At 40.0% G+C, this 72,089-nt stretch overlaps 3 protein-coding genes across 4 annotated transcripts; 1 reads left to right on the top strand and 2 right to left on the bottom strand.

Moving 5' to 3' along the window:
- Positions 1-30,488: 30,488 nt before the first annotated feature.
- Positions 30,489-36,600, bottom strand: LOC149302766 (pseudouridylate synthase PUS7L-like). The gene is made up of 8 exons (XM_089481973.1): positions 35,697-36,600; positions 35,113-35,272; positions 34,620-34,818; positions 34,214-34,303; positions 33,689-33,770; positions 33,052-33,332; positions 32,906-32,959; positions 30,489-30,809 (listed from the first exon to the last, which is right to left on the bottom strand). The coding sequence occupies exons 1-8, from the start codon at positions 36,598-36,600 to the stop codon at positions 30,489-30,491; spliced, it is 2,091 nt and encodes a 696-aa protein (XP_089338099.1).
- A 1,176-nt stretch (positions 36,601-37,776) lies between these two features.
- On the top strand, positions 37,777-44,031 carry LOC149302765 (interleukin-1 receptor-associated kinase 4-like). The gene is made up of 12 exons (XM_089481972.1): positions 37,777-37,791; positions 38,539-38,708; positions 38,913-39,058; positions 39,607-39,753; positions 40,139-40,299; positions 40,815-40,879; positions 41,371-41,485; positions 41,833-41,942; positions 42,434-42,617; positions 42,910-42,972; positions 43,700-43,858; positions 43,984-44,031. The coding sequence occupies exons 1-12, from the start codon at positions 37,777-37,779 to the stop codon at positions 44,029-44,031; spliced, it is 1,383 nt and encodes a 460-aa protein (XP_089338098.1).
- An 8,600-nt stretch (positions 44,032-52,631) lies between these two features.
- Positions 52,632-64,071, bottom strand: LOC149302764 (twinfilin-1). 2 transcript variants are annotated; one of them, XM_089482146.1, is made up of 9 exons: positions 64,047-64,071; positions 58,990-59,067; positions 58,386-58,564; positions 57,561-57,656; positions 57,332-57,451; positions 56,871-56,996; positions 54,565-54,715; positions 54,066-54,187; positions 52,632-52,796 (listed from the first exon to the last, which is right to left on the bottom strand). In XM_089482146.1, the coding sequence occupies exons 1-9, from the start codon at positions 64,069-64,071 to the stop codon at positions 52,632-52,634; spliced, it is 1,062 nt and encodes a 353-aa protein (XP_089338272.1). The 2 variants fall into 2 exon arrangements, with proteins under 2 accessions (XP_089338272.1, XP_089338273.1); XM_089482147.1 differs by having other exon boundaries at positions 57,347-57,451.
- Positions 64,072-72,089: the final 8,018 nt, after the last annotated feature.

Below are 72,089 nucleotides of genomic sequence, written 5' to 3'. Positions count from 1 at the left end.
GTATATACATGCATCCTTTTGATTGATTGAGATATGCCTGAAAACAAATTCAAATGGTGTCCTTATGTGTATAGGTAAAATCTGCCTATGTCCAAATAAAATGCAGGACTTGTGTTTACTTTAACGGGACTACCCAACATGTTAACACAATTTAAAAAAAAAAAAAAATATGCGAGTTTAGCTTTAAACAACAGGGTATGTGCAACAGTTTAATACTGTTAAGAAACTTCCCTTGCGCTTTTATGTAAAAAAAAAAAAATGGTTGTGACTAGCATTCTTGGAATAAATCCAGCACGTAAGATAGAATAGCCTTCACCCAGGATTGTTTATCCTTGCATTTGCGATAAGTTAAACATATAATAAAAACAGTTGTAAATTTTATTTAAGAAAAAAGCCGGGAATGCTGAAAGTATTTTTTTTCTTCAGTTCTGGTAGCAGAATTACATAAATTGTGACCTTTTAGATTTCATTTACACTCTTACTTGCAATGTGTAAATAAAACACTGCAAGAATGAGGTACAAAAGTGTCATGACGTTAAAGCTTTTTTGTAATTTATACTATTTCCCTGCTACTGTTTATATCATAGCAGATGAGCGTATTCAAATGTAATATACTTTTAACAACATGATTTTAGAAAATGGCAAGGGAAGTAGTATGCCTGGTAAGCAATAAGTCTCACAAGATCAGAAGTTGGCAATAAGCTTTCACATTCATTGTGCCAAGCCAGAAACAGCAACCGAGGCTATGGGCTTCACCCTTTTTTGGTGTTCAATGAGCACAGTGCAGCTGTTGTATGAGCTGGGGGAATGGCAGCTACAAGTGCAAAGGGACTGAAATGTAGGTCACAGATAGATCCAGAGAGGAGGGAATTTAGAAATCTCATCACTGCTCTGAGTGACATTCACAGTATATGTTTTTCTGAAGCCTTACACTCTTTGCGCTCTTTTTGTTGAGTGGCTATGAAAAAGAAATGCAGTGAGGTAAACAGGTAAATAGTGTACATTCTAAAAAAAATTCAAAGTAAGAATATTAACAGATCATGGACATAAAGCAATTCTCCTTAAGGCAGAGTAAGAATGTGAACCATCGCCTTCAAAGTGCTGTAAGTGGCACCTACTGGCACTTATCACTATATACTAAGCCAGACATTGATGTGGTAGGCCTCTGCCCCTGAAGCAGCCTGTCTGTGCAATCTCTGTCCGTTTAGCACCCTGACTGTGCCACCTCTGCCCCTCAAACAGCTTGTCTGTACCACTTCTGCCCCTGAAGCAGCCTCCCTGTGCCACCGCTGCCCCTTAAGCAGCCTGCCTGTGCCATATCTGCCACCTCAACAGCCTGCCTGTGCTACCTCTGCCCCCCTACACAGCCTGCCTGTGCCACCTGTGCCACTGAAACAGCCTAACTGTCTCATTTCTGCCCCTAAACACTTATACATCCAGTCAGTCACTCAACTTACTCATTTGTTCACCCATTCACCCTCCCGCACCCTCCACCTTACCTCACCTACAGATTTCACTGGTCTGGGGGCTGGCCGAGCGGCACTGGGGCCGCATAGTTTGCTGCTGTGGCGCCTGTGTACTGTGTGAGAAAACCCTCTTTTCCTGCCCAGGGGTAGCAGGAACCTATGCAGGAAAAGAGAGTTTCCTCACACAGTGTGCGAGCTCCACAGCGGTAAGCTGGGGGCTTGTGTTAGGCAGCCATCAGGCCACATAGACATTTGCGATGCTCCAAAGCTGCTCAGCTGGCCCGCAGCCCTGGGTGTACACCAGAGGCTAGCCTGCTGGCACCCCCTTAATGGGCATCACCTGAGGCGGACTGCATCCCGACTCCCCCCTCCCCAGGAACAATATTCCAACTATAACAACGTCTATTTGTTCATTGCATGGGACAGGATACTAAAAAAATGTATGAAAGAAACTGAGGTAAAGTTAATATGGTATGATTTTTCAAAAAAATAAAATTCTGATGAATGTTATAATTCATAGAACATATAAACAGCTGAAAGTCAATAAGTGTCTCTTTACCTGCTCTGTTGATCTACAACTCAGAAAATAGTAAACCTGTATTTGGTTGTATATTGTTTTTTTTATTCTTTATGCCAGCTCTAATTTACTATAAACTGTGTTTAAGTAGAGAAAAATATTTTTTTCATATTTCTAAAACAAAACATACCCAGACTCTGTCAATGTAACCAGATTTGTATAAGGCTTTGTCACGCAAATATGTGATACAAAAATGTAACCAACATTTACAGGTACAATTAAGAATAGGTAACAGAACCTTTCATTCACTCTTTACTTAAATCATATGGTACCTGTATGAACTTGAACAAATTACAAGCCTCCCTGATCACAGAAAAAGGAAATTTTTTTTGAAGTTGTAAATTAGACATAATTATCATCACAATAACCTGTCACTCCTCTTACAGTTAACTGAAAGAAAATATTCGCAAGGGGTCATGAAATCTCCTGGTGTCTAGCCAGAACATAACATTATACCCTCTCGCGTACATTGCACAAAAAATATTAGAAATGTTAGCAAGTGGCCAGCGTTTAAAGCACATTTACATTCATCAAAGCATGCTTAGGACAAGACAGTATAATAGTACGTTAAAAAAATGCATATTTTGACAAGCATGTCATTAAAACATATCTTGTTAATAAGATGAGTGAATCTGGTAGATCAACACACACTATTCACTATCTGGAATCATGTAAATTATATAGTGAAATCAAAGTCATGCTTTTATACAGAGTCAATTATGACAAGTTATGATATACCATAGCCTTAGGAATTGTGTACATTAAATCCATCATAAATCACCATCAGCACTGAGTTGCCTCTAACACCATACACTTATATACATACACACACACATAGCCACTATAACACCATAAACATACATACACTTACTGACTCTCCCAACCTCCCTTTTACATTTTTAGCTCTAATTTTAATTAGGATAGCTACACATTTATTTGCACTGTTTATTATCTACTATGAGAACAATTTCTGTGTTTTAAAAAAACTTTGTTTACAATAATTTATTTAAATAAACTTACATTTCTTATTTATTTTTTCACATTATTCGTAATATGCCAGTGCTTTCCCAATTAGCCAATGACTAATGTGTTGTTCAAATATACTTTGAAAATGCATGGTTTGTCCCTATTTTGAACAAAAAAAAAAAATATTGGGCTTGGACCCCACATGTTTGGCACCATCTTGACTGCATCTACAATAATATTTGATAAGCAATATGCAAGTTAGTCCATAAAGATATAAATATAATGATGGTGACTATTAGGTTCTCACCTGTTGCTCAAACGTTAAATGTGGAACATCTCACATCCACCAACGAAACAGAAAAACATAAAAACCTTTGCACTCCTATCAATAGATGAGGCAAAATCAAAATATATTAATTAAAAGCCGATCTATTTATTTAGGTAGTTCTATAGATAAAATAACATGAAATATTATCAAAGTGTTATGTCTCCTATTGGTTGACAAGTCTATACTCATGGCTGGCCTTTGTGGTGTGCGAGCTGTGCGGTCGCAAAGGGCCCCATGGCAGCAGGGGTGCCTTGCGGCTGTCCCATCACCAAGGCCAGGGCCGAGGGAAGAGGGACCACATTTGTCCTCTGCTCCCTACCGCTGCCCTGACTGCGGTGGTGGGATCGCAAGGCCTTAGTCGCAGTGCGGCGCTCCCACCACAGGACTTCACCAGGGTGAGTGAACTGCAAAGGGGGGTAAATAGTGAGAAGAGGGGAAGAGGAAGTAGATAGTGAAAAGGGAAGGAGAGGGAGTAGATTGTGAGAAGGGTAGTAGAGGGAGTAGACAGTGAGTAGGGGAGGAGAAGGGGTTGATAGTGAGAAGGGGGCATAGACTGTGAGAAAGGGAGGAGAGGGGGTAGATAGAGGGAGTAGATAGTAAGAAGGGGAAGAGAGGGTAGAAATTTAGAAGGGGAAGAGATCGTGAGAAAGGGGGGTAGTAACAATCTTGAAATAAATAAAGAGTGAGAATGAGTAAGATAATGAATGAACGAATGAGTGGATGAATTGCATGAATGAGTGAGAGTATAACTTGTGTAAATGAATTAGAGAATGAATTAATTAATGTGTGGATGATTTGTGAGAATCCATTAAAATATGTGTAAATGATTTGTGTGAATGAGAGAAAGAATAATTGTGTGAAGGAATTGTGTAAATGAGTGAATGAGTGAGTGAGTGACTGTTTAAGTGTTCTGTGTGTATCATAGATGTGAAAGTGATTTCGAGAAAGGCAAAGATGGCACAAGCAGGGTGTTTGAGCTTTGGGGACCAAGATGGCATGGGCAGGGTGTTTATGGGACAAAGCTGGCACAGGCAGGGTGTTTTGGGGGCTGTTGTCCTTGGAGACTAATAATTGAATTATATTTGGCTCACGCTGGGCTGTTTCAGGACAAAGATGGCTCAGGCTGGGCTGTAATTTGTGTGTGTGGTCTGGGTGCTGATCAAGTTCTATATGGAGGCCAGGGCTGGCTTTTGGGGTGTGCAACCTATGCCTGTAATTTAAATTTTTTTAATCTATACCTTTAATGCTGAGTTTATATGAGATTTCCAGTTGATCTATACATGCAAAGCCAGATCTGTGTGTTATTCTATTGACCTATACCTGCTATGCTATGTTTCCAAACATTATTTATGTATACCTCCAAATACAGGGTTTGTATATCTTATTGATCAATACCTGCAGTGATGTTTCCATGTGTTGTTTATTTGATCTATACCTTCAGTTCTGAGTTTACATGTGATCCCCATTTGATCTATACCTGCAAAGTGCCGTATTCTCACCTTCATCATCCGGCCCTCAACATTACAAGCCGGCACCGAGACCGAGGTAGAGGGCTCGCAGAGGAGAGAGAGAGAGAGAGAGGGGCGCCGAGCGGGTACTGACAACTTGGTAAGATAAAACCACTCGGCGCCCCTCTCTCTCTCTTAAAAAAAAAAAAAAAAAAGGGCTTCAAAAGTGCCGCCTGGAGCGGTTGCCCCACTCGGCTCCATTGTCGGGCCGGCCCTGAAACCAATGATGCAACCGCAACATGGTAGGAAACAGGAATGTATTGAAGGTCATAGTCAGTGTAAAACATGGTTCTATCACCATGGTTCCTGCTGACTAGACCACTGCATTGGTTGATGTGGTGAGAAGGTAGTAAAAAAGAAAATGGACATCATGTAGCAACACTAAATTCACAAGTTAAACAGCCTATAGTTTGTGCTTTGTTTGCCCAGCAGCGGTATCACTTTGAGGTATTTACCGTATTTGCTCGATTATAAGACGACCCTGATTATAAGACGACCCCCCCAAAATCTAAATATTAATTTAGGAAAAAATCAAAAAGCCTGAATAGAAGACTACCCTATTGGAAAAATAAGTTTTACCAGTAAATGTTAATTCATGTAAACTATTTTTTCATATTTAATAAAAGTTATGATTGAGAAAAATATGTATTTTTTTAATTTACTTTTATTTGAAAACCTGCCAGTTATGCACATCTGCCCCAAGGGTTGCCACTCTGCCCCCAGAAATGCCTTATACCCCATATTTGCCACTTGTCCCCATGATGTGACACTCTTCTAGCTTCCTGTTCTCCTGCTGCTAGCAGAAGAGAGGCTGCTCGCAACCAAAGCCCGGTAAGCAGCCTGGCCCCAGCGGACATTTTTTTGAGGTCTGATTAGAAGACGACCTCGATTATAAGACGAGGGGTATTTTTCAGAGCATTTGCTCTGAAAAAAACCTCGTCTTATAATCGAGCAAATACAGTAATTTAAAGTTTATAGACCCGTGTCAGCGGCGGAGCCAACATTATCGAATCAATTTCTACTTCTGAAGTTCACTCCCCTCTACTGCCAAAAAGTCTACCAGGACTATTGAACAACAATCAGCAACTTAATAGGGTAGAGATAATAATGGGTAGGAATAATCAAGCAGACCTCTTTCCATGGTATACTGTATATAATTATATAATTCTATTATGTAAGCTATATACAAAAGAATAAAAACAAACCTTGGAATCACAAGTAGAAGCTATTTATTACGAAAAGAAGACTGACAGTAAGAAGGCGCATGCTTTTGGACCGTCTCTTCTGGGGGTCTGATGCAGGCTGCTATTATTTGGATTCCAATTTATATATTTGTAGATCAGGAATCCGAGCAGGCAGCAGCAAAGGCAAAATGACACAAGGTTCACTGATGCTAAAACAGCAATCCATTTCACATCCAGTTCATTTTGGCCGCTCTTTGGAGGTGTGCTTGGTACCGTCTTCAACTTGCCGTAATCATCATGCCGATTAGCAGGCAGCGGAGCACAGAGGAAGCAGGACTGGAGCAGAGTCATGTGCCGCATGTCGGACGCCCCGGCACTATTGCCAAGTTTCCCTAAATGTTGATGTTACACATGTACAGTAAGTTTGTTTTGGGATGTTTTGATATCTTTCCCATTATTGTGTCCAAAAAAATCCCAATCAAAACAATTGCAGTGCAAGTTCTCAAACTTGGTTGACCCTCATTTTAACATATATGACTGTTTGTAAACATATAAAATGAAATGAATTATTATAGGTTTTGGATAAAAGTTAAAAGACTACCACCCCATCTCAGACATTTGAAAGTTGCATTTGTGGGTTAGTTTGGTAAGGGATTTATTGGGTATGTTAGTGTCTGTTTGGGTGTGTATGTTAGTGGCTGCATGTTAGTGTCTAACTGGTTGTGTTAGTTTGAGTATCGGGGTATGCTTGTGTGGATGTCTGGGTGTGTATGTTACTGCCAAGTGTCTGTGTGTGTTAAGAGCTGAGCGGTCTGTAGTTGTGTTGACCCGAGTGTATGGCTGTGTGCCCCTCTAGAGGTCAGGCTCTGGATTCCCCATTGATTCAAAATCTTATAATTTTTGGCCAAAACAAACACCAAATATATTATTAAAAGGTGTATATTCTGTGCACTGCAGCTCTGGTGCAAAGATTCCAGTTGTAACAGTGGTTATTGTGACATCATAGCTCTGGATGTATGTGTGCAGGACACAGGCTCAGGCCACCACTTTACTGGATTGATAGAAGAAGGAAGATGAAGCTGGTAGTTTTGTTCTTTTTTCTGCTGGTTGCAGGAGTCTGTCCTGCTCCGCTGCCTGCTAATCGGCATGATGATTACGGCAAGTTGAAGACGGTACCAAGCACGCCTCCAAAGAACGGCCAAAATGAACTGGATGTGAAATGGATTGCTGTTTTAGCATCAGTGAACCTTGTGTCATTTTGCCTTTGCTGCTGCCTGCTCGGTTTCCTGATCTACAAATATAAAAATTGGAATCCAAATAATAATGGCAGCCTGCATCAGACCCCCAGAAGAGACGGTCCAAAAGCATGCGCCTTCTTACAGTCAGTCTTCTTTTCATAATAAGGAGATTTCACCTGCAGTTTCAAAGGTTGTTTTATTCTGGTGCGTATACTTTACATAATATAATGATATAATCATTATATAAGGAATATCATGGGAGAGAGAGAGAGAATGGATACAATGCATGTCAGCGCTTTGTAGAAGCCCGATTGGCAGGCGAAACGTGTTGGTGATTACATTGATTATGTATCGAGGAAGAGGAGTAACAGCACAGCCTACAGAGGGTTACCAGCAGCTTTTGAGAAATCTGAAGAGACTTCTATACTACTACTTTTTCTGGCTGTGTTTGTGAGGCTCTGAAAAGTCTGCTCACCGCTCCACTTTGTGAGCATTGCATTTTATGTATTTGTTTGTTTTACAAGAATAAATATGTATCCTTAAGTTCTTCACCTGTGAGTTTTTTTTACTATATGTTTAACCCTTGATGCTATATGCGCATGTCATGCTCCCTCCTCTGTAATATTCCTTGGGGGATTTTTTGTGTTTATTTATACAGGTCGGACAATGTTTTTTTGTGTTTTTCTTTTGATGATTGAAAAATATAACCGACTATTTCGAACTATATGGAAGAATTTTGAAGATTTTTAACAATATAAGTACTCCACTATTTTAGAAAATCAAAAAATTCATAAATCATTTGTAGACATTTGCATTTTTCAGTTAGTCCTATGCCCATTCGTTTTCAGGCAGTGAATTTCGTTTCCTGCCCTTCCTTCCGTTTGGCTGAAAATTACGGGGCATTTTTAATTCGGGAACTAAATTTCTTGCCCGGTGCGCACGTTCACTTTCAATCACTTTCTCACACTGTCACTCACTCTTTCACGCTCTTATTCACTCTCTCACACTTCTGCTGACCACTTGCGCATCTTCTTTTCCCTTCTCTTCCATTTTATCTATTCTATGTTTAATCTTCATTCCTTAATCTTTTTTCTTTGTCCGCAAATTCCGTAGTGCTGTACAACGGGTGGAAAGGACATAACAAGTAGTATGTAACATGACAATTTGACTGACAGAGACAACAGCTGAGGAGGGTCCTGCTCAAACGAGCTTACAGTCTAGAGCAGGGGTGTCCAAGTTTTTTCTGCAGTGGGCCACTTCATCAGAATTGTATACGTGCGAGGGCCGCACTCATTTTTCACTGAGAGAAAATATGGCCTTTAAGAAAATATGCAGATTAAAATAAAGTAAATGACACAAAACCTTTACTTTTCCTCTCACTGATTTCTGGGATTTCTGGGCCTACAAATGCAGGATTCTGGATAAGTAAAAATAAAATAGTTCTATTTATGTTAGAGATGCACTAAAATGAAAATTCTGGACCAAAACCGAAAATTCAGGGTTCACTTAACCGAAACTGAAAGTGACCCCCCACACACTTTTAATAAAAGTAAGTTACACACCAAAATTGTACAAAAAAATTATATATTATGATTGTTAACAGCAATCTCAGGCATACCCAGATTCCACCATGTACTGGTTGGCTGGGCATTGTATTTTTTGTCCAATTTTAGTGTGTAACCACGCTTTTATTAAAAGTAACACAACAATATGACTTGGCATGATAGGAGTATGATTGCTAACCACAAACACACTCTTTTTATACCCAGGCAACCAGTGAATGCTGGAACCTAGGCATGATGGGACTGTGATTGCTGTTAGCAATCACACTCCTATCATCCCAAATCAGCCAATACATGCTGGTACAGGGTGGCTGTAAGTGCAGACCCCATACTGCTGGCAGCATCAATACACAAGGGGGGCAGCTAGCCAGGTTTCAGCATGTACTGGTTGACTTGGCATGATAGGAGTGTGATTGCTAACAGCAAACACACTCTTTTTATACCCAGGCAACCAGTAAATGCTGGAACCAAGCCATGATGGGACTGTGATTGCTGTTAGCAGATTGCTGTTAGCTGTTAGCAATCACACTCCTATCATCCCAAGTCAGCCAATACGTGCTGGTACAGGGTGGCTGTAAGTGCAGACCCCATACTGCTGGCAGCATCAATACACAAGGGGGGCAGCTAGCCAGGTTTCAGCATGTACTGGCTGACTTGGCATGATAGGAGTGTGATTGCTAACAGCAATCATAGTCCCATCATGCCTAGGTTGCAGCACTTACACATCCATGCTATTACACACACACAAATTCATTCATCACAGATTCATTCCCTCAATCAGACATACTCATTCACACAACCTACCCCACCCCCTTACCTGCTCTACAGCTCTCGATGCCGCTCACAGACTTCAGCAGGGGGCGTGGCCTCCCTCGTTCTTCCCACAGAGGAGGCAGGACTGGAGCAGAGAATAGACCCTCCGACAAGTAAGCAGCAGGGCTCTTGTGATCCTGGCTGCCGATCTTACGCGGGCCGCACCTCGAGGTTCCGCGGGCCGCATGTTGGACACCCCTGCAATAGTGTGTGCTTAAGATAAGCTATGGTTGGGTGCCTTACAACATAACAGGGTGATCACATGGCCATGTACTGTCAGCCCAAATGAATGGGGCCCATCTACAGAATTTGCCCATGGCCCCCTAATACCATTACCCCGGGTTATACTTGTATGGAAACAACTTGATTACATAATCCCCAAATATATGTCAACAAGGAGACTTCAAATCAGTAAAACATTTCAAGTCATCTAGTATTACCACAAATGCACATAAAACAAATCTATGATAGATTGCATGTAACAGAGTGGGACTGTTTGTTTTCCCCAAGGTAATAAGGCATTTGATGAGCATTTGATCCACAGTGAAGAGAAAATGTAAGGAAAACTTAAAATCCCTAAGTTCTTTTAGTTGCAGCAGGTACAACATCTGAATCATATTTATATTTTGTTACACAAGCACACATGGGGAATATACTGTGATTTTCTTCCCCGAACTGACAAACGCAGCTATCATAAGAGCACATATGTAAAGAGAAAGCTGCACACAGCTCTAAAGGGAACTATTACCAATGAGGCTGGTATATTTATAACATGTTGACACTATATACCGTATTTTTCGCTCTATAAGACGCACCTGCTGATAAGACGCACCTAGATTTTAGAGGAGAAAAAAAAGGAAAAAATATTTTGAGCTAAAAAATGGGCTAAAATATTTATTACAATAACTGAATAAGCTATGAACACAGTAAGACACACGCAGTAAGACACACACAGACACAGTAAGACACACACAGACACAGTAAGACACACACAGACACAGTAAGACACACACAGACACAGTGAGACACACACACACACACACACAGTAAGACACACACACACACAGTAAGACACACACACAAACACAGTAAGACACACACAGTAAGACCTCCCTCCCTAACCCCCCTTCTCAGTATCTCCCCTCTAACTCCCTAACCCCCCCTTCTCAGGATCTCCCCTCTAACTCCCTAACCCCCCCTTCTCAGGATCTCCCCCCCCGCCCCGGTCACTTACCTTAAACTCCTGTGTTGGAAGCGTGAGGCGTTTGTCTCGGGTGCCGGCGCTTCACTGCTGAGCGCCGGCGTCTGACGTCATATGCCGGCGCCCAGCGTAAAGCGCCGGCACCCGAGACAAACGCTTCCAACACAGGAGTTGAAGCGCTGAGGCAGGCGGCAGTGGCGGCGGCCGCCGCCAGCAAAGGATTCCTGTATATCTGTCAGGCAGGGGGGCCCGAGAGTTGCCGAGCGGTTGTCTTCAGCAACCGCTCGGCACCCCTTGGGCCCCCCTGACTGGCAGAAATCCAGGACTCCTCTGCTGGCGGCCGCCGCCTGCCTCAGTTGCGACCCCGGATTTATCGGCGTATAACACGCAGGTAGGGTTTAAGCTCCGGATTTTAGTTAAAAAAGTGCGTGTTATACGCCGATAAATACGGTATATCGTTGCCCCCCCCCCCCCCTCCCTGCCTGCATCTTCGCTCCATAAGACGCGGCTGATTTTTCATCCTACTTTGGGAGGAAAAAAACTGCGTCTTATGGAGCGAAAAATACGGTATCATGTGTTACTCAATACAGTATGGGAGCATATGTAATCATTTAATATGGCCTCTCATGCAGTTATGTTAATTATAATACCAATTGCAGGCTTAGCAACTGAGGAGGTCTGGGAAGGCCTTCTGGCCTAGCAAATAAACTGAAAACAATTTAAAAAAGTGAAATGTCACTCACGCTAACAATGTATTATCAATTTGACTGAATAGATTTTATGTCATACGATAATTTCCATCGATGAAAAAGTATGGGAAGTTTTATGTCATATGGTAAATTCCATAGATGAAAAATAGCTAAATTTAATATTTTCACAGATTTCACTTTGTAGATTTACAGGCTGTTCTGAAAAGAAATGTTCCATAATTTCATTTTGGAAAATTTTTATAACACACAAGTCCATATCATGGGCAATGTTCATTTTTTTTTAACATGATGACAAATGGTTTTATTTTTCTTAATTGCTAGGCCGGACATCTCAAACAGTGGAGAAACACTGCTTACCCCCTCATGGAGTACTTTAAATGATGGTTATTTTATGTGCACTTAACTTCTTATGATAGTACCTGTTATTTATTAGGAAATAAATCTATTTTTAAATACGTTTAAGTTCCCTTTAGCTAAAGCAGAGCACTGATATAAAGTTTTTCTAACATGGCCAACTTCTTTCAAGGGAAAGCCATTGAAAAGGCCTTTTTTAAGACATAGACAAATATGTTGAAATACACTAATCTGCAACACAATGTTTCAATATGTCACAAATATATAACTACCCATTGTATGGCGCTGAGGAACCTCTTTTCACTATAGGAATATATGATTAACTATTATAGTAGGCAAAATAATAATTTATTCTAGCAGCTAAAACAAACATCTGGTTGCTTCTCACTGAAAAATGTTAATTGAGGGATTGTAAAGTGTGGGATATTTCCTGATGGTTTTATTGTAGCAAAAGGCAAGTGTGGAGCAATGTCTGTTAAATGCTGAATTCATTTCCTAGTTTTCTACTTTTTGACCACACACAACCATTCCAGCACAAACAACGAGAATGTGCCTTAAAAGAGCAACGGACACAAGTTCTTTGTTTCGTGGCATTCATGACTTGTTAGTTGGCAGGAATTATACGTTAGTAAATCTTTCCGCAGTTAGAAGTAGAAGTTGTGAATTCATCTCTTGTTGTTCGAAAGTGATGGTATCACAATTTCTGACAACAGAGCACATGTGCACAAATATAGATGTGTTATTATATTGTGCAGAATAAACTAATGTCCCCAGTATCTCTGTGCACATCATCATTGTGCAGAAGTATATAACGTGAGTCACACTTTTTGCAGATGTTTTCTATTGTATGGTCACGGTAAATAATTGCTAAGTTGGTAAGTTGATATATTCAGACAGACGGGAACATTTTCATGGACCAATCTTTTTTGCACCTACTCAAAAGACATTTCCCTTTAATTTTTACTATTTCATTTCCAAGCATTATATACATTATCCGATGCCCCCCCCCGTAATATACTTTACCCTACTTTTCTACAATGTCTCTGCAACTCTTTCCGAGCATTAAGTCAAAAATCATCTTAAAAAACTCTTGTTACTCTTTCTTTCCAGAGTCATCGCTGGAACACAAAACATTTGTTTTATTTAAATGCATGTCATAGAGAAATGAGGTGCAGAAAGCATTACATGACAGAGTAGCAGTCACAGCACCTGTTAAGACTCTACTTTTGCTTTGATTTACGGGATTTACGTAAACTCCCAATTTATAGATATGTTTCACATTTACCGAAGATCATTTATAATTAAAAATAATTAGAGCTCCATATTTAAGCATATAAACACTTCCACGCTTTCATAAATCTTAAGGAAATTAAATTGTATGTTCTGTTTTCAAGCACACTGAAGTAATCAGTTGTCCATCGCTCTGTTCAGACGTTTCTTGTGTAAACAAACAATATGGATAAGTGCTTCCCAAATGAATTCAAATACATTAAAGGGGAAGTTACATGTAAATACATTCAAAACAGCAATCGGGGTGCATGTGTATATGGGAAAAAAGAAAAATGTATAATAGTGTAATATCGTTGATACAAATTCAGATATGTGTAAAATATTTAGATGCACTCACAAAAAGTGTCAGTACAAGAGGCTCTTTGAAGGTAAAATCTGTTCTTTATTCTTTAAAATTCTATAAATATAAAACATATATAATCTGCATTTTTTGCTGATCGGAGATCACCTATTCCGGACCTTGGACTTTAAGTTTGAATATACTTATTTGAACTCAACCATCTTGTAAGTGCATTTCTACTTGCTTATACACAGCATAGGAAGTTACTGCACCATGTGGTTGTTTTCTGTTTTATATTTATAGAATTTTAAAGAATAAAGAACAGATTTTACCTTCGAAGAGCCTCTTGTACTGACACTGTTTGTGAGTGCATCTAAATATTTTACACATATCTGAATTTGTATCAACAATATTACACATTTTTCTTTTTTCCCATATACACATGCGCCCCGATTGCTGTTTTGTATGTTTTTGAACACTGAGAGGGGTGTTTTATTGAGCAGCGGCAGTGTTATTATAGGGAAGTATTTACTTTTATTTATTTTCACTTTGACACGTGATTGGGTGTTAAAGGTTTTATTTTCGATGTAAATACATTCAAGGTTGGATTTTTATCTTAGGTACTACCGTAATTAAAATTTTTAAAGGGCCAACTCTGCCTTTTGCGCATTGGAAACTTACTTGCTGCCCACTTACTTACTGCTCACTGCATCTCTTTGAAATGAATTTACAAAAACACATAAAAAGCATTTTTGTGGGTTATATGTCTGAGTGCACTGATTAAAATCGGTGGTAACTAGACCTGTGGCAACTCGCAGAAGCTGGTAGTTGTTTTGTGAATGGTTAATTTGTCGAGCACCATCCCCCTCGTGGGTTTCTTTAGGATTATAGAGAGAAACTAGGATTTTAACAGCGGCAGTGACATGAAGACTGAAAGGAACACACACAAAGGCAAAGACATAAAGATTAAGTCACGTATCATAGAGATGTACACACACAGAATACATACACAGACTAGAGGCAGTTTGATAAATTAATTTAATTATGCCAAAGTAAGTAATACAAACAAATTATCATCAACATTAAAATATATAAGAAGGCTTTTTAACTTCTGTCCTAAATTACAATATACTGTACTTAGACAAGAATGTGTCAAAGATTTCATGGGTATGGTTCATTTCTATTCTTAACCAGTAAATGAAGCTTAAATGATATGGAAGAAAATACAATTTTAAACATTCAGCATTAAAACATCACTTATACTAAATGCTGCATTGAATTTTCAATTAAAGCATCATCTGCTAACCCTCATAGTTCTTCCTCATTGACAGTCATTTCTGTTATTCATTTAGTTATGTGCAATATGAACGGTCCTTTTTTGTGGTTTCTAATACATTATATAACACGTGGCTCAGTTTTTTGCTTTCATAATACAAATATATATTTTTTTAGATGTGTATTGTAGTTTGAGAATACCTAACACTGGTGGCTCTGCAGACTTTGCTGCCTGAAACACACTCTGCATAGAATTATGGCGTTGCCAGATCTGATTTATAAAACAAAGATTTTGTGTGAATGAAAAATGGAAATTTTTCATGTTTGTGGAGGACTGGAATGTAACAGTCTGAAGACTGTGTTAAGAGATTCAAATCTGTTTGGATTAGATGCTTTACAAATACCCTCTGTATCAATCCAGATGTCTTGGATAATAAATAATTCACTTCTAATTAGTATTTATTATTAATTGTTCATTGTGCTGTTTTCTTATGTAATTATTCACATGACATTCTCAACAAGTCAGTTGGCTGCATCACACACTGGAGTCACATGTACTGTACATAATTAAGATTCCTTCACGTTATGGAAAAAAATCTAACATCTTAACAACAATCATCAATATTATTATTATTAGTACTATTATTAGATCCTGTCACCCAATAAAACTATATTTTTACTCAGCAGAGCTGAAAACATTTATATGTTGTGTTTTTGATGTCCAGATGTCACCCATATGCCACTTTGTTTAAGGATTAAGGGATTGTACATGATTCATAAACGGGCATGTAAATCACTAAAGATTATTTTGTTTGTGAAGATTTCTATGGTTGCATTTAGTATAGGATCATTTTTGTGTCTCTTTAACATTTTTTACCTAATTGACAATATAGTGTATTTAGACCAAAACACAAAATGTACTACAGAGCTCCTGGATGTGGTTCAATTCCGCTCTGAACGATTGATCAAAAAATAAATAACGTGGTAACAATAAAATGTCAAACATTCTGCAATATAACATCACTTCTATCAAATGCTTAAATGACTTTTCAATTACAATGCCAGTGTCTAACCATCATAGTACTGCCTCATTGACACAATCACTTCTTGGCTACATTATTACATCCTTCTTCTACTCTTTACCTCTTCAGGAGCTTGAACCACCTTGCAGTACTTTGGTGAAAATCCTGCATGACATAAGCGCCATAGAATAATCATTTAACAAACAGGAGGATCAACTTGAGTAAGTGTGATAAAGATAATAAGCTAATAAATAAAATAATTCACAATGAACCAAAAAATATATATATTTAGGCCCATATTTGGCTCATGACTATTAAGGTAATGAAATACAGTAATTATTTTGCAGCAAAGTTCTGTTTTTATGCATTCTGTGGACAACAAAAATAGTTTTTGTAATACTTTAAATACATTTTCGTTGCCAAATGCTTGTTACAATTTGAGAAAATTATTTGAAATATCCAGAAAACGTTTTACCGGTATTATTTAAACTATTAAAAGTTGAACAATATTATGTGTCTAAAATATATGGCTAGAAAACATTTTTCTGCAGTCTGTTATTTGTAAATACATTTATAGATTGTGTCCAAGATTCCAACTTTATTAATCATATTTGTGTTTGAGCCATCAGTGAGAAATATGCTGCCCATTTTGGAATGTAATTGATAATTCATAAAAATCACATGTTCATTCTTTGGAACAAATTGCATAGTAGTGTCATCATGACTTTACTGCACAAGTCCAGGAAGTGAATACTAACGTAGATTTCTGATAAGACGTAGAATCATTAAAAGAACAGGATGTTTTCAATTAAGGCACAGATTATGATACAAATATAACATTATTATAGTTATTCCACAAATTTGGTTACCACATTTCACTTAATTTAAAGCCGTATTATGTGTATCTATGTGTTTTAGTTTACATATTATTACACTTTTCTCTTGGTAACAAATATATACGCATGAAGAAGAAATTCCCGAAAATCATCCTCCAGAAAGATCTCTCTAACATTCCATTTGCAAGGGGCTTCTTCCATCCTTTGTAAAGTGTGTATTTGCTGTTTTTTTCCTGTCCCTTTTTCTGTACTGGTCATCAGTGTCCACAATTAATTCTGTGATATGGGGCATACCACTTGAAACGTTACCAGAAAAAAAGGTAATGTTAGGTTAAAACATTAATTGCATAAAGAAATCAATTATGTTTACGGTGTAAATCAATGTAAATTATACAATGTATACTAAAATATTACTAAAAATATTACTACTATCACTAATACTTTAGTATACTAATGTATAAGATGTATAATAATGTAAGAGATATAAAAAATGGGGAGAGATAGATAGAACATAGAATAGATAGAAAATGGAGAGGTAAAGGGAAATATATAGAGACTTAATGAGGAGGAGAGAGAAAGGGGAGAGAGAGAGAGAGAAAGGTAATGAGGAAGAGGAGAGATGAGAAGAAAGGGGAGAGATAGTGAGAAGTGGAGATAATGAGAAGGATGAGAGATGGGGACAAAGGTGAGGGATAACGAGAAAGAAGAGAGATATCAAAAAAAGGAGAGATAGAGAAAGCAGAGATAAAGAGAAAAAGGACATATGGGATAAAGAGAAAGATAATGAGAAATGATGAGAAAAGAGAGAGATGGAGAGATAATAAGAAAATGGGGAGAGACCGAGAAAGATAAGAAATAAAGAAAAATTAGGGAGAAAGAGACAGATAAAGAAAAAGAAGAGATATAATAAAAAAAACAGGAGAGATAAATAGAAAGAGGAAGAGAGATAAAGAGTAAAGGGAGAGATGAGATAAAGAGAAATGAGAGAGATAATGAGAAAAGGGAGGATCAAATAGAAGGGAGGGATAAACAAAAAAGGAAGTAATGAGAAAGACAGACGTACAAAAATAGGGGAGACATTATGACAATAGGGAAAAGAGAGAGTGTGTATGTGTTTGGAAAGTGTTTGTATGTTATTGAAAGTATGTCTAAGGGCAAGCAAGTGTGTGGATGCTATCTGAGTGCTGGCCAAGTCCTGTGCATGGAATCTGGGTGCTGGGGCAAGTCCTATGTGTGCAATTTGGGTGCACCCTATTGGGGTGTGCAACCTGTGATCTATGCCTGCAATTTAGGGTTTCGTGCATTAGTTATTTGATCTACAACTTCAAAGCTCAGATTGCATGTGATTTTTTGGTTGATCTATACCTGCAAGGCTGGGTTTGTGTGTTATTCAGTTGCTTTATACCTGCAATGCTATGTTTCCAAGTGTTATTTATTTGCTTGATACCTGCAAATACAGGGTTTGTATGTCTCATTCAGTTCATCTATACTTGCAATTCTGTGTTTCCTTGTGTTGTGTATTTGATCTATATCTGGAGAAGGAGAAGACACAGGTACTCTGGGGGTGATGATGAGGGAGGGGGCACCATGGGGGTCGATGGCACAGGGCATCTGAACACCTAAGGCTAGCCCTGCACATGGTTACAAACAACACTAGAGAGTTTAATATACATTTTTTGTAAAACAGACGTTATTGAGCAATAATTGCCATAATGTTAATCATTAGGGAACATTTAGAAACTGTTTGTAATGGAATAAAAACAAACTAAATCTGTTTTTTGGCAATTTATATGGCAATTCATAATTATAATTGGGCATCCAAGCCTTAAAAGCCATTTGATTTCAGACCCCAGTCACATAAAGAGCAACATTCTACATCAAATACATATTAAATGTCATATTATAGTTGCATTAAAACATTTTCAGTTATTCAATTTCACCCAATTCACTAGCAAATTACGAAAGCTATTTTTACCAAATCTCCTTGTGCAAAATGTGTGTCTTATAGGGTTGCGAAAGTAGGATCAGAAATATCCACATCTGTAAATAACTTACCTCAAACCCAGAGAGTTAGTGAAGTCATGTCTTTTGTGAAGTTTTAAATATTAAACTCAAGTGAACTCAGATGCAGGGGGGATGTTAAGCACCTCTGGACTCAATAATATGCCAAACACAAATGAAACAGCACTTTTGAATAATGATAGGTTCAGTTTGAACACTGTACTACAACTACTGATCTAAAACGTCTGTTTTAAAAAAGTTGTTACATAAAATTCTCTAATGTTGGTTGGGAGTATGTGAGTCGTTTTGCTTTTTTGTGAATGTACTGAATTTTTTGTATTGATATTCTATATAAAAAAAAAAAGAATGTGAAGCAAAGTGAGAATTGAAACAGTCTGACCATCCTCACAAAATATACAACCCAAAGAGATTATTACAGATGAGTAAAGAGGGTATGGGGTCAGTAGCAGGCACATGTGGTGGGAAGAGACATAATGTCTGTAGATCATTTTGAAAAGATATGGTTAGTTTGCATACTCTTGATGAAGGCGTTTCGTTGTGCTGTGTTAAATTATTATTTAGTTTTTTATTAAGTTCTACCAAATCCCATAGTGCTGTACAATTTAAATATGGGGTGGTTAACAAATACATATTAAATATAAATTTACACATACAGAGAGTTAAGGACCCTCACTGTGAGCTTCCGATCTAGCCTTATGGCAATTTAATGCAAAGTTCTTGGCAAGAATGGTTGGCTTATGGTGAAGTAATTACATGAGTAATTATGGGCAAGTGGTTACATAACGTAGAAAATAATTTATAAACAGAGAAGTGGGTGGGTTAGACTTCATGGCAAGATGGTGGCTTGCAGAGATCTTGTGGTGTTAAAGTAAAACTAGAAGAGGGGGAAGAGAAACCAGTAAAAGGAGACAGGAAGAGGGGGTCTCAGAGATCGCATCGGGCCCCCAAGAGTATGGACCGCTGTAGTTAAAGCACTGCCTGTCACCTTATAACATCCATTTTCCTGAATCCAATAAGGAGTTGGAGATGGGGAGCTCTAGGTTTGGGAAGTTTCCAAGTATGAATATATGCATTCCTGTAAAAGTCATAAAAATTGAAAACTGCCCGTCAAGGCTGCTCAAAATTGAAGAATATGGGTCAAAATCAGTTTAGCTTCCGAAAACAAACATATTGCTATAGAGTAACATCTAGTGCAGGGGTGGGCAATTAATTTTCCCATGGGGCCACATGAGAAATTGGAATGGTTTTAGAGGGCCAGACCTCTACAAACTACAAACTCCGAAGCCTTGTCCATTTTGTTAACTTATGTGCTGTTTAATAAAGTTATTCAAGCCTACGTCATTGGTAGAGGTGCTTGAATAAGTAAGGCCTGAATAACTATTAGCACAGCACAGAAGTGAACAAAATGAACAAGGCTTCGGAGTGCATACCGTATTTTTCGCTCTATAAGACGCACCTGCTGATAAGACGCACCTAGATTTTAGAGGAGAAAAAAAAGGAAAAAATATTTTGAGCTAAAAAATGGGCTAAAATATTTATTACAATAACTGAATAAGCTATGAACACAGTAAGACACACGCAGTAAGACACACACAGACACAGTAAGACACACACAGACACAGTAAGACACACACAGACACAGTGAGACACACACAGACACAGTAAGACACACACAGACACAGTAAGACACACACAGACACAGTGAGACACACACAGACACAGTAAGACACACACAGACACAGTGAGACACACACAGACACAGTAAGACACACACAGACACAGTGAGACACACACAGACACAGTGAGACACACACAGACACAGTAAGACACACACAGACACAGTGAGACACACACAGACACAGTAAGACACACACAGACACAGTAAGACACACACAGACACAGTAAGACACACACAGACACAGTAAGATACACACACACACAGTAAGACACACACACACAAACACAGTAAGACACACACACAGTAAGACCTCCCTCCCTAACCCCCCTTCTCAGTATCTCCCCTCTAACTCCCTAACCCCCCCTTCTCAGTATCTCCCCTCTAACTCCCTAACCCCCCCTTCTCAGGATCTCCCCCCCCGCCCCGGTCACTTACCTTAAACTCCTGTGTTGGAAGCGTGAGGCGTTTGTCTCGGGTGCCGGCGCTTCACTGCTGATCGCCGGCGTCTGACGTCATATGCCGGCGCCCAGCGTAAAGCGCCGGCACCCGAGACAAACGCTTCCAACACAGGAGTTTAAGGTAAGTGACCGGGGCGGGGGGGGGGGACACCGGACTCATTGGTGAGTCACCAGGACACTCCTTGCGGGCCGGTCCGAGCTATTCAGCGGGCCGGATGTGGCCCGCGGGCCGTGCTTTGCCCAGGTCTGATCTAGTGCAACACTGTCATTTTCATCGCATTAAGCATAATTCATTTAATTTATGAAAACTTAAGTGGCAAAGCTAACATAACAAATAATTACCTGTTCTGAATACATTTCCCTACCTCTGCAGTACAAAGAAACAGAAGGTAGCAGCTAGAGTCTAGTCCAAGCAAAAGATGCAAGCGCATGAACTTTGGTAAAAAAAACATAACAGGAACCTGGGTATAGTAAAGAATCTGGACACAGAACAGTACAAGCAAAATGTTATGGCAGGAACAAGAATATATAAGTGTAAATGCAGCAGGACTAGGGATCCCAACAACCTGTAACCATGCTATTCAGATTTTATTTATATGCCCATCAAATGATAGCATAGGGTTATTTCATAAGAAATTATGAACAGTGTAGGTTTACCTGCAGGGATTATGACTAATTGTAATAGTTCAGAGTTTCTGACCAAAGCAGCATGTATCAGCAACACAAGAATCCTCTGATAACTCTATATTATTTACCTATAGTATATCACTGACACTGTCTTTATATACTGACTAGTCTCAGGAGCTGGGTGGAGTATATATTTATCTACTACCCTTTCGGTAAAGTAAAACTTCCCTAAATCTAACGAATGTCAGTGAGTAGTAGTGACTCTCTCGTGGAATTAATTATATAAATATTAATTATAATATAAATATATATACACACATGTATACATACTGGCAAGGTCCTTTTATTCTACGTATTATTTTATTTATATATAATACCATCTGCATTTTGTGGTTATGTGTAAGAATTGGGCATGGCTTTAAGGCATCCATTAGTCATGAGCAGTACATAGGTTTGAAAAAGTAAGGAGCATAGTGTAAGGAAAATTGTTACCTAGGATAAACAGAAGTTAATATATGGAAAAGACATGCCAGGCACGCGGCACAAAGGTTTACTAGAAAACAACCATTAGTTTACTAGTTAAGACAATGATGTGTGGAATCCAAGCTTTCCAGATGTTTGGCTCAATGGGAAGAATCAATGCACACATTCTGCAGACTTCTAAAACCTACATAAAACTGAATGTTTTTTATCTTTGAACAGGGTCTAGTGCTGAGTCATTCAGACTATTTCTAAACAGAATTACGAAGGCAGCCCTTCACTGTGCTCTCACAGCAATCAACAGATCTGCGTGTTGAAAACAAATGCACCAAGTTTTTCACAGAAGATCAAAGAGATTATGGATTACAAATAGAGGCAACAGCTTGTTTGAGTGAAGTCTTTGAAATATGTGATGCTTTAGGGGAGAGACGACAATCTCTATGAACAAAGCTTTTGTTAATGGCCTGTTAGAGCAAAGTAAAACTACATATCAGCAATGTTATCTGAGTTGTTTGCTTAGCAAAGTGGACAACACATGTATCTCGATCTTTTTAACGGAGAAATTGATCCCAAATGCCACACAAATTTGACAATGGCACATTCACATGGAACGAGTTTCACGTGGGACCAGATACCATAGTGCTTCTACAACTCCTTGCCTAGATAAATAGCTACTAATGTTCAAAAAGTAATATTCTATGAATTAAAAGATTCCCAGACAGGTCAGTGGGGTCTATTCACTAAAGGGAGAGTTGACAGAAGAGTTTGTATTGACTTCATTATTCATTGTGAAAAGCCAAATCCAGTGAGTTCCTACTAAAGGAAGAGCTTGGCTGGTCTTGTATGATGTATAATGAAATCAGTGAGGTTTCTTAAAATTCTCTTCACATCAGCCTTTCATATTCGTGAAAAAACGGCGTACTTCCGCAAAAGGGTAAAGCCACAGGGACAGCTTCTTCCCCATTCATCCCATTAGAGAAGAGGGTATGCCCAGAGACTTAGCCCTTTTGCAGAAGTGCTTGGGGAGTCTGGGTTCACGAAAAAGCAGACAAAAAATAGACAGAAGCTGTAAGGCGGCCAAGGATAACGCCTAAAAATACAGGTGGAGTCCAGGGTGCAGGCAACTTAACCACTACTAATCAATAACAAACGATAGCCAGGGTCTGGTACACGGAGAGTCAGCAAGCCTTAGGAACAGCCGGGGTCTGGTACACGGAGAGTTACAAGCCTAGGAATAGCCAGGGTCTGGTACACGGAGAGTCAGCAAGCCTTAGGAATAGCCGGGGTCTGGTACATGGAGAGTCAGCAAGCCTTAGGAATACCTGGGGTCTGGTACACAAAGAGTTAACAAGCCTTAGGAATAGCCGGGGTCTGGTACACGAAGAATCAGCAAGGAAAGCAAGGGCAAGAGGGTCTAAATGGCACAATAATTGAGCACTGAATGAATCTGAGTGCTCAGTTTTTCAGTCACCCACTAGTGGCTCGCCAGAAACCATGTGGGCAGTGGAGGAGCGAGCAGCGGACGCGGGACCTATCTCTCGGAGAGAGCAGATATTTGAGTGAGTGGCTGCGTTGGGGATTCCTGCGGGGATCCTGACAGAAGCGGAGCTGAGGGAAAAGAGATAGGGGGACGAGAAGGTAAGGAAACATTGAGACAGAGCATAAGAGAGTGAATTAGAGTGTGGAAGAAAGTGAATGAGAGTGTGACTGAATGTGAGTGACAAAAAATTTCATTTCAGAGTTGAAAAAACCTTCAGAATTTCGTCCAAACCGTAAAGGCAGGAAACTAAATTTGTTGTCCAAAAACAAAAATACCAAAAACCACTGAAAAGTGTCGTAATGTCCTAATGACTTTTGGTCCATTTGAACAAGTCTACCAGCTATATGTAAGGAGGGAATATTGTGTTTCCATTCTGTGCATATATTGCCCATTTCATAATGTACAGTAGACTGCTTGGTTTTGGAACAAGTGTCTTGAATTCCACACTGCTGAAAAGTCTACTGCTCCCTCCATACAGGATGCTCCCAATAGCCTTCCAATAAACTACACATACATGGTCTTTCTTTGAATTTCTAAACATCATTGCATAGGTTTTCATCTGATAAAACTGGAAAATGTAGGGTGTGAAAGAAATGGCAGATCCACTAGATCCAGGGTCGGGCCAAGACAAAATGCCGCCTGGGGCGAAGCTTAAAATGCCACCCCCCCATCATTATCTACCCTTCCTCTCCCTGCCGCCCCCCCATTATCTACCCTTCCTCTCCCTGCCGCCACCCCATTATCTACCCTTCCTCTCCCTGCCGCCACCCCATTATCTACCCTCCCCCCGTACTTACCTTTCAGCAGTCCTGCAGTTAGTCTCCCTGCTCGGTCTCGGTGCCGGCTTGTAATGCTGGACGCCGGAAATGACGTCATCTTCCGGCGCTCAACATTACAAGCTGGCACCGAGACCGAGCTAGAGGGCTCGCAGAGGAGAGAGAGAGGGGCGCCGAGCAGATACTGACAACTTGGTAAGATAAAACCACTCGGCGCCCCTCTCTCTCTCTTCTCGGCTTTAAAAAAAAAAATAAGGGCTTGGGGCGGCAAAGTGCCACCCCTTCAAAAGTGCCGCCTGGAGGGGTTGCCCCAATCGGCTCCATTGTCGGGCCGGCCCTGACTAGATCAATTCAAATGTAGATAACTAGAGGTTGAGGCTGATCAACTAAAGCCTAGAAAGGATAAAAAAAACATTGATTAGTAATAGCTTTGTGGGGCTTTGAGAAGTATCTATACTTTGTTACCCATTTCAATAGTTCAGCTACAAAACAGCATATGTCTATGTAAAATGGAAAAAAAGTTGGTACATAATGTCAACAGGCAAAGCTGAAAGGTATTAGTGAAAAATAGGCTTAATAAATACTGTCATGTGTAATAATTACATGTTAATTATATTATAACCTAGAGCATAGCAGGTAGACCTCTTGCCAACCAAATTGTATATGGTGAGAAAATCCAGGACAATTTTTACAACATTGCGCGTCATAATTTGTTCATTTGTGTTTTAAAATCTATGAATAGATTAGCGTAAAAAATTGTACATATTGAAGTTTGAAAAGTTAAATTTTTTCCATGAAAGGGGTTTATCCCTAAACAATGAAATCTAATTCAAAGAGACCATCTCCATGTTTTCTTGAAAGGAAAGTACTTCATTTGATGGCCTCAATACAGTCAACTATAAGCACTTAAACCTCTTTTTGTTTTAAAGAGGTCAAAATCGTGACTTGTATTAAGGGCCAGAGAAGCTTAACGAGAAGTGGTTGTTATTAGGAGTATAAAGACTCAAGTACTTTTATCTATAATCAGCAGGTAACCAGTGTCTGAAAGCTTTTGAACAAAATTGCCAAAGAATACCACATTTTCATGCAAGACACGTACGTTGGTGGTTAAAATTTATTTTAATTACCTTGATTTCCAATCGCTTCTATACCTTTCCATATAAAAATGGATATGCAATTTTGGGTTCTTTTTGAAACCTTTCACACTATAAGTTCATAAATGTAATGTAAATCATTCGATGCAGTATTAAAAAAATGTATGCCACAGGCTTCATAAACCCCTATCAAACACATGTGATTGTTATAATTTCTATAAATTGCATTCATTTCTAAAATTATCATTGGCCTTGTTTGGTTTTCTTTGAACTGAAAAATCAATTTCCATACCATACAACATGATTAACAAAAATACACACAAAACATTTCAATGTTATTTTCATGGACATTTTGCATGTGGCAACAGTCTCCAAGCGTTGTAGGCTGTAGGAATATTGGAATGTCTATAGTGACAATTGTTTAAATTGAGTTTGTATTTTTTTGTTTTCATTTAGATGAAATGGTTGAAGAACCACAAGAATCTGGACAATAAATGTTTAGTTTTATGAGGATAGTTACATTAAGTCAAACTTATAATACAAAAAGAAAAAAGGGGCTAGATCCAATGACCCATCCTGAAAGTAGACTAATGAAAAATAAATCACACACTTCATACTCACCAGTAAGTGATTCAACTATTTTGAAAGAAATGCAAATAACAACTGCTAACTGTTCAAACTCATGTACACGAATGTAACTCTCTGGTCATCCATTTAAAATCAAAATCCCAACTATCTATTAAGAATCTAATATTAACCATACGAAGGAGAAAAAAAATCTAAATTCTAAAAGTTAGCTGAAACAAAGAGCATTAATATCCCTGAAGCAAAACCTGACTTCACCTCCCTTATGATATGCCATTCACATTAGGATATCAATTTATTAAAATGCATTACTAGGTTAGAAAGGGTTTAGAGAAAGGGTATACAATTAGAAACAATTCCGAAGCTACTGGCAAGTCTATTATGTTGATCCTATTAACCCATAACCTCTTAATCTCACCAGCATGTTCTCCCTTATGTTAAGAAACAGGTGTACGCACAAGGGGTAAACTGGGGATGTAGTACATCTAGGGGGTTAGAAACTGAAGGATAGGGTGTCAGGAACCAATTTTTTCCCTGCCTGAACCATGGGTTTTTTATACCTGTGGTGTTTACATCTGCAACCACTAGTGGCCACTCTCCACCCTCTGGAGCACTCAGAACTCAGGTGTGCCTTGTTACCTGGGTTGAGCCCTAGTCTACATCCAGGTGGGCCTTGTTACCTGGATTGCCCTGCCTTTATGAACCTGCCCTGCCCTTCAGTGAGGGCCTTTGTATTGAAGTCTATGGACCTTCCTGCTGTGGCTCTGCACCTGTACTGTTCCTGGTTCCCTGCTTTGTGTCCTTCCAAGCGGGCTGTGTGCCTTTCGTGCCCTTCCAAGCGGGCTCTCTGTCTGTCGTGCCCTTCCAAGCGGGCTGTCTGTCGTGCCCTTCCAAGCGGGCTCTCTGTCTGTCGCGCCCTTCCAAGCGGGCTCTCTGTCTGTCGCGCCCTTCCAAGCGGGCTCTCTGTCTGTCGCACCCTTCCAAGCGGGCTCCCTGCCAAAAGACTTATTACCTGTATTTTATTTTGCCATACGTCCGGTTACTTGCTTAGACTATATTACCCTTATTTGCTGGTCCTGTTATATACATGAAATACACTGCATTACCTGGATTTCTGTTTGTGGTGTCTTTGTTTGCATAATCATGCACCGTGGGTTACATACTGAACCCCAAGTATCCCCTGCACATGGGCTCCTACCTGACCTGATCACCCGAGTCCTGACAGAGGGAAAATGGTTGACCTACTGGATCTTGACCAAGTCTTGATTAGTGTCTTTCTCAATACCTTTTTTGTGTATCCCACACGTGGAAAATAACATGCTAGCATTTTAGATTTAAAATGTTTAACAATTAACATGCTTTGTGCAGTATTTTAACATTTTATTTAAGTTGAAACTTTGCTTTTGCAGAGCCTAGTGAAATGTTTCTCCATAGCCACCTAATCATTCCTCCTCTATATCTTGTGCTGTATTTCTGCAGATATGTTATCAATTTTCCACTTTACCTCCTGAACCCAATCCTAATTATGAAATTCTCCCTTCTAAAGGTACAAAGATATTCCTGAAAAGATTTTAAAATCCGATCTGTGAAATGTTCTTATTCTGTTTTACTATATGATGCAACCATTGCCCAAGATCATTTCTCAGGTATCTATTCAACATATTTCACTATGCCAGTCCCTCCACTAGCTTGCTTTACACTCCAGAATTACATTGACTCTTGATCTCCAGAGATCCGATTACTCTACTAACTAGACCCTTTGTTCTCTCAAGAATCTCTTGCCAACCTCATGTCCGCCATGTCTCTTCTACAGTTATTACATCTTCCTACTTACTTATCCAGGATTTCAATTATTCTCTTCCATACACCTTTTTGTCAGACTTTCTCCTACATACGCTAACTTTAAACAGTAACTAAAACCCCACCTATTCAGAGAAGCATACAACCTTGTTTTACCCGTTTTACCCGTAACCTGCATCCTAAAGAAATCATCCATCATCCCCACCAGCAGTTCTCAACATCACTGAGTTCTTCATATCATCCTTACTGCAATCAGGCCACCATGGTCATTTTACTGTCAAAAAAATACTTGTCTTTTAAAATATTTTCAATGCCCCTGTTGTAACAGTGCTGTGAAATCTGCTGGCGCTATATAAATAAATATCATGTATTTTTATTTTATAGCTATGTGGCCATGTGGCCTTATTAACTGCTGCCTTGAGTTAGACTTGCATTTCTTTAATAAACAGTTTAACACATTGAAATAAAATAGGCTATATAAATAGTTTTAGTGTGTACAAGATAAAGGAAAATCGTATATAATAGTGGAAAGTTTTTGTATGATAAACATCAAATTGCTTTGTGTCATATGAAATGTAATAATAAAAATGTAAAAACATTAACTTTTTAGTATTTTGAGTATCAAATCATGATCAAACGACCGAAGGGCCAAAGTGTGCCTATCAATCTCTATGGGTATACTGCTTTAAACTAATGAATATTAGCTTAAGTGGAAACTCTCCCAGCAAGGATAAATTAAAACGTATGTTATAAACCATCAAAATCAATTACAAACACTTCCAAGTCAGATAAATCAACAAGTATCTTGCTGTAACAAACTCAAAGCCTACAGATGAATTTAGGTCTGAGTCAGCTAAGGAAACCCTTTGTGTATGTGTCTTCAGCTTATAATAGCCACATACTCCTTCAGATGAGCCTCCGGGTACAATGAGAGTCACGGCTTAGTGGCTACAATCAAAGGGCTGAGAAGAAATACTACTTGAAGAAAACAAGTTTAAGCTAAAGGGTCGGGCAGGCAGAATACTAGCAAAGTGACAAGACAAGCCAAAGTAAAAAAAAAATACTGTTAACTCAAAAAACAGAACATCGCATCCAGAAGGTAACACAATTGCTCCCTACATGTGTGACGCTAAGTATTCTGTATCCGGTTTAAGTAATCTTTTGGATGCAAAAGGACCGATGCGGCCACAGCATGCAAGGACTAGACAATGAGACCCAACTCAGTATTTGCTAATGTACACCAGGGAATGAAACAGAAGCCAATTACGCCACCTAAGGGCCGAGGATGATAAAGCAGCGAGAGGTAAGGCCCTAACACGTATACAGGATTGCATCAACATTTTGTAAACATATTAAATCAAAGACAATCCTGGGTTATGCACTGAACCTGGAACCTTTGCTCAGTTACCGTGGAGACTAGCCAAGATAAATGAATATTTATTTTGGTCAGCCATGATTACAGTCGATAAAGACACAAATATTTATTGTGTATTTTTTTACATACTACACTTTTTCTATCTTATTTTTATATTTTATCTTGATTGATTTTTACATTTTTCATCCTCTTTCTAACTTTTATTGTGCCCCCCCCCCACACACACACACAACAGACACTTTCTGCTTTGACAGCCACTTTGCCCTTATCCATTTCTCACATCTTGCTAGCTTTTTGCTACTTTTATTATTGTATCCCATCTAGTTTTACCACTACAGTCTGTGAGCCATAAGCATCACATCGGAAAAGTGAGAATAACTTTTTATTAACCTATTGCCAAAAACTGACAATTGCTTATCTAGCAATTTATTTGTAATAAAAGCTTTTTTGAAATAAAAACACATTGTCAAATGCTTGTTTTTTAAAACAATGTCATCCAAAAGGTGATGTGAGAGCATTCAACTCTGCCAAGCCTTAGAATGCCACTCAAATATCAGCTAGTACTGTCCTTACTTTAGATTAGACATGAAATAAAGTAAACTATAATCTATGTGTTATCACCAATAATGTCCATTTACCATTTAGACTTAGACATGTTTATCACCTTACTATATGTAAAATTTTAAATTTTGATTGATGGGTTGGTCTACCAATTCTTATTTTCAGATGAATTTGTTGAAACAGAAAATAGAAAAGGCACTTCTATCTTCCTATTCCATATAATGTTATGCTTACACACTTTTTTTTCTCCATTCTATTCTGATAGAACTACTTATACTAGAAAACCTTAAATGAAAGCATCCAAATACCAAACTTTCATTGGAAAACATTTTTTAGCCTGCCCTGTTAAGCCCAATTTGAGCTTAGGGCTTTTTGTGTCTCTGTTGCTAACCAGAGCCCTTGTACGCCCAGCTCCACTCAGCCCAGCTCACATACAGAGTGGGAGCGTTTCAGAGGGGCACACTTCCCAGGTATGGAAATTATGTCCTGTTCTTACTACTTGTTTAAAAATAAAAACATGGCATGGCTATGTCTACTTGTAGGAGAGAGTACATGGATCTCACACTGGAAGCTGCTCAACTGTAGAAGGTGTCATGGGGAATCTCCCCTAGCTGGCATGACTGAGCTGGAAATACTGGCTAATGTATTAACTTGCTTGAAGTTTTTTTTGTTCTGTTTTGTTTTGAGCTAAATTTTGAACCTTTTTTTTTTCCAGACACATTGTGCAATGTGGGTACCGCATAATGAGAACATTCATTCAAGGAATACAATTAAATTGAGAAACACCTTATTAGTTATTAAACTTCATAAACAATTTTACAAATCCCCAAGTATCTTTATTGATACTGTTTCTTTATTACTAAAGCAGTTCAAGAAGGTAAGTTAAAATTTACATTTCATTATCTCCTTAAGACAAACAGTTGCATAGCAGGAAGAATCAAGTTCAAATGTCAATTTTAAAAACTGTTTCGGTGAGTCCTGATCTTCATTTTCTGTCTTATTTTCTTTTTCTTGGTGTAACGCGTATGATAGTTTGTGGGGATGTTTTAATATGTGCCTGTAGCACCCAGGAAGATTCAACTGCAAGGAACCAATTCGAAATTGACAGGTCTGTAACCCATCCCTGGCAAGAGCTTCACGGTACCACTGTCCAACTTTATTTGTAGGATACTTAATGCTGTGTCCAGGCATTGGGAGAACTACCTTTTAAAAAAAAATGAAAAAGAAGGGATGTAAATAGATTTAAAAAAAGCTACCAGAACTTTTGGAAGATTTTTTTTTTCTAAACAGGGGTGAGCAAACCTGCTGTTTCCACAACACAGAGAGCTGCAAGCCAAGAGAAGGCCTAGCATCAAGACTGTCTCATAATCTACATTAATAGTTGTTATAATAGGACAAGGTTACTGTGGTAGGTCCTTATAATGCAGTAAAGTCAGATCGTTAACATTTCCAGCTTTCCTGCAATTCTCACTATAATGAATACATCTCTGCCTTAATGTTATCACATAAGTTTCATATTACTATTTACTTTACACTGGCTCTGTCAACCAATATTAACATTGTGTTAACGTGACAGTCTGAGACCTTTGTATTAGCATAATATGTAAGCTAGGGCTGAAACAACTAATCGATAAAATCGATAATAATCGATAATGAAAATCGTTGTCAACGATTTTCATTATCGATTAATCAAATCGATTTTTATCGATTAGAAAAATTATAATCCGACTTCAAACAGAGATCGGATTATAACACTAGAATCCAGATCCCCCGCAACGCTGCAGGGGACCTGGATTCCCCTCACTGTCAGCCGGTCTCTCACTTTCGTCTCTCTCCCCCTCCCATACACCCCTCTGACTCCTCCCCCCTCCCATACACCGCTCTGCCTCTCTACCCGGCTCCGTTACTGACTTCATAGAAGCCTCAGCGTAAGTGAAGGGCAGTAATGGAGGCTGTCTGTGCGCATCGTACAGACCCCCACCGGCTGACAGAGAATCATCCTCTCTGTCAGCCGGTGGGGGTCTGCATCGCACAGACAGCCTCCGTTACTCACCTTCACTTACGCTGAGGCTTCTATGAAGCTTCAGTGAAAGTTCCTGTCAGTAACGGAGCCGGGTAGAGAGGCAGAGCGGTGTATGGGAGGGGGAGGAGTCAGAAGGGTGTATGGGAGCCACCCTCCCATACACCACTCTGGCTCCTCCCCCTCCCATACGGCACTCTGCCTCTCTACCCGGCTCCCTGGTGTCTTGTGAACCTCCGTGGCTGACAGGAGGCAGAGTGGAGTATGGCAGGAGGAGGCAGAGTGAAGTATGGGAGGGGGGAGGAGGCAGAGTGATGTATGGGAGGGGGAGTAGGCAAAGTGATATATGGGAGGGGGAGGAGCCAAAGTGATGTATGGGAGGGGGAGGAGGCAGAGTGGTGTATGGGAGGGGGAGGAGGCAGAGTGGTGTATGGGAGGGGGAGGAGCCAGAGTGGAGTATGGGAGGGGGCAAAGTGGTATATGGGAGGGGGAGGAGGCAAAGTGATGTATGGGAGGGGGGAGGAGGCAGAGTGGAGTATGGGAGGGGGAGGAGCCAAAGTGGTGTATGGGAGGGGGGAGTAGCCAGAGTGGTGTATGGGAGGGGGAGGAGCCAGAGTGGTGTATGGGAGGGGGAGGAGCCAGAGTGGTGTATGGGAGGGGGAGGAGCCAGAGTGGTGTATGGGTGAGTTATAGTGGTGTATGGGGGGTATTATGAATTTCAGGGCATATAGGGGGTATAAGGCATATCAGGGGGGCATAAAACATATCTGGGGGTAAAAGGTATATCAGGGGGCTCAGTTGCATATCACTGGCATATAAGAGGTATAAGGCATATATGGGGGCAGAGTGGCAAGCTGGGGGTCAGATGTGCATAACCGGGGCAGTTTGGTAAATAAAAAAAATTTAAACAAGGCTTTTTTCTCATAGTTTTTATTAAATATGAAAAATAGTTAACATATGAATTAATATTTACTAATAACTTTGTATTAAAACCTAGTTTGAGAAACACTGTGTTTGGGTTCTTGTAGCTTTTATTATTATGTCAGTAAAATAAGAAGGTGAATAGAGAGAGGCCATTGTGATAAAGAGATGAAAGTGTAAATTGTACGTTTTTTATTACATTATTTTAAATTGAAAATTTTAATTTTTTTTTATCCGATTAATCGATTAATCGAAAAAATAATCGGCCAACTAATCGATTATTAAAATAATCGTTAGTTGTAGCCCTAATGTAAGTTGTTTAATGCTAAATGCTAAATCAATAAAAGAGAACGCTTACTTGTTTTATTGTATATACATTTTCCTTCTCTTCTGCTGCAGTAACTACATGGACCTGCAAAGAAATAAAATGGATTAGTCAGTGGAACTGGGGAGAAAACCACTCTGCAAAGGCATTGTTTTGCAATATTTAAACCATGTACTTACTCTATCGCTGAGCAAAGTCTTTTCATCAGTCCTTTGATCGCACAGAACTAAGTCCCCCTCCGCCGCTTTAGAGCCATAGGACAAAAACCTGTAAGAGGCTGCCTCGTTCCACACCTTACTGCAATAGGCATGCGTGTAAAAGATTCGCATTGAATGTGGGATGCTAAACCACCCTCGTACAAATCCCTCCTCATTCATTCCATAGCGATTGAGTGCACGGAGCAGCATTCTTTCACGGACCTTGTAATCAGGCATTAATGTGAGACTTCCTTTGGGATCTCCTGCAATATTTGAAAAATCTAACTTGAATATACATCTGCTGAGACAAATGTGAAGCTTGTTGAACATATAGGCAAATGTTTCTGTTTAGACTCACCTGGTACTGTTTAAATCTAACTTCCATAAACCCCTGCGGGCAGTATTACGAACTTCATTGTGTAACAAATCAACTTCACTATGTATTATGAAAGTTTGTCCTGCCAAGGTTGAGCTGGTCAGCATACTTAAATAGACCACATAGGACATCAAATTTCGTATCATAATGCATAGTCAAGATGTTTGTTTAAACAAAAAAAAAACAAAACAAGATGAATTAACTCCCCACCATAGTCATAGTACTATTATATTTCCAACTAACCTGTCTGAAGGAAATATTGTTTAGCCTTATTTACAGCATCTTCGGTGTCACCTGGTGCGAACAACAACTTCACAGCCTTCTCCTACAGAAAATAAGTAACTGTTAATCTTGATATTCTATAAATTGAAGGATGGTTCAGGAGTATACCAATAAGTTTCATCATCATCAAACGTGTGCATACATATACAATAATGGTCGCTTCTATCAGTTGAAATGGTTTCCATGGGATATGGGAAGAAAAACCAAGGAAGAGAAGGGGGCCGTAAAGCCTATCTCAGTCTTTGTAAACTGACCACATTTGACACGCCTGTTATTTTGCACAGCACTCAAACCAGGGAGTTAATAGATTAAGCTTCATAACAGTTCTGATAATATTAACAATATGGCACAACGTCTTAAAGGTCAGTACCAGTGAAGCTGGAGATTTTGTTTTCACAGTTTTCTATATTTACTCATTTAAAAAGCCATGTTATATGGTAGTATGTTATCAGTTTTACACAACATGATTTAGCCCTGGAAATTTACCATTTCATCTTTAAGCAATGCTAGTCCAATCTCATGAGAGTGACCCTTTCCAAATCTCTGGGGTCCATAGTAGTTTATAAAACCTTTCATCTGAAAAGATACACAGTTGTAAGGACATCATCAGCAAAACAATTTACAGCTATACAGCTATACATCATGTTTTTGTGTTTTGAACATGTTTGAAGATTTCCAGTGGCAGAAGAAAGGAGAACTTAACGAGAAGAAAGTTGTTCACAAGTGATAGGGAAAGGAGAGCGCCTATGGTTTCCAATGTACAAGAGACCTGGTATGCAAGACAAGTAAGATGGCCTGATCAGATAGGGTAATGGCAGGAAGAGAGGTGTGAACACAACACGGAGACAGAGTACATGATAGTCTTTGAAGAGGTATGTTTCTAAAACTTAACCTTAACATTGCAAATGGCCTCCTCAATTCTCTTTTCAATATCCGCTGAAGCGTCATCATCACTGTGATGTTTAACATCCCTGACAGCAATACTGAAATGATTTCCAGTCAACTGACCAAGCCGCAAGTGTTGGTTTGTAGACCGTATATTATACAGTTTCATTCCTTTTCTTTCAACTGAACTTCCAATCTGTTGCAAGCTTTAAAAAAAAACAAATGGGAGACTGGTCAGTGTTGTGGAACCATAGCAAAGATGTTTTCTGTGAAAAGAAGTATAATTGAAAAGACTGCACAGAAGGCTACCAAGATCCTGTATTGGCAATGGTTGGAAACCCTAAAATAATATCCCAGCAAGTATTGGCACCAATATTGGATGAATATTGTGTTATTCGACTACTATTTACATTGAATAAGGGGAGTATAATAACCTTCCAAAAATAGTTACTGTAGTTTAAACTATATGAAGACAATTTTGAAAAGAACATGCATTTTACCTCTCTGGGGTCACCTTCTTTACAACCATGGCTTGGTGAGTAACAGCTTTTTTGTCTTTGATTCCTGCGTAAGAGAAATCTGAAGGAAGTATTCCAAGTAATGAAGACATACAGCTGATGGCTTCCATGGTTTCCAGGTTCTCTTTCTTAAGGCTAAATGCTAAAACAAAAACAATTTATGTAACACATGACATATAAAGCTAGGAAAACAGGTAAAATAAATATGGTTGCCATCTCTATGTTTACATTGGAGGATTGGATACAACTGCCAATACAGGTCAGTTTAAAATAGACCAAAAAGTAAGTGCACTTTACAACAAGGGATCTCTGAAACAAACTTAATGAGGCGCTGTATTTAATTAGAGACAGTATCTATTCATAAAAAGAGTGTTTGCCACCACAAAAAGAGGCTGCCATGAAAAAACTAAATACTTGACTTAATGCATATGTGGATTCTTGTTTTTAAGTTGTTTTGTGAATAAAGAACTCCAGTCCAATTCTGCGAATCCTTCTTACTTCTATCCTTTATAAGTACTTAAAATGTCATTTTGAAGTCCGTAGTTTATTAGTGACATAACTCTTACCCGTGTATACATTGTGTTTGTCAATATCATCTGTTCTGTGCCTCTTTCTCGAAGTGCCTGCTCTCTCTCTAAATCTAACCGTTATGGCTGCCTTTTGCTGTCCATTAGGGTCTTTCTCTGAAAACGATTTAGTTTCCAATAGTCTTCCAAATTTCTTACTGACAAAATGATGCACAGAGGCCCTGTGCTCCTTACAGGCATCAGGATGAAACGTAAACCTGGAATTATCAACTTTTGCATCTAAGAATGTAAAGAATTCATCCGCCTCCTCTTCAGATGTTAGCTGGCACAGCTCTTTGTAATCCAGGTTTGGTTTGACAAGAAGTTCTGTACTTTTAGTCATTGTCAGGAGAAACGGGAACGTTTGTCGCACAACACTGTGGATTTTTGCTCTTTCATTCTTGTCAGGAAACAAGCCAAGGGAAAGTTCTTGTTGATAATCTTCAGATGTTTGTGATTTCCAACTTGATTTTATCGAAGCTGCAAATTGGTGTAAAGACTTCTGTATGGCTACATCCAACAGAGGGTTTAGCAAATTGCAAGAGTCTGCATCACTTTCTTGAATAAGCTCTTCCACTGAGAAATCCTTTTTTTCTTCACTTGATGCATCTGACATGATGTTGACATCTCCAGAAAATCCAGCATGAAGTTCATGATCAATGTCCTTTGAGGTAACCCGTTGTTTTTTAATTTGTTCTTGGTGAGCCTTCTTCTTGTCATTAGTATTTATTATCTCATCTTCAGCCTCTCTGTGATAAGCTTCAGTAACCAAGCGGCCAGAGAGATCAATCTCTGTTACAACAAAATCAGCACAAGTATTTTTGATGGATCCAAAAAACCCAATATGTTCACTCACATAACAAAGATGATCTAGGAACTCAAATGTACTTTCTTCTTTTTCCATTCTAAGTAGGTATTGCCTACAAAACAAGAGGACATTATCAGCAAAGCAATAATGTAGCAATGGCAATGTTAAAGATTTAAAGGTAATTTTAGCAGATAATGCCAATGAGAAGAGTTTTGAGAAGTAACTGCATTGTTCTGTGATCTTTTAATGAATCGTGTAAGAATAAGGGGGGCTATCCAAAGTTCTGCTACCCCAAATAATGAATGGAGTCATAGTGATTTTATAAACGACTTACATATTATTTTATGTGTTTGTAACAGAAGTTACATACATGCGACTGTTTGTCGGGCAGAGATCAATAAATTTGTTAATGGTTTAATTAGTGTAGCAATGATCCTCAGTAGGTGTCTGTAAGACGCTTTCTCTTCCCAAAATCATGTATATTGCCCTTCTTTAAATCCTTGGATAATCAGCTGCGAGAAACGACATCTGAGATTTAGGTCAGACACTAGAAGTATTTTGGAGCAACCCACTCACCAAAACAGAACACAAGGGGCTCGCTGTTTGATCATAGATCATAATCAATAAATAAACCCAATACCACTAATAGCAAGATATTATGAGCCATATTATATCTATCTATATATCTGTATAGATTGGATTTTAAGCTCGTTTGGGCAGAGCACTCTTTACCTTATGTTATATACTATTTGTCATGTCCTGTTTTACCCATTGTACAGCGCTGCAGAATATGAGGGCGCTATATATATATATATATATATATAACACTATATAAATGTTGCATGTGATTGGGTTATTCTTTACTGCTCACTTAATGGTTTAATATTTGTATAAGTACTATTTAAGTATGTAACTAATATCTGAAGTATACATTACTGCGAGCTTTATTATTAGGCTTCTACTTCCGATAAGGGCGGACTGTTTCGGATCACGGATCTCCTAAGCAGTACATTTGTTTTATTTTGTTTGCACGCAGCATTACAATCTCTGACATGTTAAGCCCGATACCTGCCTCTTCTATCCACATGGAGCCGCTCTCCTATAGACACTTCCGCCCCCTCTCTCTCTATCCGGTCGCTTCAAGGGAGCCAATCACAGCGCCCGGCCGTGACGTCACCGGCGGTCTCTTAAAGGTACAGGCCAGGTGAGCGCTGCGAGAAAGTTTGTGCTCTTTCTTGCTGTTAGATTGGGAAGTCTGTGTATGGGTAGGATATGGATCGGATTTGGGTAACTGGTCACGTGTTGGCAGTTCAGTTTAGGTGAGGAGAGTTCGTATTCCAATCAGAGCAGCAGCAGCAGGAAGAGGAGGCTGGCTCTGTGGATTTTCTCATATTGTGCAAGAAAAAAGGATGCGGAAATATCGCTGCGGGCTGATGGTTCGAAGCAGTGGATCTGGCTGGGCTAGTGATCTCCCGAGCCCTCCGCTGTGAGTTATACCCTTAGGAGCAGGTGAGTGGGGTGTCTGGGCTCCTGGGGCTCTGCGCCTGTCACAGCAGGGATCAGCTGTGGATCCCTGTGGATCCCTTTGGCTTAATGATCGTGGGGATTCAGGCTTCCAATAGTTGGAGAGCAACCTGTTATCTACCCCGCTTTAACAAAATGCAGAAGGCAAGTTTGTTTCAAAGGAGGAACGTGTTAGAAGAAGAGGTGATTATCTAAAACTAGGGGGTCAGAAGCTTAGATTTATTGTAAGGGAGTTTTTTATTTTACTCAGAGGGTGGAAGATAACTGGAGCAGCCTCCTAACATTAGTGAAAGAAATGAATACAGTAAGGGATTCAAATTGAGATTCAATGTTTCTGTATAAATGTAAAACCTTCCTTGGAAAATCATTATCTTGTGGTATTGCTTAAATATTTCAGCTTAATTTTAATTGTCTGTCATCCCAGAAGACCAATATGTACCACGAACCTCTGATACAACTGACCCTGCACAGTGGCATTTAATGTATATGTCTCATTTCTTTCCACTTTAGGATACTGAAATGAGTAAAGGCGTAACACCATCTACTTACGTGCGTAACCTTAATCTGGGGCTGATAAGGCAGTTGGCAGATTTTCTGGACCCTCAAGAGGGATGGAAGTCAATAGCCACGGACATATGGAAACCTTCGGGTGAAGCTAGATACACGCAGTTTCACATAAGGTAATCCTCGGGTGCTTATTTATTAAGTCCTTTTATCATCCTAATAATTTTCCTCATTTAGGAGCATTGGAAAAATATATGAGCGAAATGCAAGCTTTGAGGAGATGGTACCAAGGTCATAGTCTTGGCACAATAGTATGTGAATTAGTATATGAAATTCTACACCGGTGGTGATGATAAAATATACTGTTCTATTTTCTTTAGGCGATTTGAAGGAACCGTCCATAAGGGAAAAAGTCCTACGTGCGAATTGCTTTATGACTGGGGAACAACAAACTGCACTGTAGGAGATCTCACAGAGTTGCTAATGAAGCACAATTTCTTGACTGCTGCTTCTATCCTGCTTCCAGGTAATCATTTGTGGTGGCGTGTTGTAAGATCTAAGCATTTCCCACATATTTCTTGATAATGGCCGATGATTTGTCCTTTCGCAGTTCTTTTACTTGGCACATTGCTTGTAAAGACTGAAAAGAAAAGGCTGAAGTTGAAAGTCCTGCATTATACTTCAGTCATTTCTAATGAAGTTACACAAGATGTATTCTTAAAAGTGCATTTCATCTCTATTTTCTGCTAAAAATTCAAGAAAGAATAAAAGTATGATGCAGATGAGTCAAATGAGACAGAGTTCTCATTTTCTACCTCCAGTGACTAAAGAATGCCTGCATAATGAGTCCAAAATGCTTAAAAAGAAAAATTACAAGTCTTGGGACTAGTTGGTTACGTTTAGATTGTGTTTAGGAAGTATTTTGGCAGGTAAATTAATTGCTTTTTATTTGTTTGTCATTAATTATTGCTGTTTTATTCAGTTTGTACCAAGTATATAGACTGGTAAACTACATATATTTGATAAAATATATATATATATATATGTGTTAATGTCTTCCCTTTGTTCCTACAGATCTACATAAAAGCCCCACGTATTCCAATGTAACAGTGCCTGTTGGCAGTGACAGTGAAATACCATGTCCGGAACACGTTATTAAGAAAGAGCATAATATTCCTGTGTGTGACAGCACAAGTCCAGAAGAAAATGACAATGATACAGGTAGATATCAAACCGTAATGAATAGTTCATTCAAAACTTACTCGACGGGTCCAAAAGAGGCGGCATATGGTTCTTCTTCCTATCGAGGCTCCTGATTTACCCTTTGTAGGATGTATGTGAAAGTTGCCTTTCATTGTTTCGATTCCACTAGCAGTATTCTGTTTGTACTTATTTTTAGATTTATACTACATTCAATTCAGTTAAACAATATTTTAAGATTTATTCTAAATTCTTCATTTTTTTTTGTTTTTTAACCTTTTTTATTTATAGAAAGTCTGTTTTTGTGATTTTTCCCTGATTCTCAGCACTTCATTTTTAATCTAAAGGATTTTTTGTCCCTGTCTTGTAATATATACATTTTCTAGTGTTTCTTTTTATATTACAGGTTACGCTACTTTTGCATTTCGTGAGCTGCAGAGAATCACAAATAATTTCGATGATCGATCCCTCGGTGAAGGAGGATATAAAGTGGGAGAAGGAGGCTTTGGAACTGTTTTCCTGGGAAAAGTAAATGGCAAAATGGTTGCTGTGAAAAAACTAAGCGCTGTAAGTACTTTAAGCTTTTTATTGAAGGCATCTGAATATTTTATGTGAATATTCTGAAACCACAGATTAGCTGCCAATTGTGCCTGCAAATATATTTCTCCAGCATGTGTATACCTGTAAAAGGTATAGGCAGACCAAAAATCTAGTAAATGATTTAAAAAAAAATAAAAAAAAATAAGTGTATTAAGGTACAGCACAAACACTATATTATCATATTTCACATTGTGCAAATGATTGAACTATGGATTATGCAAAGTCACGATTTGCTGGAAAAATGTGCCATGGTTGGCCCTTCAAAGTTTATAGTCAGGTTGGGGAATTGAACCCCAAACTCTGCGGCAGCCTCAACTACCAAATCTTTAGTGAACAAATGGAATGTGATTTTTGTGTATGTTATTTAATTTACTGGGTTTTTTTTGGCTTCTAATGATTTGATCTTTAGAAATACAGGATATGTTAACGTATATAACCAATGTCATATTGCTATATGTACATATACATTTTTTTCTTTATAGCTACTTGATGCTAGTATTCAGGAGCTGGAAAATCAGTTTGATCAAGAAATTAAAACAATGGCAAAGTAAGTATTAGTATCATGGAGCTGCTGTATGTTTTTAAACAGATCTACTCGAACCTATTCCAAAGAGAAGGTACCATTATTGAACGAATTTGGAGAGAGCTGGTCCTAGACTTGTGGATGTAAAGTTTTACTCCAGGAGAGCAGGGATTTCCCTTTTGTTCCCTTGTACAGTCCGCTGCTATGACTGTACACAGGCCTAGTCCCATTCTTCAGTGGTCCAGGAGTAGGAGGTGAAGTGGGCACTCCTAAATGCCCCTCTCCAAAGACTCGGAGAACCAGTGCATTACCTGGAGACTCTGTCTCTAACTCAGAGAGTTCCCAGGTAGGGTTATATCATTCTAGCAAAGTACCTGATGTGTTGTGTTTTTTTTATTTTTGTTTTGTTGTTTCTGTTCTTCACACACAATAGCAAAACTTAACACTGCTTTTTCAGGACTTCTTATTTTCTATCAATATTTGTTAATGTTAACATTAAAATCTGTTTTAATTAGGTGCCAGCATGAAAACCTTGTAAAATTGCTGGGGTATTCCAACGATGGTGGACATTACTGCCTTGTTTATATGTATATGCCTAATGGTTCGTTACTGGACAGGCTGGCTTGTATGGTAAGTGTATGCTGTGAGACCGCAACCAACAACAATTGTGTAATAAATCCTTTGTATTGGAAGGATATCTTATGTTCAAAAAGGGATGTTAAGCATTGTATACTTGCTCCTGTTGTAAGGCAGTTAATATTAGGGGGATTTTATTTATTATTATTTAGATTTGGTTTTCAACAAGCAAGCCAAAAAAGATAGTCATCATGTTGCTGTGGGATATGTTTGTTCGGGATATGTTTATGCCCCCTAGCATTCCATTTCTTCCAAGTAAAAACAAAAATGCTTGCAAGTAAAGTTACGGCGCTGAAAATAATGATGTTATATGGTGCTTATTTACTACATGTATATTGCAGAATGGCACACCGCCTCTATCCTGGCAGATAAGATGTGATGTTGCATTTGGGACAGCAAACGGAATAAAGTATTTGCATGAAAATAAACATGTCCACAGAGATATTAAAAGGTATGTATGCTGGAAAAAAAGAACTGAAGACTGCACAACTTTACTAAACATCTATATTGTTGTAACACTTACCCTATAAAGTTTTTTGGTTTTTTTTAAATTGCTGTAAAAATACAGCAACATCTGTATTTAAAATCTATTTGTGTTTTATTGTCTTTTACCTGCACAGGTTCAAAATATTCCTCTGCTCAGAATAATAATATTACTAAAGTATATCTGTAACAGGAGATGAGAGGATCTTATGAAGAAAAAAGCTAATTTTGTCCATTAAACATCAAATGGCTCAGAAATACAGTGTAGGAGTTGTTAATGTTGTAAATGACTATTATAACTGGAAATGGCTTTTTTTAAATGGAATATCTTCATAGGCAATCATCATTCTGTGTTCCAATGGCACTTTCTGTTAGCTAGGGTGTGTGTGTGTGTATGACTGGAAGGAGTTGGTTAAACGGGGAGGTTTCTTTACTGAACATATATATTGTCTCTTCTAGTGCAAATATCCTGTTGGATTCTGCCTTTGTCCCCAAAATTTCTGATTTTGGGCTTGCAAGGGCAACTGGGCGATTGACAAAGACTATGATGACAGAAAGAATTGTTGGGACCACAGCATACATGGCCCCTGAGGCTCTACGAGGAGAGGTGACTATCAAGTCCGACATTTTCAGCCTTGGTGTGGTGAGTATTCCGGGTTGCACTGTGAGAATAATGTTTGAATGTACAGGTAGTCTAGGTAAGTTAATTCAATCTAGATCAATGTGCAAATACTAAATTCAATTTCATAAATAAATGATAAAGAGTTGAAACACTTCCACTGATTTCCCTCATACTACCCCTACCCTCAAGTGTTTCTTGAGTTGGTCCTTCATAATGTATAGCTTTGTCACTGAGATTGTGTGTCATGCAACTGCCATTTAATGACACCAGTTACTTAGGAATTGCTACTAAGGAACATTATATTATTTTATAGGTACTGCTAGAAATAATTTCAGGACTTGCACCAGTAGATGAAGATCGAGACCCTCCATTACTGGTAAGTACTTTTGTTCTTACCTCTTGTATCTTCACAAAAACTGCAGGAATTACAGGGACCTTAAACCCCAAATGTGATTCATTGCCAACGCTCAGTTTTTATTACCGTTTTCATATGCTTAAGGGGCATATTAAGCTCCTGTAAAACTTTAAATGACCATCTATTTCACAAACAAAATGTTAATGGGCTCTTCAACAATTTATTTTAGCAAAAAATTGTGACGCTCTTACAAAAGGAAGTTATGAAGTTGTCAAGCTCTCTTTTGGCACCTACATAAGCATTTTGGACATGCTATAGTCCTTTATAACGCTCGTTGTTTGCCAGAAATGTTCAAATTAATTAAATAAGCACAAATAATTTTCAGAGTGAGTCCTTCCATTCCCTGCACTTGCACTTAGAAAACATTTTCAATGTAGAATTGTCCACACTTTTTAAGGTCTTCTGCTATAGTCCAAATTCATGTTACAAGTTGTGTTTTTGTTCTCCAAATACAGGGCTTCTGCATCTGATGCTAAGTTAATTTTATTTTATACAGAAACCTAATTGCCACAGGGATATTAGTCTTTATAATACTAATAAAAGGTTTTTAATTTTTTGATTGGTCCAACGCTTTGTATTCTGGGATTGGGTAGGGTATGTTTTCTAAACGGTTATTGACTGCTATGCTGTAAGGTGGTTTCTTTAAAATGTTGCTTATGTTTTTGAAAACTCATGTATATTTCTTCAGCTTGATATTAAAGAAGAAATTGAGGAAGAAGAAAAGACTCTAGAGGAGTATGTTGACAAAAAGATGAAAGATGTACATTTTAAGACACTTGAAAAAATGTATTCTGTTGCAAGTGACTGCTTACACCAAATGAAAAATAAGAGGCCAGATATCAAGACGGTAAGTATGTCTGTGTATACAGAAATTATTCAATGTTTATGCTTTAGGGATGCCTAACTAGCCTACAAATTCTATATGTTCTATCTTGCATCTTATAACACTTTGATTTGAATTTGATTTTATAGGTTCTACATGGGCTGGAGTGCATAAAGACCACCCTTTCTGGTTCCTGATTTCTCAGAGCTATATGTATTAAAAAAGAAAGCTGTATTACAAGTTGTTATGGTTTTCTTCTTGGAGAAAAGTACAAATGTGGCATTACACATTGTTTGCACAAAATAAATGTTCAGGTTTATGGAACATGGATTATGAAAGTTGTGGTCTAACAAGGAAGCACTATAATCATTCAACTAAACGTACTGAACACAGTAGTAGCGTTAAATTTCCTGCTTTTGTCTGTCCTTATAACCTGTTACCTCGTAAGAAAACATTTTGTTATGGTTGTATTGATATTCATATTTATTTACATTCTTTGAAAGGAAAAAATAAAGTTTTAATAATAAAAATTGTCACATTTTCCATCCGTCATGAGACAGGGAAGACCACTTTACTCTAAACACACACTCAAATGTACTGCGTTGTACAATGGGAGATTGGAGCCATGCCACAGGTTTAACTATATGTTGTACAGGCCAGTTAATCCCACTTGAAGAAGAAGCTCCCTGGTGTCGGCTCTTCATAACGCATGGTTCAGGGTGCTGAAACGTTAAATGTTCCAGGTAACTGCTGCATTGAGTCAAGTACTGCATTGACAGTGTGACGGATCGTCCTGTGCCCCAGACTGGACACATCCGCCCGTCAGCTCCTTCCCTCTCCCAGTAAGCGGACACGCTGTGGCTGTCCGAAGAAAGCAGTCACAGACCAGCACTTCCCTCAATCATGAGACAGGACTTCATGCTTTGAGGTTAAAACCAGAACTCCCTTTATTACAAACACACAGAATTTATATACAATCTACATTCACTGTGCACCGAACCCAACCCCCAATCCCATCAGCCACATCCCCTCACAAATCCCATCAGCCACATCCCCTCACAAATCCCATCGGTATACAGGGGATGTATCAGGTGAGGGGATTAAGGGATACAATGGGTTCCCCCACCTGTGTTATCCCCCCTGTAGTGCGGGTGCCGTCTGGGCAGACAGGGCTGTGTTGGCTGATTAGGAGCCCCAGCCAGATTATAGGATCGTCTCTTTGAAGGCTGGAGCTGCAGCCACATTCAAACGGTACAAATAAATATAATAATAATAATAACAGTGAAGATCAGACATAGGTTCTTCACATTACTCCCCTCTTGTGCAAACGTCCGGCAGACACAGCCAGATCCCTAACGGATCGGCTTGGGGTTGACCGGGCCTCTACTGTCTCTAGTCCTGCGGGGTAGGGAGAGCGGGCGTGCGGCTTCTGGGGCACCCTGGCAGCCCCATGTCAGTCACCCGGGCTCCTAGGCCTGGCCCGTAGTCAAAGGGTAAGAGGCCAGCCCAGAAGCCTCTCCAGTGGGCAGCCCTCTTTAGTCTCCTCTGCAGGCATGGGAGACCTTTCTCCAGGGCTTCCTTTCCCCTCTGGGCACTCAGCCCAGACTCGGCTCCCTCCCAACCTGATGGAACCCTCCCATGGTTACCCTGACTACGGGCTTGTCCCGAGTCAGCTCCACATTCCCCCACCCAAACAACAAGAGCCCACTCCAAAGCAGCAGCAGTTTCACTTACCCCTACCTGGCTCTCCGAGCTGGGGCTCGTTTTGCCCACTGGACCCTGCCGCTGGGGAGGAGTGCCGGTTTCCCTTCCTCCCATAATTGGTGACAGCCGCTGGGGAGGGTCGCCGCCTGCGCCCCCTCCCGGATGCTCGTGCTGGGGAGCGCCAGATAATGGGGGTGTAAGCAGTGCAGGGCAGAGGTCAGCGACTCTCTGCCCGGTTGCCAGTGCTTCTGCTGGTGCAGGGAACGGTGCTGGGCAGAGAACAGCGTCACTCTGCCTTGTAGCCAGCGCTTCCGCTGGTGGTTCCCTGCTAGCAGGTGGGGACCCTTCGCTGTGGGGCGGGCAGAGGCCAGCAGCACTCTGCCCTGTTGCCGGCGTTTCAGCCAGAGCGAGGATTGCTGGTGCAGGACAGAGGTCAGTGACGCTCTGCCCGGTTGCCAGTGCTTCTGCTGGTGCAGGGAACGTTGCTGGGCAGAGAACAGCGTCACCCTGCCTTGTGGCCAGCTCTTCCGCTGGTGGTTCCATGCTAGCAGGTTGGGACCCTTCGCTGTGGGGCGGGCAGAGGCCAGCAGCACTCTGCCCTGTTGCTGGCGTTTCAGCCAGAGCGAGGATTGCTGGTGCAGGACAGAGGTCAGCGACTCTCTCTCCGGGTGCCAGCACTTCTGGTTGGTCCTCGTTAGCCGGCGGGTACACTGTGCTGGGGGATGAGCAGAGGCCAGCAGCACTCTGCCCCGTGGCCGGCTCTTCTGCCGGTCTGGCATTTTGCGGTGCTGGGCAGAGGATCGCGTCGCACTGCTCTGGTGGGTCCCTGCTAGCAGGCAGGGACCTTTCACTGTGGGGGGGGCAGAGGCCAGTGGCACTCTGCCCCGCTGCCGGCGCTTCAGCCGGAGCAGGAGGGGCGCATGGTGCTGGGCAGAGAACAGCGTCCCTCTGCCCTGTTGTTGGCGCTTCTGCCGCCTCTAGTGGAAACCCATAGACTGCTGCCTCAAATTCCGGCGACTGCATGCGGTCCATAATCGCCCGGAAGACTTCCTCCCAAAAGTGATTGCCCACTTTCACCTCTTTGGGCTCTGGCTGCAATACCAGGGGCAGAGTGGCTGAACCTTCAAGTCCGGAGGCTTGCCAATTACAGTGAGCGGCCTCCGGAGCTCGCTCTGTGACATCTGTCGGCTCACACTGCAGGGCGTAGCGCCCCTCGAACAGCGCCAAGTATTCTGCCTCAAGGCACCATTCTCTGTCTACTAGTCTCTCAAGGTCTTGGCTGAGTTCACTTGTTGCAGTGGGCGGCAGGGCTCTCCGGCGCTTGTCACTAATGTCCCACCATCGGTCCATGTTGCCATTGCCAAAGACATCCCTTTCCTCGAATGCCTCCCACAACAGGCCAGGCCCGCCAACATCCATCCCTTCCGGAGAATGGGGCTTTCTGGATTTTCGCTGTGGGCCTCGGGCTTCCCAGTATATGGCTCGGTACTCCTCTTCGAGCCCAATCTCCTGTCGGATCAGCTTCTCTAGCTCTGCAACCTCACCTGGAGACGCAGGTCCCCCGAACAAGTAGAGCCTCCCATTCACCTGGTCCCTGATTCGTTGTTCTAGGGTGGGCAGATGTGTACCTTGGTGGGCGCTCCACTTTTCTAGGGCCGCTCTCCATCCCACGAGCCGGGCTCGGGTCCGTCTCTCAAACTCCCATACTGGAGTCTCCGATTCGAGGGTCTCATCTCCCCTCCAAGTCACCCCGCATCCCGGTGACTGTTCAATCCACTCCATCTGTGGATCCGTTTGGCTCTTCCTCGCCAGGGTATAACTTTGTTCTGCGGCTAGTTGCTTTGGTCCGCTCTGGTCTGGAAGGAGTAGATCCCACCGCTTGCCACCAATGTGACGGATCGTCCTGTGCCCCAGACTGGACACATCCGCCCGTCAGCTCCTTCCCTCTCCCAGTAAGCGGACACGCTGTGGCTGTCCGAAGAAAGCAGTCACAGACCAGCACTTCCCTCAATCATGAGACAGGACTTCATGCTTTGAGGTTAAAAACAGAACTCCCTTTATTACAAACACACAGAATTTATATACAATCTACATTCACTGTGCACCGAACCCAACCCCCAATCCTATCAGCCACATCCCCTCACAAATCCCATCAGCCACATCCCCTCACAAATCCCATCGGTATACAGGGGATGTATCAGGTGAGGGGATTAAGGGATACAATGGGTTCCCCCACCTGTGTTATCCCCCCTGTAGTGCGGGTGCCGTCTGGGCAGACAGGGCTGTGTTGGCTGATTAAGAGCCCCAGCCAGATTATAGGAACGTCTCTTTGAAGGCTGGAGCTGCAGCCACATTCAAACGGTACAAATAAATATAATAATAATAATAACAGTGAAGATCAGACATAGGTTCTTCACAGACAGATTTAGAAATGCTAAAATAAAACACCCTCTGATCTAATTTTTTTATAGCAATTGTAAATCTGTCAATGCAGTATATGAATGACTGCTTATTTTTTCTACTTAATTTAGTAGAAAAAAAAATATAAGCAGTTATTCACAAAATTAAGTTTTGAAATGTACATCTAATTTGTACTCATTTTCTCATATTAGTGTAATTTTATCCTTTGCCGTTTTTATAACCCTGCCTCCCGCTTTACCAAATTTTAATATTTTATTATAGCTAAATGTTACCAATGAAATGATCCTGGCAATTTCCTTAAAGAAGTATGGCCTCTTAGGCAAATCTTAATAATCCAGTGGAATACTTTTTAAAGATGCTGAATTTAACACTTTATTATACACTATGTGACCATAAATATGTGGACACGTGACCATCACACCTATATGGGCTTGTTGGAAATCTGATTCCGAAACCATCTGCATTAATATTGAGTTGGTAACCCCCTTTGCAGCTATACCAGCCTTTGCTCTTCTGTGAAGGCTTTCCATAAGATATTGGAGTGTTGCTGTAGGAATTTGTGCCCATTCAGCCAAAACAGCACTTGTGAGGACAGGCACTGATCATGGATGAGAAATCTTGTCTGACAATCGGCATTTCATTTCAAAGGTTTTCAGGTTAAGGTCAGGGCTTGGTGCGTGCCCCTTGAGTTCTTCCACATTGGGCCTTCCCCAAACTGGTGCCTCAAAGCTGGGAGCATACAATTGTCTAAAAAGTATTTTGTACGTATATAATATACATTACCCTTCACTGGAACAAAGGGGCCGACCCCAAACCCTAAAAAAACAGCGCAGGACCATTATCCCTCCTCCAATAAGCTTTACAGTAGACATTACGCCTTCCGATAGGTAGAGTTCTCCTGGCATCCAGATGGTGAGGTATTGGTCATCACTGCAGAGAACACATTTCCACTGTTCACCGATTCCACTGGAACTGTGGAAACCCACTTCATGAAGCTCCCGTTGCACATTGCTTGTGCTGATGTTGCTTCCAGAGGCAGTTTAGTGGTTTGTAGCGAGTTATTCTACAGAACACAGGTGATTTTTACGTGCTACATGCTTCGGCACTTGGTATCTCCGCTCTGTGAGTGTGCCTGGTCTGCTTCTTCTTGGCTAAGCTGTTGTTACTAGACACTTCACAATAATAGCACTTACATCGGAGCAGGGCCGATCTAACAGGGTGGAAGTTTCATCAAAAGACTAGCGGCAAAGGTGGCATTCTGTGGTAGGGCAAAGTCACCGAGCTCTTCAGTGTGACCCATTCTACTGCCAATGTTTGTCGATAGAGATTGCCGCCTATGTTCTTGATTTTCTATACCTGTTTCCCTGCGGCTGAAACCCAAACTTAATAATGAGGAGGGGTGTCCACATACTTTTGGCCATATAATGTATGTATGTAGAAGTAGAATAGTCATACAGGCTATACAGTAGGCTAGGCTTAGACTATACTAGGCTTTCCAATTACTCAGCCATTTACATAATTTTATGAAATGTTAGAGCAGGCCATCTATTTATGGCTGGCTGCTTTGTTCTATTTATAAATTGAGTAACAGGTTTCAAAACTGTTACAATACCAGTAGAAGTTGGTGTAGATCCACAAAAATATAGTCTGAAAAGGAGGTGTATAATAATTCGGACACTTGGCTACTGCTTTAACAAGTTGTTTGTTTATTAATATATATTCATCACTGTTTGAAAAGTAGTTTTCAATTGCATTCTAATTGTTCAGCAACCACAAACAAATGGAGTTACGGAAGACATTTTTCAAACATTTTACTTGCGGATTGTGAAAATCTGCCCTGAATTGGCCACAAGTAGATCAAAAGCACTGCTTTCCCATAAGTGTTTGAAATGTAAATTATAGGTATTACAAATAAGATTGTTTTACAATGTAGCAGAATTCACAGTCAGCAAAGTACCTATATCCAAACAAAACCTGGTTAAATGATCGGGTTTAATCATAATGCCATTTCCAGTCAAATTTAAACATGTTCAGGAGTATAACTAACTTTTTATTATCAGTCTTAAGGCAACTATGTACGAGATAATGAAAATATATTGACTAGGACTCAGGGCCAGCCCGACAATGGAGCCGAGTGGGGCAACCGCTCCAGGCGGCACTTTTGAAGCGGCGGCACTTTGCCCCTTTTTTTTTTTTTTTTTTTTTTTTTTTTTTAAAGCTGTCAATACCCGCTCGGCGCCCCTTTCTCTCTCCTCTGCGGCGAGTCTCCCTGTTCGGCCTCGGTGCCGGCTTGTAATGCTGAGTGCCGGAAGATTACCTCGTTTCTGGCGCTCAGCATTACAAGCCGGCACCGAGACCGAACAGGGAGACTCGCAGCAGGACTGCTGAAAGGTAAGTACAAGGGGGGGGGGGGGGTAGATAATGGGGGGGGGCGGCAGGGCCGGCCCTGCTAGGACCTCTAATATTCAGCACCTTTATGAACGTAGATCTAAACAACCTGTAGTTGCACATTGGCTTTATAGCAAAATTGATTTTATTTTAAAAACCTTATAAAGAGCTAAGCTCTAAGACATATTGGTTTAAAATGCATAACCTATTGAAGTTATGTTTCATGAATGGGGCAGGTAAATGAAATGGGTCAAGATAAATGGAAGCTTTAACAATTATTTAACATGGCCATCCAGTAGAGTGGGAATAAGGCAGATTTCCTATTCTTATACCGGTGTTAATCTGTAGACACAGATCATTAGTACACAAATAAACTTAACTATGAAATGTCGCAGTTGGGAAAGGTTCACTTCTAAGGGGAGGCCCCATAGAAAATATTTCTCTTCTTAAGCATAATATACCGAGGCATACGCAGTAGTGTAGATTAGCATTGAGCATCTGCAGGTTGGAGGCAGCCATCATTGTCACTTGTGTCATCATTTGGGTGATTTTCCCAGCTCAAACACTAGAGAGAGCTTATTCATTATGGCAATGATGTCTTATTTACATACGTTTTCAGCTGGATAATTAAAACAGTACACATGTCTAGTAGATAACAGAGCTGGAATACATACAAATGGCTAATAGGTGGTGGTCTGAAAACATCATCAAAAAACAAGAATGGGTTAGGGTAGCCAAAAGCAGCCTTGGCTTTAAGGCATTAAAACTACAATACGGACACACAGGTTATAGCACCCAAACAGCCAGAGTGTTTTGTAGACCTTTAAAATGCGGACGACAACTGTTGCTTTGCGTAAAAATCTTCAATAAAGAGAACATACTACTAAACTACTAATGAACCATTACCTCCCTTGGACTTATCCCCGCGGATTACTAAATGCAGCACCCAGGATACTTTAGTCTACACTCTAAAAGCTGACTTGCGCACTAAATAAAGTGAATACATCCCACCTAGACAAATCCTCACAGCATTCATCACAAGTATACAGAAACATTAGTACACAATTTTTGCCGGCATATATGGTATTGCTTTTGTGCCGCAGCAGTTACAATTTTCCAGCAAAGGCATATTTATTGTAAAAAGCCACACTCAGTAATAAGACTCTTGAAAGAAGTTTTGTTATTTTTATTTTAATGGTTGCACCAGGCATCCACTCATCACATATGCACGTCTAGTTTTTTTTGTTGTCTTTTTTTTTTTTTACATAAGAAGTTAGTATTTCAAAAAAGCTTAATTGTGCAAAGAGGAATTTAAAAACCCAATAGTGCTATTGCTATTACTTAGATTTTTTTTAAGAATCAAAGAAATGTATTGCATATTATGATCTATCACTTAGAGTGAATCAGGTCTTCCGACTTCAATACTTTGAGACTAAAGTGCATCACTACAGTGTATTGCAGCTTAGCAAAGACAAAAGGACTGAAAAAAATAGTATAAACTATAAAAGTTATTTTTATATAATAGTATATTTTTCTCCTGTAATAAGAAATTATTGAAACAGATTGGGCTGTGTAATGCACAGTGTCAGGTATACACACACTAGAAAGAGTACTACACATACTAGTATAAACCATTGATGATATATTAAAACATGGGTCTCTTGCAAGGAATCAACCAGTTGTATCCATTTCTACATTAAGACCAGTTTAAAAATATAGCAATATACATTCAAATATAATTCTTGTACTATTTCCAGTATGTGTTTTAAGGGTATACCACTGATTTAAAGTAGTATTACCCTTATTCAAATTGTTAACTGCAAATAATTTACACCAATGAACCGGTCAATGATTCTATGAACCATACAAAAATTGTTCATATTGCTATTTTAATAAATCATAATAAACTAGTTCTCTACAGTTTAGAGATGTCCATGTGCTGACCAACCAGGGAGTGTATGCATGGTTTTTAACACCATAGGTTTTAGGTATTTGTTTTAAATGAGGGTTTGCCTGTCAGCATGTGAACCCTTATATCCGTGGCTTCTTAAAAGAAAGAAAAGGACAGTATGCAAAGGCAAATCACTAAATCTAATGCTTAAATGGGAGCAATGTGTGTCAAAACCTTCAAAACCATTCATGATTCTTAGGCGAGGATGTTGAATGTGATAGTGGGGGAATTTCTTTTTTTTTTTTCTTCTTTCCTTCCATATAAGAACATGTATATCATTGTGGAATGATTACAGTCCACAAGTTCCAAGCCCGATGACCCACTGCTCGAGATCTAGTCTGTTTCAGGTTCTGCTGGACCGCGAATCAGCCGCCGGATGCCTCTCTTCCCCGCTGGTCCCTTTGGCTTAGCGAAATTCTGCTTGTGTGCTTGCTGCTTTGGGTGTACTTCCTCATAGAGAAAATCTGAAGTCAGTTCATCCCCATTGTCGATCTCCATCTATACGAAAATACCACAAGGTTTGCTAATTAGTAAAAGGAGAGCATTCAACGCATACATCAAAAAGATTTAAAAAAATAATTTAAAATTCCATACAGATGGATGCATGTTTCACATAGCTTGTACTAACAGCTGGTTTTATAACAAGGTGTAAAATGCGGCTTCTCACAGTGGTATGATTAAGTTACCGAAACCAAAGCAATGACAACACGTTATTTATATTCATTAGGATTTTGCAGCGACACTAATCAGGCAAAACAATTCACTGAAGCTGGATTGTTTGAGTTTTGCATGAGCAACATTTCCCTAGGGAAATTAAATGGGGCAAATCAACTTCATGCAAATATCTTTTAGCCGCATAAATAGTATACTGTGCGGTATACACAAAAGAAGGTCTGGTGGCACTTGGGTATTGAAAGCAATGCCCAGAAGCTACATGAAGAAATGTAATATAGCATATCTTTATAAGGGTGCAGAAATATGGGACCAAATAGAATTTATTGCAATCCCTGGATTACATAATATTTACTCCTAATTATCTGACTAAAATCTGTATGTACCATGATTACATTTGAAACTTGTCTGCGCACAGAACAGAGAGTGCTATGTTGTGGTCTACTGTGTAATGCAGTGAGGGGTTATACATCCAAGAACTCTTTTCTTGCATTCTAACAATAGTCAAATGTGTTTATTCCCAAACTGCTCTATACCATCGGGGGAGAGGGTGTGCTTTGAGGCTCCACTCTTTTGTGGAAGTTCACAGGGAGGCCAGGTTCAGAAGTGGACGAAGAAAGAAGACACGAGGAGCAGCAGACAAGAAAGAAGACACAACGAGCAGCGTACGTACAAAGAAGGCAGAAAAACAACAAGAAGATGCAAGAGAAGAAGCAGAGCAAGAAGACAGAGACATGGACGTGGTTGGAGGAGGAGGTAGGGAGACATTCAAAGAGAGCATGAGAGAGCTTGGGAGAAGGTGAATAAGAGCGTGAAAGTGAGTGTAAGAAGAGTGAGCGAGTGGAGGGGGGAAACATAATTGTTTTTATTCTTTGGGAGTCCCTCCTAGTTTTCGAAGATTCATATTTATCGACAAAATTTGATTTATTTTTTGAGAAAACGGGAATGTGCAAGTCTAAAAAACAATGATTAAACCAAGGCTTTGTATCCACTGGGCACTGGAAGTAACCCAAACTGCCTTGCAGTCTGCAATGAAATCAATCATATGCACAATGTTATCAGTAGCACTAGTATAGAATAAGCAGATTGAATTACCTTTTTTGCTATTGAAATCTGCAGCTGACTTTCAATAGCATCCAGCAATGGGCTCTTGCAACTGGAGTACAACATTCGCTCACGTATACTGCATGTATATCCAGGCATTGAATAAATGAACACTGGAATAAAAACACAGAACAAATCAGTTATAAAACTAGTATGGAAACTGAAGATAAAAACCCTGCTATTTAATGCACTTAATATTTTCCTAGTTGTCTTGATTTGTACTTTAACCTTTTTCAAATGGACACATTATTATTCAACACAACTGCCAACATAGTTATGATTTTTTAAATTGCACGTTAATAACTCAATTTAGCACCTAATTAAAGAATGACAGAATCAGCTGCTTAATTTTACTACACTATAGTAATCCATCATTGTTGTTATTAGGCCTGTAATATTCTGTTTAACACAACATGGTGAAGCATAACATGAGAGGACATGCAATATATTATTTGGCAAAAAAAAAAAAAATGGATGTAAAACACTATACCTATGGAGTCCAAATAATCTCCTTCGTGGGAATGTTTGTACAGGAAAAAGTGGTATCGTGCTGCATCTTTTGGAATCCTCTGTGGTAGATCCTTCACTTCCGTATTAGTAGTATCCGCCAAAATGATAACTTCATTTTTTATATCAATTTGCTGTGGACAACAGTTTATGCAAAATTAATACTCAGTGATGTGTGGAAAAGACTGCCATTTCGTAGGGTCCATAGGCATATGGGAAGTGAATGTTTACAATAGCTAGCGTCACCAACAATATCAATGCATAGAGTACTTGTCACCACAACTAAAGGGAACACTCCAGCCCATCAAAAGACAAATTGTTGGGTTTTTTTGTACAAATAAAAACACCAAAGATAAACAGGGAATAGCTACGTCGTATATGTAGCTGGTGTACGGCACAGTCTGATGTGAATACCAAAACGCCACATTACCAAATCGTATCGTGGAGAGGGTGTAGAATGGGGGGGGGGGGCATGCATAACCCTTTAGTTAGGTTACTTAGGTCACCAGGTGATCAGGAGAAGAAATTATACACTCACTATAGTCACTCTTTCTATCATTAGAAGAGTTTCAACTGGTGATAGGATATACAGACTAGTCATGGCCAATCCTCATCTCGATGAGCAATGGTTTTACTTTCTAAAATCTACACAGTTTCAGTATTTCCTATACATTGTTTAGCTTGTCTGGCCTTACATTGTCCTAAATATTTGCAAGGGAACACAATACAGACAACCATACATTATCAGTTTACATTTCTCTCAGGTTTCAGGGATCACTTCACACTTCTGGTAATCCTGTGTTACACTGTAAGCTTGATACAGGAAAGCTCATATAGCCTATTTTTATGCAACCCAACCATTATAAATCAAGTCTGGAATACTTATCAATTGGTTATAAACAAAACTATTCCTTAAAACAAACCTATAGTTATCATACCTACACCTGATTAATACTTGATTCAAAAAACTATTAGTAGTGCAAGTACAATATATTTGGATTTTATCTCAAAAATATATTTTTGATTTTTTTTAAAGTACAACCTGTGATATACTTATCTGGGGAAACAAAACATAAACCAGTTAAAATAACGTATATTTAAAAGTTGCCATGGGCCAGGGAAAATGGGTATAGTTACTTAATAAGAAAAGATCCAAATTGTCCAAGCTAGTTACCCACTAGTAAGCCACCCACAGAACCAGAAAACCCGGGGGTTCTGTCCATCAAATACTTTCAAACTTTAGCAAATGTTGGGAATCGGCATCTTACGTGTTTTAGCCTAACAGGCTTAATCATAGACCTGTCGTAGGAGAGTGTGCCACGTATCTGCTCGATATTGTCGCATATATACCGTATTGGCTCGGATATAGGCCGCCCCCGTATATAGGCCGCACCCTAAAAGTTTGGTGCTTTTTTAAAGAAAAAGTTTTTTTCTTTAAAAAAGCACCAAAAAAACATGCTGCCACTCTGCCCCCCCCCGAGATATGCTGTCACTGTCTCCCCCCCCCCCCCGAGATATGCTGCCACTGTCCTCCTCCCTCCCCGAGATATGCTACCACTGTCCTCCTCTGCCCCCCGACTTACCGGAGCAGACTCCCGGGTGTCTTGCGAGGCCGGCGGGGGACATCTACGCAATACGCGTATACAACTTCCGGTGCCGGATGCGCCGGCACCGGAAGTTGTATACGCGTATTGCGTAGATGTCCCCCGCCGGCCCCGCAAGACACCCGGGAGTCTGCTCCGGTAAGTCAAGCGGGGGGCCAGAGGTAAAACGCATCGTGCGGTTAGACAACCTCCCGTGCCGGCACCCCCCCCGTGGGAAGTGCTGGCAGGGGAGGCTGTCTGAGCGTATCGGAGAGTAGGATACGGGTCCCCTGCACCGCTGCGGGGGACCTGTATCCTAACCCCGCTGCCTGCCCGGCGCCCGGGACTGCATGTCCCGGGCGTCGGGCGCTAGACCCCGAATATAGGCCGCACCCCCACTTTAAAGACTTAAAGTGGGGGAAAAAAGTGCGGCCTATATCCGAGCCAATACGGTATATATATATATATATATATATATATATATATATATATATATATATATATATATATATATAGGATTACTTAATACTCATGAGCAGGGAGTGGCTGGCTTTATGAACAGCAATATATGAAACAATTTAATGCAGTATTTGAAAAACAGAAAGATATTGATATATGTTATGTATGGTTATAAATAGTTTATATATATATAAACTGACACACACACACACACTGAACATGTTTCTATATGGAGAGTGTAACTTACCAACTGAACATAGTTTAGTCTCTTGACTTTTAATTGTTCCAAAGCCTGGAATGCAGCTCTGTCTATGGGGAAAGCTATTCCCTGCAGTGTCTGGTGTTTAGTGTCTATTCCAACATCTGTTTGAGTCTGAAAAGTTACAGTCAAGCATTAGTACAGTTTGACATGAATCAAATAATGTATTCTTCATGTTTAAACATCGCAGTCACAGCACCAAAGTATCTCAAACCATAATAAATTATTATGTCTGTACCAAAATATGCCTTCGCAGTAAATTGAAGATTTTCACCCTAAACTATAAAACACATAACTTTATACATCTCTAACACAATACTAACATTATTGTGTGTTTTAGGCAGTGTTGCCACAAATAACCGAAAAATTGGAATGATATGCGTTAAGTTGTGTTTTGTGTAAGAACGCTGCCAAGCGTGGATGTATACAACCTAAAAAACGTAGTTGACGTCCACTGACATTACCTCTTTAATCTTTATTTGCCTCAGCTCCTCTTCCGCTGTAGTGAGTGGGGCAGGAGATGATTTGCAGGCCAAGTATTTGTTATATCCACTTAATGAAACATCATCCTGTGAGCAAACAGAACATTGATCATTTTACATTACTTTACAAAAATAGCGCCACATTATAAACCAAAGTAAACATCAAAATATTTTTTACGTGTAATAATCCACGTACTTTTACTGTTCCAAACAATTCTTCTTTTATATGTCCTCCTCCAAATTCTTTCTTAACAGTTGCTCTTGTTGCTGCATATAACATCTTTTGTCTGACCTAAAAAAATTGTATTGTATCCAAAGAACATTAATATAATGCAAAACCAACCCATTAATACATACACATGAATATAAATAGGTCCAGCATTTTAGAAATCTGACATAAAAAAATACACAACTTAAGTATCTCAGAAATCCCTGCCTTTTACCATCCCATTTATGGGGTAAATGCAAAAAAGCCATTGTGCTATAGTCATAGTCAAAAAAAAAAAAACATAGTAAATCCACTTACTTATGACAGTTAATGTGGTGAAGTCTACTGAACCGATAACAAAAAGTGCAAAACAGTCTTAAAGAACCCCCTCAAGCAACTCGCACAATTTAATTTTTTTTTTATTTTAACCGAAATTGTTCTTTTTAGGCCCTTAAATAGCTCTACTAGTGGTGGGTGATGGCAGTGGTGCAGCAATAAGTGAGCAGGTATTTATTTAGACTCAACCTCCAGAAGCACAGGCCCTGGCAAACAGTTTTTCTGGCTGCACACAAGAAACCAACAACAGAATGAAAAGACTTTTCACTCGCTTAAAGTTGTAAGAGTCGGGCACTGGGGACTTAACACGCATCACGTTACCCAGCTTTCCTGAGAAACGGCTTTATTCGCTACTGCTGTACAAGCGTTAATGTATGTGTGAAATTACGTTACGTGACCACCAACAATAAACATTACACATACAGGTCCAATGTGTTTGTTTGTTTTTTACTGTGTCTGCATGTGAAGCACGCTTACATGAGAGTAGTCTGGTGACCAAGCAATAAAAATCCACTCGTAGCCCTGTGCGTTCTGGGAATCCAGTCTATACAAAATATAGCAGGGCTGTTTGTCTCCTAACAGCGGCAGCATAAGAGAGTCATATTCTTTATCCCAGGAATGTACGGGCTTTTCACAGGCACTCACAGTCAGTTGCTCTAAGAAAAAAAGAAAGAAAAATATAACAAAGAAAAGCTAAATCAGGTAAAACACACACAAACATTATATATATATTTGTATGGATAATCTTCCAGATACTGGTGACTGAATTTTAACAGCTAAAAACAAAGCAAGTTGATTCCTATGTATGTCTTGATTATCCATATGATGATCAGTCATGGCTTTGGCAGTCAACCACAAGAAAACAAATAAATATGTACAGAGATAATAGATCATAACAGCTATACCTACTAATGTGTCTAGAAGATACATACATAAAATTAATGGTTATATTTTGGAGTCATCCTGTGTTCAGTTAACACATTTTTTATTTTTTTTTAACCCCATCATCTTAGCTATACCTTTAGAAAGAGTTTAACAGAAATACACAGTAAAAATGATGCGTATTAAAATGAAAACTAACCATCCTCAATATCGAGTTTCAGCAGCCTGTACTTTCCATTTCTGGCTTTCGCAAAGGTCTCCCTTACATCGTCACTCGCTGTGAACAGAAAGGCAATATTAGAGGTCTCTTTATTATATGTGACATGCCACTACTACTTCAAACACCTGTGACACTGCATGTCCTTGAATGTCCTCTACAACTCCGTAAGGATTACTAGATAAAATTTAATTAAATAAAGTCGTTTTTTAACTGTAGTGTAAGAAAAATACCACCAAATTGCCCCAACTATGGAAAGATCAGTATTTCACAAGCTATTTCTACCAGTAATACACACACACACATTTATTATATATATATATATATATATATATATATATATATATATATATAGATAGACATACACACATACATATCTGTCAAGCACAGACATTTTCTCGGTAGAGCATTCTGAAACAAACTACTCAATAACCGCCGCTTTTGCACAAAAGTTACTCCATTGGGTGATTCTTTATAAAACTTCATGTGCTTTGTTATCAGTGATTAGTTCTTCTTTACTACCATCCCTTCAGAAGCATTTAAAGAGACATTATTGCCCTTTTGTGCCCAAAGGGATTAGCGAAGGAAATACTTTTGAATATGTCTATTTATCCGGCTTTTATTGCTTTATGGTGTTCTACAATTGTATCCATAACATCCAAGATAAATCCCACTCCCTCCCCCTTTGGAGAGGATATCAGGTCACTAGGAGCTAAGCTTTCTAGCGGCTTTCAATGGTTAACACTGGTTAAAATGTTGCAGGATTTATTTTGAATCGGTCTATAATGTCATAGTATCTGTCCTATACTAGCTATTTAATAAATAGCTTTCCTACTCGCATTACCTTACTTCACTTTAATCACATTTCTTTGTCATTTTGTTAATGGCGAATAGCAATTCAGTCACATTAGTGAAAGGCCAATGCCATTCCTTTGCGCGGCACGCTCTTTAAAGTAGATACAGGCCTTACACTACAATTGATACCGGTAAGGATTCCTTTAACATGTAATCAATCTGCCAAGCACCAGGAGTAGGAATAAGATCAACATGTTGTAGACTCCACTAAATTGAAATATGCATTAAAGTATAGTGACCAGATGGTCCCTACAACCAAGGAAATGCAACCTGCGGGGCGTGATCATCTTTTATAGGAGTCCGAAGTTTAGAGAGAGAGAAATCTGTTGGCCTGAAGATGCTTTCATGGCATTAATAACACATGCAAGTATCTAACCACATGGCAGTAAATATGACCAAGCAATTGTTGCAACACATAGTTACATAACACAAAGTACAACCGTTTGGTTTTTTTCTGTAATCCCAGACGATGTCTTTGTATTTCCGGGACAATACTGTACAGCCAAAGAACGGTAGAGTGTTTACACTGTGTGTGAAGCGTGGAGTAAAGGTCTTGGGAGCGGTAACGTCTGATTAAGCAATAAGCAACAAAAGAGGACATCCAGGGTGGAACCAATTACTCATAGCCTTCCAAGTTCATAAAGGCCAGAGAAGGACATTTTATCAAATACCGATAGCAAGGCAATCAAACCTTTAAGAACAATAAAAACAACCTTCCAAGTATAATAATGTGATTCCTAATAACATACATAGCAGTAGTTACTTTGTTCCCATACCGATTTCACCAGTGACTGGTACAAGATTGGAAGGCATCTACATTTTGGATCAGTTTTCAATATCTCCTGTTAGGGCCCCACAAAGCGCCCTCCATTCCAAGGACACCCATCTGTGATTTCGTGAAAGCAAAATTCAAAAGGAATATACACTGGTTTTCAATCCGGGGCAACAAATCGCCACAACACAAGCACCCCTTGACCACCAACTTTGTCCTGAACTGCTACATATAGACTCTGTGTCTGAGTTGACAAACTCCATAGAAGCTTTGGTTTCGCCACCACCGCACAGATGTAAATAACCTGTGGATTTATCTATCACTAGGGCAGGAGCGAAGTCACTGCTCCTAAACGTTGAGTGCTAGTTCCTAACTTTGCCAGCTACCTTAAACTGCCCTCTTTGGATACATCTCTACAACACAAATAACTGAAAGACATCTCCCATCACACACATCAAACTGTAACAAGGGAACAAATAAAAACACCTGGCGTGTCCTATGTAAACATATCACATGCAATCACAGTCAAGAGCAAAATAGCCGTCTGGAAAAGATACAAACAACACAAACATGACATGCTCTGCCCATGTCATTCATAAATACCGCAGGACAGGGAAAGCAGGGCACATGCTGCCCAGCGTACAGAAACCCAACACGTGGTATGATACGAACACCCTTCTATTAAACACTAAGGGACGGATGGCAGTCTACCTTTAGAAACTTTTCTTTTTTGTGGTCATCACACAAGTCATTGAGAACTTCCCTCCCTATCCACAAGACCAAAGCAATGTTAAGTAATTGATTCCCTGATCATATATATTATCCATTGAGGAGGTTAAGAGGGCAAATATTGTTTACACGCGCAGGTGTAAGCTATGTTACATTTGGACATATCACTTACAGTCCTGTTTTTAGAGCAGTCCGCTTGTACTGTTCACAAGATCACCACCTGGCTTAGTGGCAGCAGTTTCATTGTCAGAAAATGACAACAGCCACATGTTACCTGCCCCTCCTCCTGCCCTCATGGGGTATATATATATATATATATATATATATATATATATATATATATAAATAAACAAACACACATAGTATATGTATTCTGAGATTACTACTGTACATACTCAGGAAAATAGGTGTATACAAAACAAAGAAAGAATACCATTGAAAAAACCCAAGTTTGGCGAGTGGCGGGCTAAGCAATACATGGCTATATGGAGTGACGGAGTCCCCAGTATTTATGCCTTAGATAGGTGTTTTTGTGAATGGTATTCACTGGCAATGTGCTGTTTTCTTGCTTTGTTTTGTGTACTTATTGGCCGTTATTATTCTAGCAGAAACCCGGCAATCTGAATGTGTACGATTTAAGGGCCGCAACAACTAATCGATAAAATCGATAACTGATAATAAAAATCGTTGCAAAAGATGAATTTCACTATCGATTAGTTGAATAGATTTTTATCGATTATTAATTAATATTTGCTGCTGAAAGTTAGGGGAGGTGGGGGTTAATTTAGGGGCAGTTATGGTTGATGGGGTGTTCTGAGTTAATTTAGGGGCAGTTATAGTTGATGGCGTGTTTAGAGTTAATTTAGGGGCAGTTATGGTTAATGGGGTTGTTAGGGTTAATTTAATGCTGAGGACTGAGGGTTAATTTAATTAATTTAATAAAGTTAACTTAAGGTGCAGTTAGAGGTAAAAGGGGGCAAACTAAGATAAATCTAACTCCTGGGCCAGTGAAGATTAACCCTGTATTTATTTATAAAAGTATGGTGTCAGTGTGATGTGACCGGGTCTGTGAATTTATGGGAGCACTATGGGATATCTGGTGGGTATAAGGCACATCTGGGGAGGAGGGAGTGACATATCTGGGGGTATAAGGCATACTGGGGTATAAGGCATACTGGGGTATAAGGCGTACTGGGGTATAAGGCATATCAGGGGGCACAGTGGCATATCAGGGGGTATAAGGCATATACAGTATATAAGGCATTTGTGGTAGGCAGTGTGGCATATCTGGGGGGGTATGTGGCATATCTGGGAGGCATTGTGGCGCACCTGGGGGGGGCAGGTTGGGAAATAAAAACAAGAAATGCATTTTTATCAAAGTTTTTTTTATTCTGCCGTTTGTTTTTAACATCCAGTTATTTTAAATAAATGAAAAATTTACATTTTTTTATCCGATTAATCGAAAAAATAATCGTTAGTTGCGGCCCTATATGCCTTACGCTTTTTTGTATTTTTTGAAAAGGTGATGTATGTTCATTCTTCCTGTAAACCTGCTGCAGCTGAGGCTGTATGCAACTATACATTTTAAACTGTATTAACACCACTTGAGATATATATATATATATATATATATATATATATATATATATATATATATATATATATATAGCTGCTATTTTACACAATCAAACTTTTTTTTCTTCTTCTTTAACAAACCTCAGACGCCGGGTGGGGATGAGTGTTAAAAGGAACGGAAGGCTGTCTCACATTCACAGTTTAATCCCCTTTTAAGGGATTCCCCTTCTATACCAGACTCAGGCTCTGCATCTGGCTACAGAAGAAAGCACACATGCTAAGCCAAATCCCCCTTTTAGAATTTAATAGTTTTAAAACATTATTTAAAATATATTTCACTTTAAAGGGTTAAAGCTTCTTTGTATGCCCATCCCAGGAATACTTAAATTCCCTCACTGTCTTAGCCTCCATCACTTCTGATGGGAGGCTGTTCCATGTATCTACCATCCACTAGGAAAATAAAAATCTCCTTATATTACACTGTAAAAGTCTGTTTGTAAACAGTTCTGCAGTAAATACATTACTGTAATTAGCAAGGTGCACAGAATCCACAGCAAGGCTAGGCATTGAATGCATGAAAATAATAAAACATAGAGAGAAATCAGCTAATCAGCAATATCAGATTCCACACCAAACAAAAGTTGTATTTTCTGGGGAATTAATTAAAATGAATGACCTACAAGCTTCCTTTAGTGCATAACTATTTAACTTTTTTTTTTTATTATTATTTTTTTATTATTTTTTTAATTACCTGAAATAATTACTTTTATTTGCAACCCCTTCCCATGTGGTATTATTAATACTATACTATAATAAGCTGTACATAATACAGAGCACGCTTTATATTTCTACATGCATTCATTTATTCAGTGCTCTGTCTAGCTCTACCTTTCCGTGGCTATAAGGTAACCGTAGGGTTAAGCAGGAAGTTCGTGCACCTAGAGACAAAAAGAAGACATGCCTGGGGTAGTGACTGTTACTGTGTACTGGGGTCAATGAGGGAGGAGAAGGAAGTCCGCTAAGAGTCTCCGGCTACCCCGGTATAACAGAGTACCCCCGGGCCGGGCCGGGTCGGACCGGCTAGGGGCTGGGTCCTGCCCGCACTCACCCTGGATGCCGGTCTGGTGAGACATGGTGAAAAGAAGACGGCGGCTGAGGCACACAGATCTCGCGGCACACAGATCTCTCGGTACAATCCCCTGGAACCAGGAAGTGACTGCCGGCTCCAGCGGGATACACGTCATCACTTCGTGCGCTGGTTGCCTGGCGACCCAGGACTTGGGAACACAGACTGAGAGGTTAAGGGAGTGTGGCTCGCAGTCAATCCTTGTAATCGCTGTACGGGGGGGCACTGAAAGTGCTCTCACGGGTGTGGGGGACACGTCTCCTCCTGCTGCCCCCTGACTGTCAGTATGTGTGTCTTCTGGGAAGCGCTCTCCACTATCTACATCCTACCTCTTAAATTTATGGCATGGGATGAAAGGCTGTATTCTAGCCTTTATCAGTCTTTGCCGCTGACATTACGCATCTTGAATGGGCACAAGTCGCATACAGGTTTCTGCGTGTGGGTATTCCTTGCCCTTTCTCAGCTATTTTACTATGCATGGTCTTTCGTAATGCATCAGACGTAGCAGAGGCTACTGCAGTGAGGGGATTGAAACATGCATGTGATAGACGTAAAGCTATACAGGGTCTAAGCTGAGACCAAGGACTACTTAATATCTGAGTCTTTGCATCAGGAAAATGAGCAGCCTCTTGTATGGTTCTTATGTCCCAACAAGTGAAGAAAAATATTTGACATTTTAAGGTTACGAGATGGAAATTCGCCTGGTGGGCCTGCCTCCCGTGTACAGTACATCTTCAGCCAATTCCATCTTTTATTATGGATGTCTGTAGGATTCACACAACTGCACTCTGCAAACAAATGTAGCGGGTGGCAGTAAGGGATGATTTAAAACCCAGCAGGGGAAGGCTGGTAGCTTCAGGGCCTGGGAGCAGGTAAAGCCAAGTGGCGCAATCAACCCTTACCACCCCCCCTAACTTAAATGCATTGTCACACACATGTACACATTCATGCTCACAAACACTTATACATACACTCTCTAGCATACAAACAGTAAAACATACATACACACACCATCACTTACACTCTCTCTCTTACATTCTTTTTTTCAAAATCCAATGTTTATTTGAGTTTTCAAGTTTTGTAATAAGGGGGGAAAGTAAAAATAAGGGAAACAGCGCAATAAAGCCAAAATGACACGGAAATAAGGCAAAAGACACCATATGTAAATACGCAATACATGGAAATGCAAAGGTTTACAGACAAAAATGCCCTTGAGATCACAAAGGATACATCGATGATACAGAGCAATAGTAGGCATGGAAACAGGAACAACGCATAAATGAGAAACAAGGCACCTACTGAGAGCGACCACCCACATACATAAGCCAGTGAAACCAGGTAGCAGTGTAGGCGTCCCTTTGCCTTATAGAGGTAGCCGAGAGGTCCTCAATCACCCTGATTTTCTCCACCTTAGATATCCACTTCTGCAATGACGGAGGATTATCCGACTTCCAATGCAAAGGAATAAGGCATCGCGCAAATGCCTAACCACAGACTTTTTGAATTGGGAAATGGAAAGCGAAGTGTGGTGCATGAGCATAGGAAAAGCCTGGAAGGGTGGAGGCAAATCGGTGAGCTCAGAGATGACATGGTGGACCTCTCGCCAGAATACTTGGATAACAGGGCAGACCCACCAGATATGAAGCGCGGAGCCCACAGCCTCCCCACAACGCCAGCACACGTCGGGAACATAGCATGTAGTTTTGCGGGTGTGCGGTACCAAAGGGTCAGGATTTTATAGTTCGTCTCTTGCGTCTTGGTGGCCCTAGAACTCTGGTGGGTAAGGATAAAAAGCTTAGACCAGTCCGTGTCCGTAAGTTCTCGCTTACATTCTTACCATACTCACCCCATTACCTCACCTGCACCTTTCTCTCTGCCTCACTTTCACCATGAGGGTCACATAACTGCGTGTAACATGACAGGATCAAAGCATTCAGGTCAGATCGGTCCTTTGTGAACAATTTTGGACCAATATCCATACTGTTCTAGCTGACATCAACTTACAACAAGCAAAACCTCTGTTGGTCAGCTCTAGAGTTCAGTCAGAATAAGTGCAAAACGTTTGTCTATTTTGGTGGTAGCAAGTGGTGTCTAACACTATATTGAAATGGATGTTCACTCTTCCACATCCTATCTTCCTTATATTCAGCCCGTAAATAAACATTGTTAAAACCTAACCAGTCAGCAAATTCAACATTACAAATACCGTAGATGTGTAACAACACGGCTTAGATTTTTCTGGTTTTGACATCTTATCTTTTTTCAGCTACAAAAGGAGCGATTACGATTTTATCTGTTATACAAAATTTGTTCAGCCCTTTATGTATTTAACAGGGCCACACTAAAATATAGGGGCTATCAATAAAAGAGAAGATAGAAATTATGAGAAGTGGTTTTGGCTACTAGTAGCCATTGGAATGTCTGCCTGATTGGATTGTTCTGTTATTTGCTATGCTAAAAAAAACTTTCCAAATTTTGGAATAATTACTTTTTATTCATAATTCACACATAATTTCAGGAAAGAGGTGTATAGTTATCTGTCGCTACTGTCACCTATTGTCAAAATACTAGTAACACACTTTGTACGGTTACTCTTCAGGAACACAGCTGTGCATTTTTAATTAACCAGCAGATCATTACATTGTTTAATTATGTGGATTTCCTAAAGAACTAAAATGTGTATGCGCCATAAACCTATTCCATTGTGGATTTTTAAAAACACTAATCTGTGCATCAATGGCATGTAATAGAACGCTATCAGAAATTAATATTGCATGGTAATAAAGGGACGTTCAGCGTAATTGCATTTTTCATAAGGTGTATTATTTTTAGTAATTTTGTGCTGGAGTGTATACCTTATAGGTCAGGGGCGTCCAACCTGCGGCCCTCCAGCTGCCGCAGGACTACATATCCCATCTTCCTCAGCCAGCCCCTTAGCTGAAAAGAGCATTACGGGAGATGTAGTCCTGCAGCAGCTGGAGGGCCGAAGGTTGGACACCGCTGTTATAGGTGATCTCCTGTCTGAAACTAGGGCTCACAAGACTAAATAGAGAGGAAAAGTAGTTCACTTGCTGCCTTTTAACAACAAACCCATTCCTCTTCCTCCATCTGACCATCACACATATAGTAGCTTGTTGGACATTCCATTCCAAAACCATGGGTATTGATAAAACAATCCGCCCAACCCCCCTCCAGCAGTAACAGTGTCCACTCTTCAGGAAAGGCTTTCAACAGAAATCTTTACAGTTGGCACTATGCCTTCCGGTCGGCGGTGTTCTCTGTGTACTTTACACCCCTCCAACTTACGCTTGGCATAGAAACCGATTCCATGAAGCTCCTGATGCACAGTGCTTGTGCTGATGTTGCCTTCAGGTGCACTTTGGAACTCTGTATTGAATAATGATATAGAGGTCCTGCTTCGTGGCTTAGCTTTTCTTATTCATAGATGCTTCTACTTCACAAAAATAGCACCTACATTAGACTAGGGGACCATGAATCTAGCATAGCAGAAAGTTCATGAACTGACTTAAGGCGACGGTGGCATCCTATGAGCCACTGAGCTCTTCAGTACTGCCAATATGTGTCTATGGAGATAGCATGACGTGCTTAATTTTATACACTTGTTCGCAATAGGTGTAGTTGAAACTTAAACTCAATCATTATGCTGGCCCATTAGTTATTTTTAAATGCCTCACGACATTTACTTTTTTGAAAGTGTATCTCCAGACATGTCTAATTTATTTTATTTATGCAGGAAGGTACTCTGTGAGCACACCTTTAATTTAGTTTTCTTTAAAGTTTATTCCTTGCCAGCTTTATACCTTGTCAGCTTTTTCTGACACTATATACTGTAGTCTGCAACCCTAAGCTTGATTGGTTTATTAGGACATTTTCTGTCATATTCCCTGGGCATGTCTACAGCATAAATTAAGGTCTGGGCTCTCTTTGCTGGTGTTCCTCACGTCCAGCCCCCAATAAGTCTCATGAGGGCTAATTCTCTGAGCGCGAAGTATAAATCCTAAATGATCCATTTGTGCTCATCTGCGGAGCTCCTGAAGACATGTTGGGGTACTTGATAACCTATTTTGAAAATTTGTAGGCTAGAGTAGAAAAATAATGTCTGTCGACTGAGTAAGAAACAATTCACTTAGGAGTTTGGACCCAGTTGTTTTTTTAGTCAAGTGTTCATTTTCACTAGTTTGCGTTACAAAATTCATAAAGTTACCAGTGAGCAGAAAAAGGCCCGTTATGCACAAGGTCCACATCACTCACCTATAGCCATTGCTATGAAAGCTAATCAAGGTTTTGTTAGGGGACATGGTATAGATTGAGACATTATTACACTTGCCTGTATTAATGCTTTTTTAATCACCATAGTTCTAACATTTGCAAATGCGGCTAGAGCTTCGCTGTAAGAGATCAGCTGATCTATATGATCTCTACACTCTGCGTGCCGCGAACTGTAGGTATTACCTTGACCTAGCGGTCAAACCCGGAGAGTTCTCGCCCTGTCCTGGATGCCTTGCATGGAGCCTCAGTCTGGGTCTTACAGAATCTGAAGAAAAAGGGATGGACTAGGCATTCAAAACCTTCAGTTGTGGCACGCGTCAGGGCTGCCGACTGACAGGGCTGGCCTTTGAGGTTTGTGGGAGGAGAGAGAGGGGCGCCGAGCGGTCGCTCATGAAAACGTTTTCAGCAACCGCTCAGCGCCCTTCTGTTTCCTCCGTCCCTCCGTGACTGCAGCGGTGGGAGCGTGAGGCCTCTATCTTGGTCGCGGTGTCGGCATTTCATGCTGAGAGACGGAATATGACGTCCTATTCCTTAGCTCAGCAGTGAAGTAGTGAGTACCGCTGCAAAGATAGGCCTCACGCTCCCACTACAGGACTTCAGCAGGGTAGGTAAACTACAAAGCAGGGGGGGAGTAGATTATGAGAAGGGGGGATAGATCGTGAGAAAAGGGTATAGTAAGAATATTGAAATAAATAAAAAGTGAGAATGAGTGAAAGAATTAATAATTAATGTGTGGATGAATTGTGTGAATGAATGAGTATGAATTAATATGTGGATGAATTGTTTGAATTAGTGAGGGAATGAATGAATGTGTGAATGAATTGCTTGAATGATTTTTGAAAATGCATTCAAGAATATTTGTAAATGATGTGTGAATGCGTGAGAGAATTAATGATTGTGTAAATGAGAGTGAATAAGTGAGTGGCTGCATTTATTTTTGTTATACACTGATATAATTTCAGTGCAAATACTAATGTTATTTCATAAAATCCTTGATTCATGAATAGATCCTCTTTTCATGTGTTTTTCTGCTTGGGCAGATAGATAAGCCAAATAGTTATATCTATGTTTCTATGCTTAAAAAACAAACATCATTTATATGGGCAAATTGATGCACACTGTTGTGTATAGTAATTTTGTACCAAAAAAACAGCAACAGTAAAGCTGCAGATGCTAGCTGTGAACTAAAATTCCTATGATTCTCAGCCAGGTGTCCACCATAATGCTGGCTGAGAATCATTGAAAGATAGTCCACAGCAGCAGAGATTTTTTTTTTTTGTAATTAAAAAGGCTAATGTTAGCCTCCCACCTTTTTAAAAAAAATGGCTATAGAGGTCCTCTTAGGCACCTCTTGAACATGTTATTAATGCCAGCGATGTCACAATGACACAATTACATCACTTAGCTCACTTTGTTGTTGTTTTTTTATTATTATTTATTGTATTATTTTAGTGATTTTTCTTTCTCCTTTTTGTTTTTCAGAATGGGAGGAGGGTGAGAAATATGACAGGAGGCGAGTATTTTCCCTCCCAGTGGGTGCATCGCTCCTTTGGGTGAGTATGTCGGCGTATGTTTTGGGTTTACTTGATTTATTGTATTTGAGATTGTTTTCTTTGGCTTTTGCTACCTACTGCTGGGATGTGGTCCTGTTATGTTTTCTCTCTTTTTTTCCAGCTTGAGTCCATTCCCGTGTCCATCCTGCTTGTGAGGATTCTCGTTCCGGTTTCAGTTTTGGTTCTACGTTGGTGTCTGTTGGTTGATGATGTTCTTCGGCGCCGGTTCACAGCGGACAAAAGAGGAAGAGGGGAAATGTCTAAGGGTTTATATACCACCTGTGTACTGTTTTTATTGGTTGTTTTTACTCTATACGTTCACTCTTTCTTTACTGCTGTTGGTGAGAGTAAAGGAAGATATGCAAAATACTCGCCTCCTGTCTTTTATTAAAATTATAATTATCCGGGCACCAAGGCTAGAATAATTTCTAATTTACCACAGAGCCCCCAGAATGCAGGATATCAATCAGCTCTGCTCCTTTTATTACCAAGGTTTGGACAAATTATACTTTAAAAAAGTGTTCGGATGTGTGTGTATATGTGTATGTGTATATATATATATATATATATATATATATATTTGTGTGTGTGTATATGTATATATATATATATATATATATATACACACACACACAAATATAAATAAAATATAAATATATATAGAATGTTGTAGATTCTGTCACAGAGAATAAAGTCAGTGTCGTTTTGTGTGCCAGAATTCTTTCACTGCATCTTTACGCAGCTTTAAATCGGCTCAGCCGTTTAACTCTTTGCGTGCCGCAGATGTGTTCTCGTATCTGCACACATCGGTCTGCGTTACCTGATGGCCTGAAGCTGAATCTCAGATCCGCGTTTCATTCATCATGGCATCTGAGGGCAGCTCGGTGTTATTACCTGCGTGGGGTTCACGCAACGCCCTGTGTTTGTTTGTTCGCCAGTCGAGGCACAATCCCTGTAACGCAATCAATGAGGTGAGCGCAGGAATCACGGATCATCACCGTTAAAGGAAGGGCGGAGGTAGAAGCGATGCCCCCGGTGTGTAGAGAAAGCGGAGCGCGTCACCGAGTAACTACTAGAATGGGAAGCCGGGGAGGGCGTGGGCTGTGTGTCTCAATGGCTATTACTGGAAGCTGAAGCTATGCCCTGCCAGGATTTCTGAATAGAGCGGCGTTTGATCGGTCTGGTAAGTTCTATCGGCGTGGCCCCGAGCCTCCAGGCCTAGTGACAACTGCTGGGCTCTGTTTCGTGTGGCCAACTCTGCGAACATTCCGTAGCCCACCGGCTTGTACTGGCTCTTGCTGATAGCCCGTAACTCTGAGCATGACATCACGTTTAGGCTTCTTAGCGCTCCTGGGGGTTTGCAGGTCGGGGTTGCGGTTTGTAACATCCCAATAGTTTTGTATGATAGAGAGTTTGCTGCCTACTTCTAAAAATAGGCATTAAATGAGCAGCGAGCGCTATGTGGTTGCTGGGACGGGGCAGTTCCAAGCGGTGGCTGCCAAGGACATCATGTGGGTGTCCTTCTATCAGAGAACCTCCTGTGCATTATACATTCTGTACATCATACATTCATTCTGTACATTCTATATTGTGAAGGGTGAGGCCTACGAGCACTATAGCAAATGTAACTGTAGCTTTTGGACCATGTGCTATTTAATGATTTTAAAAAGCACCAAGCACATCATCCTACTCATCATCCAACTACTTAGAAGCTGCATGTTTAACATCACAGGCCAGATATTCAGTTTAAAGGGACCATTGGTGGCACAGAGAGTGTTTCTAGTACTTGTGTTAACACATTAACTTCAATCTTTAGATTGTAAGCTCACAAGAGCAAAGCCCTCTTCTCCTTTTGTACCAGGTTGTGATTTTAAATGTATCCTACCGACTCTGGTTGTAAAAAGCTACAGAATCTGCTGGTGCTAGATAAATCAAATGTAAGGGTCAACACTGACTGGTTCCTCCTGCTATAAAGTTATAATTTATTTGGGGAGCCACGTCATTGATTTAACTATACAGTATACAGGGCCAACAGTGCTCTCCCTGCAGCAGAAGCGCGTTGAGGATGGGCCTTCATAACGTATAGCGCAGTTTAGTAGCTGAAACACAACTTTCCGTTTAATGAACACATCCCCAGCGTGAGATGCACCTGTTCATTTATCAGATCAGCGGCTGCACAGTT

This window comes from Sceloporus occidentalis, unplaced genomic scaffold (genome assembly GCF_023333645.1).
Source record: "Sceloporus occidentalis isolate IW3139 unplaced genomic scaffold, rSceOcc1.0.p SCAF_17, whole genome shotgun sequence".
Classification (NCBI taxonomy): Eukaryota; Metazoa; Chordata; class Lepidosauria; order Squamata; family Phrynosomatidae; genus Sceloporus; species Sceloporus occidentalis.
Note: the sequence above shows the minus strand (reverse complement) of the source record. Positions and strands in the feature narration are given on the sequence as shown.

Coding starts and splice junctions, on each gene's coding strand:
- LOC149302766 (XM_089481973.1), bottom strand. CDS start 36,600: ATGGAAAAAGAAGAAAGTACATTTGAGTTCCTAGATCATCTTTGTTAT. Junction 33,771..34,213: donor CATTGCTTAAAGATGAAATG/GTAAATTTCCAG, acceptor TATTTTCTGTAG/GAGAAGGCTGTGAAGTTGTT. Junction 33,333..33,688: donor ACAATATTTCCTTCAGACAG/GTTAGTTGGAAA, acceptor CAAATATTGCAG/GAGATCCCAAAGGAAGTCTC.
- LOC149302765 (XM_089481972.1), top strand. Junction 38,709..38,912: donor TACACGCAGTTTCACATAAG/GTAATCCTCGGG, acceptor TATTTTCTTTAG/GCGATTTGAAGGAACCGTCC. Junction 43,859..43,983: donor AGAGGCCAGATATCAAGACG/GTAAGTATGTCT, acceptor TTGATTTTATAG/GTTCTACATGGGCTGGAGTG.
- LOC149302764 (XM_089482146.1), bottom strand. CDS start 64,071: ATGTCTCACCAGACCGGCATCCAGG. Junction 54,716..56,870: donor GACTAAACTATGTTCAGTTG/GTAAGTTACACT, acceptor TGTTGTCCACAG/CAAATTGATATAAAAAATGA. Junction 52,797..54,065: donor AGATTTCAATAGCAAAAAAG/GTAATTCAATCT, acceptor ATTTTCGTATAG/ATGGAGATCGACAATGGGGA.